Source organism: Neopsephotus bourkii, unplaced genomic scaffold, assembly GCF_033783945.1.
Source record: "Neopsephotus bourkii isolate Nb327-2 ecotype Australia unplaced genomic scaffold, CSIRO-AGI_Nbou_v1 NB_1615, whole genome shotgun sequence".
Taxonomy (NCBI): Eukaryota; Metazoa; Chordata; class Aves; order Psittaciformes; family Psittacidae; genus Neopsephotus; species Neopsephotus bourkii.
This window is the reverse complement of record NW_026902090.1, coordinates 6,906,736-6,978,824: the sequence shown is the minus strand read 5'-3', so window position 1 is coordinate 6,978,824 and position 72,089 is coordinate 6,906,736. Positions and strand designations below refer to the sequence as shown.

General features: G+C 38.7%; 2 protein-coding genes across 4 annotated transcripts; one reads left to right on the top strand and one right to left on the bottom strand.

The window, feature by feature from the left end:
• Positions 1–23,044: 23,044 nt before the first annotated feature.
• Positions 23,045–53,615, bottom strand: NHLRC2 (NHL repeat containing 2). 2 transcript variants are annotated; one of them, XM_061372745.1, is made up of 11 exons: positions 53,350–53,615; positions 50,894–51,046; positions 43,872–44,327; positions 40,735–40,856; positions 38,916–39,045; positions 28,793–28,886; positions 28,093–28,324; positions 27,513–27,635; positions 26,149–26,358; positions 24,818–25,043; positions 23,045–23,364 (listed from the first exon to the last, which is right to left on the bottom strand). In XM_061372745.1, exons 1-11 carry the CDS (start codon positions 53,510–53,512, stop codon positions 23,099–23,101), a joined length of 2,175 nt encoding a protein of 724 aa, XP_061228729.1. In that variant the 5' UTR covers positions 53,513–53,615; the 3' UTR covers positions 23,045–23,098. The 2 variants fall into 2 exon arrangements, with proteins under 2 accessions (XP_061228729.1, XP_061228728.1); XM_061372744.1 differs by having other exon boundaries at positions 28,793–28,892; positions 53,350–53,613.
• Positions 53,616–54,539: 924 nt separating this feature from the next.
• Positions 54,540–71,063, top strand: DCLRE1A (DNA cross-link repair 1A). 2 transcript variants are annotated; one of them, XM_061372741.1, is made up of 9 exons: positions 54,540–55,030; positions 56,698–58,260; positions 60,638–60,771; positions 61,447–61,565; positions 63,207–63,350; positions 64,269–64,414; positions 65,400–65,554; positions 69,534–69,675; positions 70,296–71,063. In XM_061372741.1, the coding sequence occupies exons 1-9, from the start codon at positions 54,613–54,615 to the stop codon at positions 70,460–70,462; spliced, it is 2,988 nt and encodes a 995-aa protein (XP_061228725.1). In that variant the 5' UTR covers positions 54,540–54,612; the 3' UTR covers positions 70,463–71,063. The 2 variants fall into 2 exon arrangements, with proteins under 2 accessions (XP_061228725.1, XP_061228726.1); XM_061372742.1 differs by having other exon boundaries at positions 69,534–69,686; positions 70,296–70,480.
• The last annotated feature ends 1,026 nt before the right edge of the window (positions 71,064–72,089 follow it).

Here is a 72,089-nt window from a genome sequence, read left to right as displayed (position 1 = left end):
TAGAAAGCTACCTTAGCTTACCCAGAAATGTTTTAAAGTTTTGTTTGATTGTTTCTGCTTTCCTTACTGCTACTGAAAGAAATTTGGGAAGAAATCATGGCAGGTTCAAGGAATGGTAAATATTGCTCTCAGGGCTCTAGAACCACGACCAGGTAGCAACAAGCCAGCAAATCCAGAAGCCAGAGAAAAGGCAACGGTTTTAAAGTTTCCAAGCAGCTCTGACTATCTCTGGTTATCAGCATTATTCTCAGTCAGCTGGGGATGGAGCATAGAGTGACAATTCAAGCTACCTTACCCCATGCCATTTCAGGTACCTCTCAATAGGTAATGACTTGCAAGTAAAGTAAGGATGTAATATGATGTATGAGCAAGCAGTGAGTAGGGCTTTTTAAGGTGCTCAGTTCATCACTGTGAGGTCCGGATGAGAAGGGAAAAGGAATAAATCGACTGTATAAAAGTTTCCTTGGTAATTTTAAGAAATGCGCTATTAACCTTGATGTGAAGTGAGTCCTAAAATGTGCACTGATACCCTTCAAAATACACTGTGTCATTGAATTTAAATCTACTTGAAAACAAACCTCATTTCACCAGCGCTAGAATTACAGACCTCAGCAATGGGGACTTAGTAGGTGTCCCTGCACTGATCAGGATCATCTGGTCTTATAACTTCTTTAATGCTTTGTTTAGCCTTATTTCAGCAAAGTGAATTTCCACATTACATTTGCTTCCACACACCATAGAAACAAAACTATTTACATTTAAAAGCATGTTCCAGTGAATATACTGAGAGAGAGAAAGAAGTAGAGACAAAGAGAGAGGAAGATAGAAAGAAAAGACGAGGAAGGAAGGAAGGAAGGAAGGAAGGAAGGAAGGAAGGAAGGAAGGAAGGAAGGAAGGAAGGAAGGAAGGGAAAGTTGCAAGTTTCATAGGAGATGGCTGCAGTGTCTAGAATATGTAAGTATAATGCTACATTAGAGAAGTTAGTAAGGTGGTGCTTTCCTGTGCTCAACTATTGTAATGGAAAGTACATTTTAAGGCAGAGGAGAAGGAGGAGAATAATAATAATAAAAAAAAAAGGTACAGAGAGAAATAAAAAAGCCAAATAGTCATAAAAGAAATCTATAACTGAGCTGGCAAAGCTACATGCCAAGTTTCAGCTAAGGACACTGAATTTCAGATGACAGGTTCCTCTAATTTACTGCTTTGTTTTGGACACCAGGTTAAAACTCCTTAAAGAAAAGCTGGACTAACACAGCGATGTCCTGAATTTTCCAAGCAAGATGAGCTCAGCTTGGAGAAGGAACCGAGTATTTGACCTTACTGTGCAGAACTTGGGTTCTCAGTTTTCTTTCTTTGTTATTATTTTTAAAAGGGTCATTAAATCATGTGTCTTATCAAGAGAATATGTTTTCAGGGCAAGGATTTAAAAGCTGAAGAAGGACTTCAGGCAAGACTGGAATAAGGACTTGTGCTTAAGGGTGAAATTCAGACTGCTTACTCAGGTGGTGTGTAAATCTAGTCTTGGAGAGCAGATTGCTTGCACTCCAGCAGTGCCCAACCCCAGAAGAACCTAACCACCATCACCATACTTGACTGCTGAAATCCTGCAGTTTCTGTATGTACATTTAGTCACCCACATGTGTTTGGGAGCTCATTCTCTACCACGGCAGCCAAGATTTTCAGCTTCAAATGGCATGCACAAGCCATAATGAGCTGCAGGACCCTGCAGCTCCAGATGGCTTCTCTTAGCCACTGATGTGTGTTTAGCAATGGTTTGTTACTGCATCCTAGGTCCAATTTCAGAAGCAGACCACAAAGGCAGATGAAGTTGCTCATCCAACTGTATTTTTTGGGCACATGTCTTTTTTTTTTAAATGATAACCATAAACCCCAGATGAAACGTTTTGGAATGCTGCAGCACGACTTGAAGCGCTCAACCTCAAGGATGTCTAGTAACCAAATGGCAAGTGATGCTGCAAATGACGACTTGGATGAGCTGGCAGAACAGCCTAAAGTCTGTTTCCTAGTCACATTTTTAAATCATTCTAATTACCAAAATAGTCTAGAAAGTCTGCTCTGTCTTTCACCTTCCCAACATAAATAAAGCCATGAACATGTTGGCTGGATTCAATTCGTTTGTCTTTGCTTTCTGCACATTCTTTTTGGTTTGGGATAGAAAGGTATAATCGTCTCACCCACAGAACAGGGCAGTCCTGGCAGCAGCTATTCAAGATTAACCATATCTTGGGATAAAATATACTGCATAGAAATTGCTGTTATTGTCTGTTTAGGACAGTGCTTTAGCTTTGTTGTAAGAGGACCTACTTAAAAACAATTCTCCTTCCCAATTTTGCCAGTATTTTGGCTTTCTGCAGCCAGCCTAACACCAGCTAGCTATGATGAGATGCTGTTGGATGGCGGCTGCATGACCACTGAGAGTAGACTGACAGCACCAATATTACATATTAAATAAGTATAAGATGGGCAATGCTTGTTCGCTTCCTTCTTGGAAGTCTTCCAGCCATCAAAAGTTCTGGTTTCTGACATGAATGAGCAGAGTTTTGCTAGATTTAACCTGGCTCAAAATGTTATCTATATGAATTAAACCTGCAATATTCTGGGTCCCTTCCTACTTGAGATATTCTATGATTCTAATATTCTGATGCTTCTGTCCTCCTTAACACCTCATGAACAGATAGAAATCCTGGTTTTACTGTTCATGGACATTCTTGCATATCTGCTGCACATTCTTCTGCAAACTTTACTGTGGTGTTTCTATCAGAATTTTAAAGCAACTTTACAGGGAGCTAAGATCTAAGGATTTGCAAATGTGGTGATGTTGTCAACCCTAGAACCGTATGTCCAGGTATGTATTTTCCTAAAGATTCAGAATAACTCTTTCATAGCTGGATGATTTATTTGCTTTCCTGTCTGGTATATAATTTTAGCAGTATCACTTGCTGAAGAAGAAGCAGCAAATGTCAAGCTTTAGCTGGAAACCAATAGGCAGTTTTGAGGCACTTACTGTGAGCGGAAGTAATGTCAAAAGAGGGAAGTGAAAATAACCTTGGGTTTCAAATCTGCATTGTGCAAGGCTCTTCAAAGAGGGATTCTGATAGCACCTTTTTCTCCTTGCCAAAACCCAGTCAAGTTCCTTAAATTTGCTCAGTAAGTTTGTCTAGAATTTGCATACCCCTGACTTTGCTTCTGTCGTTGCTGCCACCTTGAAGCTATGGTCTGCTAGTGCACAGCAATTGCAAAGCAATCTAAATGGAACAGGCTGCACAAATAAGTGGTAAATGCTCCATCCCTGGCAGTGTTCAAGGCCAGGGCTCAAAACACCTTGGTGCACCAAGGGCTCCAAGTTAAGCTCGATCCCTGTGACACTAAGTCAATGACGTCCTCAGCATGCATGGAAGCTCCTCACCACCTCAGTTAGGTTTAGGTGTGATGTCAAGATCCTCGTTTGGGGTGGTGATTTCCAGCAGACTCTGGGACATTGGTGCTCACTGTAAGACAATTCATTATGGTCTGCATCCTGACCTATGGATGTGAAAATCCGCAGACGTATCCATTTTGGAAGATATTGTCCTGGCTGTGTGAGCAGATTTAAGGAAATCACTGATGACAAATCATCCAGTATTTCTTTTGTATGTAGTTTGGTATCTCCATTTCCCATTTGTCTTGATACATTTTATTCTGTGGTTTGTATCCCACACAGAAGCAAAGCTTTTTACACATAGAAGACCAAACGATGCACAGCTGTTACAAATGGTTTGTAGCTAAACGTATTAAACGTGTTCTACACTTAAAACCTGAGATGAGTGATCTCTGTTGCTTCAGTTTATAGATACCAGAAGAAAACCAGCCTGCAGTTCAGAGAGCATTGAACAGATCCCTTGAAAATTAAATCCATTTGAGGGCACATTAAGTTGGGAGTGCCAGAATGGAGTGCTTAAGTGCTAAGGCTACTTAAAAATATTTAGAACAGAGCTCAGCTGCCAATGTGGGAACACCAGAGTGTTCCCAGGATTTGCAGAGATGAAAGACTTTATGGTAGACTAACACTGCAAAGCCAGATTCCTGCTGGATATAGAATTCAATTCTGAACTTAAAGTTGCTTATTTCATTTGATTTTCATTGTATTTATTGTAGGATGTGCTCTGTGAAAGTGTTCAAAGACTTTAAAATCAAAGGAAAAGAAGGATTCCAGGCGCTTAAAGATAAGAATGCGTTAACCCCTCAGATTTAGGATGACAAAGCATTGTATGGTGGACAATATCTTGTTTACAGGATGGAGGATGTGTGCTACCAAACTGGCATGCATAAAATATTTGACAATAGATACAAACCACCTGGCCATAGCACGGAAAGAATCTGTTTTAAGAAGTTGTGTAAATAAACTTTGATAGTTTGCATAATAACATGTTCTTATCATCTCTGAAGCTGATGGGTTCAAACAGCAGGACACAGGAGATTAGTATCGTGAGCCATTCTTTGGATGTGAGATTCAAATGCTGTACTTTGAAGGGACTGGAACATTTTTTACCACCAGGAGAAACTCTCATAGATGAGTTAGGGATATTTTTGTTTTCCATTTTGACATAATCATTTTGAACGGTAAATGGCACATTCAGGCTTAATTCAGGGCTTTTATCTTCTTTTTCACACTGAAGAAGGTTTTCATTGAGAGCACAGTAAATGCAGTGCAACCTTTCAAGTACCAGGCTAATGAAAATGAAACAGTCTAAGAAATGTTTTTTACAACAGGGTTATTTAAATATAATCACATATCTGTCATCATACAGGCCTGCTTATAACAGACTGTCAGTTCTCCTGGGAAGGGGTGATCTGCAGTCAAAAGCTTTAGGTAAGTAAGAATGTAGGATTTTTGAAAAGTCTATAATAGACATCTAAGAAAGAATCCATAATGTTCCTTGGTTATTTCTATTAAAGCAACACAGCAACCCCAAGACAGGGCCAGAGCCCCACTGTGCCGGGCACATAAAAAAGCTAGCGTGTGCTTATGCAGCTGTATGTTTATTTATGGGCAAGACCTACTGCAGGGAATAAACTCTTAGCCATCAGCAGCAATGTATCTGTGAGGCACATACATAGCTTTGATAAACTGGGGGCCAGCAAGTACAAAGATCATAGTCTTTCAAAATAAATCTTCTGTAGAGTTTGTCTTCTGTGGTATTCATAGAACTATAGAATGGTTCTGTTGGAAGGGACCTTAAAGCTCATTCAGTTCCCACCCCTGCAGGGCAGGGACACCTTCCACTAGAGCAGGTTACAGAATCATAGAAGAGAATCATAGAACCATAGAACAGTTAGGGTTGGAAAGGACCTTAAGATCATCCAGCTCCAACCCCCTTGCCATGGGCAGGGACACCTCACACTAACCCATGCTACACAAGGCTCTGTCCAACCTGGCCTTGAACACTGCCAGGGATGGAGCATTCACAACTCCCTTGGGCAACCCATTCCAATGCCTCATCACCCAACAGTAAAGAACTTCTTCCTTATATCCAATCTAAACATCCCCTGTTTAAGTTTTAACCCGTTACCCTTGTCCTATTGCTACAGTCCCTAATGAAGGGTCCCTCTTCAGCACCCTTTTATGCCCCCTTCAGATACTGGTAAGCTGCTATGAGGTCTCCACGTAGCCAAGGTTGCTCCAAGCCCCTGTGTCCAACCTGGCCTTGAACACTGCCAGGGATGGGGCAGCCACAGCTTCTCTGGGCACCCTGTGCCAGCGCCTCAGCACCCTCACAGGGAACAAATTCTGCCTGAGAGCTCATCTCAGTTTTCCCTCTTTCAGTCATTTCAGTCACATTTCAGTCATGTATTTTCATAGAGGTTATGTCTATACTAGACAAGTAAAGCTGTGTAGGACTTTTCCTTGGCACCAAAAAGACCTGGCATGGAAAAGCACACATGGTACTAGGCTCACTGTTTGTAAGCTGTCTGGCCGTGCTAACAACTCAACTCTTCCTTAGAAATTCTGAGAGCAGTAGTACCTCTCAGCATCAGGCAGGCCAAGGACTAGTTTAACAACATGGTTTTTGCTTAGCATATTGATCTTGAACATGTCACTTTTATTGCAACTCTCTCTGTGTTTAATGTCAAGCTCCTGCTCCTAGTTTATTCTCATGCTGTTGGCTCACCTGGGCAGGCAGCTCCTGGTATGCACAGCCCTTGTCCTGCCATGGCTGGGCTGGGCACTGGGGCTCTGGTGCAGCACCTCTGTGTCTGCCATGTACAGCTCATCAGGACACACAATTTTGCCTCTGGGAAAATGACAACACTTAAAAATGAGTTTTATTTCTCAGTAGGAAAAATGATATGGAAGTGATTTTACTCTGAAGTGATCTACAAGCCAAAACTGAGAACACCCCCAGAAACCCAAGAGATTTCAGTTGACGTTATAGAGCTAGATACCTGGGGACAGGCAAAAGAAAAATCATTCCAGAGAGATGGCTCAAACATCAGTAAGCCAGAAGCAACATGAATAGTGCTTAATTATGGTCCAAGGATTACGAAACTGATATATAATCACAGAGAGCTGAGTACTCTCAACTTGCACTGCCAACAGACAAGACCTGACTCTTGTGTTTTATGACAGTTTTCATTATGAAGCCTCACAATCCTGACTAAAATATTCATTGTAGAATCATGGAACGGTTTACACTGGAAAGGACCTTAAGATCATCAAGCTCCAACCCCCCTGTCATGGGCAGGGACACCTCACACTAAACCATATCACCCAAGGCTCTGTCCAACCTGACCTTGAACACTGCCAGGGATGGAGCATTCACAGCTTCCCTGGGCAACCCATTCCAGTGCCTCACCACCCTTACAGTAAAGAATTTCTTCCTTATATCCAATCTAAACTTCCCCTGTTTAAGTGTGAACCCATTACCCCTTGTCCTATCACTACAGTCCCTAATGAAGAATCCCTCCCCAGCATCCCTATAGGCCCCCTTCAGATACTGGAAGGCTGCTATGAGGTCTCCAAGCAGCCTTCTCTTTTCCAGAGAGATTATCTATGAGGCTATATATAAGTATATGTATATATAGAGAGAGGCTATGCAATATAGATAATTGCATTAGCTATATGATTTTTTAACCTAAAAGATATATTTGTGACTCCCTTAGAACTGTGTAATAAATAAACCAAAGTTAAGGAATCATGAAAAGAAAATGACATTCCTAAGATATTTTTTCTGCTGAATTTTAATGAATCTTATTTGCCTGTTTCCCAATGTTAACATCGTGTACTTGGTGCTTTACACTTCAAGTCCCTCATTTTACAGAAAAGGGAAAACAGCAGATTGCTCCTTCCAATATTTTCCTTAGATACGGCATTATCTTAAAAGGAAAATCAACTAGGGGGAGGTGTGAGAGAGTTAAAAAGGCAGCTCTTAGTGAAATCTAAGCTCAGGATCCCACGCATACTGGAAGGAGGCTTTGCAAGTTAGTTCTAATGGAACATCAGAAAATAAGGTTAGAATATCAGACCAGAATTCTTTGGGATTAAAGGCAAAAACAAACCAGGCAAGGCCAGATTTATGTACGAGTGCAGAAGTTCCCCAGGAAAATGCTCCCTGGCCATCTGTCCGAGTACTTACAGTGTACCTGGAGCATTCCAGGATTCCTCACTGGCACAGAGGTCTCACACAGCTCCATCCCGGAGCAAGGCTTTCCACCTTCCCTTGTTGACCAGGAGACATGGATACTGGCAGGCTACTGGCCTCAGTTATAAATGCCTTTCATTGCTTCTTGTCTGTACTGTAGCTGAAGGTGAAATCATCACTTCATGAGCTACAGCATTATGTCCCAGCTGCAAATAGGAGATCATTACATGTCTTCCTTCTCTACCGATACAGGCTTCCCCATGGAAGAGTATCATTTAACTAGTTAACAGAACTTGGACCACTGCCTTTCTTCAGAGGAAATTACTTATGCTTCAAACAGCCAAAAGCCTCCCCCTGGGAGGATTCGCTTCATCCTGTCCCAGTTTGCAGGAGCAGTGGCAGCCTGTGTCCCCCAAAGAATACAGGAACGATGAGGAGAAGTATGGTTAGAATAGACCTGTGGTTGAGGAAACTGAATCCTTCTGCTCAAAACATCAAGTAAAATACATGAAATTGTTCATGATCTCCCAGATGTTCAGTGCCAAATATAAACTGTCAGGTAGCAGTTAGGAAAGAGTACTGACCAATCACTCAGACTTCCATATAATGATAGTTCGAGAGATGATCTTGTGGCTTGTCCGAAGCCATGCAGTGAGCTTCTATGGGAATGAAACATAGCCACAAACCTCACCTCCTACAGATGCACCCCTTGCAACAGTCCACAATGGGAAGGCCTCTCCCTTCACTCGTATGTGTGCAGGATCTGTTGTATTTTGAAGGAAGACAGAGGTACCATAGTGCAGGATCAAACCCTATGTCCCATGGTCTTTTATTCATTCCAATCAATTGTCTCTTTATCCATTACAACAAATGAAAGAAGTCAATAAATATTGTGAAGACAGATGCATCTCCAGCCAACTCCAACATATTTTCAGCATGTGATCAAACATCCCTACAAAAAAGCATGATTAAATCTTTGGACCCATTTAGGACTTGAACCCAGGGAGAAATCCAGCTCAGCTGAACTCCATGTGCCCCTCCGGAATTCCTGGACTAAGGACATAATCCCTCAGTTCAGAAAGGTTATTTAGTTTATTTGCTTATACATTTCTGAAGCTTCAGTGGGATAAGCAATGGGAAATTCATCTAAAACAGATAGGCAAGAGCAAGACACTGGAATGATGGAAGTATAGGACACGAGGTAATGGGTTAAAACTTAAACAGGGGAAGTTTAGATTGGATATAAGGAAGAAGTTCTTTACTGTGAGGATGGTGAGGCACTGGAATGGGTTGCCCAGGGAGGTTGTGAATGCTCCATCCCTGGCAGTGTTCAAGGCCAGGCCTTGGGTGACATGGTTTAGCGTGAGGTGCCCCTGCCCATGGCAGGGAGGTTGGAACTGGATGATCTTAAGGTTCTTTCCAACCCTAACTATTCTATGGTTCTATGATCCTATGACTCTAAGTAGAACTTAGAGTGTAAGTCATTTATTTCTCTCGCTTCTGAATCTATTTTAAAAGCTGTTTTGCTAAGAGTAAGCACTGCCATGGAAATAAACCTGTCATACCAACTGTTATTATCATTTATATTACCATAATGTCTAGGAGTTCTCAGGAATAACTCCGTGGCATTAGGTGTTGGGTAAGCACACAGGGAGAATAAAGTCCTACATCCACAAAGAGCTTACAACCGATGCACAACACCAAGCTACAAACAGCACAGTGCTGCAACAGCCAGAGTCTGACAGCGAACAGTGAGATATTGATGGCTTAAGAGTGAGCGATCTTAGTCCAGCAGAGCCTAAATTGGACAATACTTCACTGTTGTAAGGAAGGCTTTGCCAGCATTGGTGAGGAAATCCTTTTGAAACATTAAGGGCAGCCTCAGAGGTACTTTTTGCAATGTTTGCAAGATTTAATAGTGGATAAGGGCGAGAAAGGTGAAAAAAACCACAGGCAGGAGTTAGTATTTGAGAATTAATATATGCTATCTGTGAAGTTTTGACTATGCTGTGAATGGCATATTGAAACATGCGGAGGTGCAGCATATGCTTGGGACTAGCAAGTAGACAGAACTGGCAGATGGATTCAAGAAAGTAATGTTTCAGTCATCAGCCTTCGGGGTACAAAACCTACACCTTGCAAGTGGCATTTTGGAGAGGTAAGAGCAGGACGAGATTCTTTAAACTAATGCTGTGTGTTGTGACAGACATGAGGTAGAAAACGTTGAACAAATGTTCAGGCTAGAGAGAGAAAACACAAGAGAGAGAAAAAAGATCTGTAAAGATTCAGATACTGCTCAAATGCAAGGACCCAGAGAGATGCCGAAATCTGAACAAATGCTGGAGTTCTAAGGCTTGTCTGTGTCACGAAATGAGGGATTTAGAGTTGCTCAAAGGATGACCATCAAAGGTATTAGCAAGAGCAGTTTCAATGTGATTTATAAAGACATGACTGAACAGGATTCAATGGCAAGGTTCACGCTATCATTTATTACATGGATGAAGCATACAACAGAAAATCAAGGTAAAGATGATTGATACAGAGACTCCCAAAGGAGCCTAGGTTCAGCTGAATCTAATCTGTCTCAGAGTTGGTTAACAGCATACATCTAAAGGGTTATAAGTGTTATTTAGCAGTTTGCAGCTTTAAAGTGGATCTTATGAATCAACAGAATTTACAATTGCTGTAACAATCTAGCACATACACACACATATATAAATGCATATAGAGGTGCCTGTTAAATGTCCCCCTTGAGTCAGTAAAATATTTCTGTCTAATGTCCCAGCATTTCTCAATGGGTGAGGGTCGAGTCTTAAGGACTGCAGGGACCAGTTCAGTCAGAGGGTGATGCTGGCTGCTGCCTGCTGCAGGCCAGCAGAGCTCAAAGGGCCTCACTTAGGACCACTATCTATAAGGCTGCAAGACGACTGGCTTTAGTCATTAATAAATCTCCATCCTGGCCACAAACCATGTCAGTAATTACTAGTTTTCCAAACTCTGGTCACAGTGGTACTGTTCCACTCTGATACGATCAAGGGAAGGAGTGTTCTAAAGCTGTCAGGGCATGACTGATTATCCTTGCTCTTGCAAGCATCTTGGCCAGGGAACAATCAGTGCCTCCCTCCTTAACCATGCAAGAGTGCCTGGTATGGTCAAGGGATGCTTCACCGCCCAGCTCATTACTCAAAAGCCAAGGCCTGATGGAATTCATGAAATCCTAGAGCAGTCGAGAGGATGAGAGGGGAGAAGCGGGGAAGAAGGCACCACCAGTCTGTAATAAGCAGGATTGTTTTCAACTATATTTGTAAAGTCAAAGGAAGATAAAGGATGAGACAAGTTTGATAGAAAGAGATCATCCTGAAGGAGAGAGGTAGGACCCCCCGACCCCTCAGAACAGCTGGTTGCTGAACTTCGTACCACCCAGAGGCAAAGTGCGCAAAGGAGATGAGGGAAGGAAGATGAAGGAAGAGGAGATGGGAAAGATGAGGACTATTCAGCCACATCATGATGAAGGAGGAGTTTCCAAAGTATGCAGAGAGCTGGAATAAAGGGAAGTAGAGAAGGAAATAAAGTGAAAAATCTCAAAACTAAAAGGCTGGTTGTGTACATGTAAGGCAAATGGCAGGCCACAAAGATTGAAGATACTTGGCTAGCAATAGATCACTGGAAACCTTGCTGAGAGCAATTTCAGTGGTCAGTGGGATGTAACGTAGAAGTGAAATAGAGGAAACAGGAGCTCTTGCTAATAGCACATTTCAAGAGTGTAAAAAGAAAAAGGGATGGGATATACAGGTTAGGAATATTTTTTTCCAATATGAGAGAAACTAAGTTTCTTTCTGAGTGAGAACTACAAGCAGACAGTCGACAGGCTTTGGGAGAATGAGAAAGATGAAGGTAGAGTGAAAAGCACCATGTAATAAATCACTATAAGAAACTCAGCAGATTACCAAGAGGCATGTAGCAATGTAGGAATAAAGGCATTTATTTGCTGCCTGAGAGAACTGCATAAACTCCATGGTGCAGCTAGAAGCAGGCAACTTTATCCCACCTAAGGGATCAGCTTATGGTTTATGTCATAGAGTCAAACTTACTACTGAGTCTCTTCCCAGACTGAGGAAAATTCAGTAGCCTCTAATGCTGAGATGTAGTATAATCCTAGTGCATTTTCCTCATTGATTTGCTTGGCTGATGAAAAAAATGTGGATAGGCTGTATCACTGCTTACAATAGTCCTGATACTGTTAAGCTTAAGCTGGCAGGTCAGAATTGCTTCAGAATAGCTTGATCTGTTTTTCTGAAGGTGTTTTTACTTGACTATAAACACTTCTGAGTTGAATATATACCATTTTTCTAGGCTAACAAACTTGTTGGGAATGTTCTGCAAATAGGAAATTAGCTCTTTCCTGGGATTTTAATCATGAATAATAACGTTCCTTCAAGACTGTGAGAAGCTTCAGCATGGATTAAATCCAGAAGAATCCTGCACATTCTTTGCTTGCTGCTTACAAGGTACTCCACAATCTGTTAGGAAAAGGTGGAAAGCAATTACTATGATAGGTTCATCTGAGTTAGGCTGTTCATGGAAAACAAATGCCTGTCTGCTGTTAGACGCCTGTAAGGTAGTCTTTCCTGTTGCTAAGACCAAACCTGTGATATGAAGAGTGCCAGGGGACGTCACAAGTGATTAGGTACTGCAGTATGTGAAAGCAGGGGAGACCCTGTACCAAGTGTGTAAGGAAAATATACAATCTTTTGGTTACAGGGGATATACTTACATAGACCAGAAGCAGGTCACAAAGTTGCTGAGACTCTCCATCCACTAATACATAACATGGTTTTAAAATCAGCAAGCTTGCTGTATATTAGAAGAAAGATGCTTACACGTACATAAAATATACCATCCATCCTACTCCATTTCTCTGGGTAAAGTTCTGTATTCTTCCCATATTTCATGCACTTCCATGTCATTCAAACCTACTGTGAAGAGAATCATCCTGTTCAGCATCCTCAAGTAAATAAAAAGTTTTAATCCCCTGCTAGTTTAAATTCGTAACTAATCCCGTTATGATTCAGTAAATGTTTCATTTTACACTTGAATTTGTGAGGCAAATTTTGTCTCTTTTTACTAGAGACTTCATTTCTGAGTGTCCCAGTACATCCTCTACACCTTCATACAGCCTAAGAAGTTCTGCCACATGCACGTCCTTTGATTTGAATCTGTGGTAACAGCACTTTGTAGCACTTCCACTGAACGAGCACAGCAAAGATGCTAATTAAATCCATCTTCACTCAACTGCATAAAGAGAAATTTAAATGACAGGTATCTCAGTAGCCCCCAGCAAATTTCCCTTGCATTTAACTGCTGTTTAGGCACCGATGCTCCTACGCACTGCTTGGCACATTTCACTTTTATATTCTCTCCTGTGATTCCAATTGCTGAATGCATTAAGATACTGAAAACCAGCTACATCTCCCATGCTTAGTGATCTCTTAGATAACAACTGGGAGAGCCAAGGCCTTGATGTACTGACTCTGCTTGCTGCTGACCATTAAACTGCTGACTCTGCTTAACACACGTCATCCTTAACGTGCCGTCACTTCAGACGCAGGGTTCAGACTTTTGCTAGGGAAGTGATGTGCTTTGCCAAGCCATGCTGTATAAAGGAGATATTAAACCTGATGTGCTGCCTTCTCGTTAGTAAACAAAGGTGCTGCTAGAACAACTTTTCAGTTCCCAAGGACAGTAATTGCAATGATAGCTTCAAAGATCAGAAATAACACTGCAGTTCCACCGTGGATGGATGGTTTTACTGAAGCAACCTCTTCATTAATATGTAACTACTCCTCCATATTGCAGCTTTGTTCAGCCTTTGGAAAATACACCCACTATTTACAGCCTGTTGTTAGGAGCTCTGAGCATTGGTAAGCCCACATACTCTGGGCTCAGGGGAGATAGAACAACTATGGAGAGATTTAGCTGTGTTACAACCTGCTAATGCTTTTCTAAAGAAGGAAATACCGGGTGTTGCTATAACAGTACTTTAGGAAGTTACTCTTACACTTGTAGGCTGAAATCCTCACCTCTGCTTTGATTTCTGTGCTTAAGGAAGAGGGCAAAGGAGAACAAAGCAGCTCTAGAAAGCCCAGTTATAGGGAGGGTAAAATTACAACAGAACCATCAGGTAACATTTTCAGTTCCTGGTGGGAATGTGTGCACAAAATACCAGGGTGACAAGCAGAAGAGATAAAATTCAGATGAGGCAGCAGGGTCATGATTTCAAACAACCACAGGAAACTGGTTCAGATGGGAAGGACAGGGCAGGGAGAGACACACCGAAAGCTTCATCTACCCAATCTCCGGGCAAGTTCCTCTTGGCAGGAGATTGCAGAATCCCTTGCGATAACAAGCAAATATCTTGGCCCTGTTAATGTATTTCACATGAAAGGCTCCTTTCCCTTGCCTTTAGGCCAACCTAATTAATTGTTTCCTAGAGCAGCGACTTTGTGACCACCTGGCAGTGCCTCCCTCGCTTCTGGCAAGATGCATAAATCCAGCTCAGTCACACAAATGCCATTATACACACAAGCATCACGCATTTGTTTGCACATAGAATGTACAAGTACGTGTATGTACAGGCTTGTGGTTTGAAGAGTACTGAGAGAAAAGTAGGGGGAGAAGATGTCATTTCAGAGCGGGTGAACTTTCAGCTTTATGACACAAGGCAAATGCTCACTGAGATGCTGAGAGATGACATGACCCTGCCTAAGCTAGCTGAGGCTTGGCAGAGGCTTTAGATACATTTTATAGAAAAACATAGAAATTGCAAATAGATTTGTTAGAATGTTTGTCAGATTCAGACTCACTACATCACGCTAAGCTGAATATATTTAATCTGGATGGAAATCCAAGGAAGTTAGCTGAGTTTTAAGGGTAGCATGTGTGTTTTAAATATTTGAATAGATATGAGGAATAATCTTTAGCAAAAGAGGAAAAAACCCCCTACATAGATAACACTGTTGTTGATGGGGCTGTCCTACAGCAGATGTGCCACAATTTTTGTCATTCCATGCTTTCATCAATGGTAAATCACTGTATCAATATACGCTGAGCAGCATAAATAAGGGATTATCTTATAGGTATGTTGGTACTGGTCCTCAGCTGTATCGGTGCACACGAGAAGCCTGTATTAGTACTCTGTGCCCATATGTTCTTAGTCAAAGCTGTGAAACTGTTATCCAAGTAAAACAATTAAAACAAACAGTTGTTTTTTTAGAAGCTGTTGTTGAAATATGGCTCAATCATAATTATTTACGTTAAACAGGCACCCACACAATGCAAACTGTGGCACGGTTTAGCCACAGTAACATGGTCAACAAACAGTGCTTCAAAGTGGAGCTCAATGCAACGAGATCTGTCACAGTAGCTAAGCTTGCTCTAGGATAAACTGAAGGCTACAAACCAGTTGGTCACGGACTCATGCAGCACACCATTTCTCATCTCTCTTGTCTGCAGAAATGGAATAAAACCAGATCTTTGGTTTTCAGACCACTGGGTAACCTGGAAGCTGGGGACTTCTCATGACGGCATGCTTTTACCAGCCCTCAGGTCACCAAACGGCCGTCTGACATCCACAGCCACAGAGCCCTGTGGGAAAGGGAGTGTGAAACCAAAAGCACTTGTTTATTAAAGGATTTTAAATCAAGCTGTAACCCCTTACGGCAGATGCATTTCCTAACTCCCACATCTATGGGCATGTAAAGATGGACACAGAAAGCCCGCTTTGAAAGAAAAGATAAAATGCTCAATGTTTATTTTTCCATGAAAAAGCTTTACAAGGGAAAAGAGGTTCCACAGGAGAAAGAGGACATTCTTTAATCACTGTTTATTTGTTGAATTGATACCCAAGGCTGACATTTCTTCTACAGTGTATTTATTTGTTCTTGTAATATTACAGGACATTTACCTTTTAGTCAAAAAGGATCATAATCCATGAATATTGTTACGAACAGCATTAGGCAATGCGTATATGAAGAATTCACGCAATCTACATCAGCTGTAGATGAAGTGCCTTCAGTTTTATTTCTTCACATATTTTGTAGCAACAAATATAAACCACATCTTTTAAATGTTCAGACATCTGAAAAGCTTTGCATCACATGTAATGGAAAAACAGAGGTTTAGTATCTCAAAGAGCAGACAGAAATATTCCAATGTCCACAAAGCAACACTGAAAAAAATTCCCCCCCTTTCCCCTTAAACCATATGGAAGCATTTGTTAAGGTGTTAAGTGCTCAAATGTGACTTTCTTCACTAGTGTTGTATTGCTGGGATTTCTACATTAGCATCAGAACCTAAATGCAGTTACATGGTTTCACAGTGAGAAAAGCTGACCCTTCCTAGCTGCCTTTACACACAACCTTCTGCCATGTAAAGAATCCTTGCTGATCTGTACAACAGAGGAAAAAAACCCAACCAAACAAAACAGAGACCAACCCTCCACCCCTCAAATACCAAGAAGCATCACCCTCACCCCTTTCAGATCACTGCATGTTTTGCCTTCCATCTCACTGAATTTGACGCTGTTTGAAATCTCCCTGCCAAGTTTGTTCTGAAGAGTACAAAAGAGGTAACAACAGTTTCAGAAGTAAGTTCACAAGATGGAAAAACACCCCCAAACACCAAAATAACATTTTGCATGACTTTGTAAGAAGAGTTGTTTGAACTATAAGCACCTTGATTTCAACTTAATTCATAAAACATGAAGAAAACTCTTCAGTTTCAGAATTAGGAGAATTAAAACCCTGAAAACTTGCAAACCATGAAGGTCAAATACCTTATTTCAATCAGTACTCCAGCATTTCTGTGAAGATGTACTTTCAAGTATTGTTATGGAAGGCACTGAATTCTTCCTTCAGCCAGCACAATGTAATTAAATCACAGAATTTCTGTCACATTGGGCTGAAATCCTGGCCCTAAAGATATCTGCTGCTAACCTTGGAGCATCCAGATTTCACCCAGTTGCAGTTTTACAACTACCTTCATTTATTCCTTCTCCTTAATTAATTTCTCTATGAAATCACACAGATCCACCAGAGGTTTTAATGACACAATGATTAACGGTACACTAATGGCAGCAATTTTACAGAAGAGACAGTTTTAATTGCACCAATTCTCCTTGAAAAGTGAAATTGGATAGCTTAGAAATTAAATATTCAAGAAATAAAGCATTCTGCAATTCTGTTCCTTCACTCTTCTATCGATTCAAAATTGTTAAGAACTGGAAGCCAGTTATTTGATACAGGCAATAAGCAGGACAGATGCCTTGAATGTATGGTTCATACACAGGTATTTCAGTTTAATCAAGAGCTTGAAAAACAAGCTCTTATTTTTCAAACAACATGGATGTAAAATCAAACCAGGAACTGTTGCTTTGCTTTCTGTGAAGTGGGGTTGAGTTTCTTAGGCAAAAGGGGAAATAACACAGTGTGTAATATTGCTCTTCTGAGGCACGCCGTGTACAGAGCATTAACTTCAGGTAGACTTATGAACAGAATGTCACAAATGGGATTTCTTTAGAGTAAAGTTGTCAATGTTTCAAAGGAACTAGGCAAGACTTGAAAACTACTTGCAATTCTTTTGCTTAGTCCTGCGGCCTGCAGTTGGACAAAACGTCCTCTGGTGTGTTTGAAACCAAGGGACTAGAAAAGAGGAACACCGAGCAACAATTATAGCTACGCAAACAAACATTGCTCAACTTATATCCAAGGTTTCTACCTTTACAGTTGTGACAAAAAATCTGTTCCACTGATAATAATTAAGCACATAGTTAAGACAGCAAATCAGATAACAGTCGAAGTATTTAATCTATAGGATCAAAGTTTCCTGAAATCAAGAGACATCAAAATCACGGCACAGGGCACTCAAGTTGGATGGGATGCTCTGAGAGATCTAAAACCAACCTCAGGACCTCACTGGATAAGGCCAGAGGTAAAGGTAAAAATTTTGACAGTAGCTGCATAAGTGCTAAGGTTGATGAAGCTGACCTGAGGACATAACCTTATTCTAATGCTACTGAGAATCATGGGGTGGGTGCTGATAGGTCCTAGAATCCAGTAACTATTACCAGATTATCTTAAGATATCTGAAGGGGGCCTACAAGGATGCTGGAGAGGGACTCTTCATCAGGGACTGTATAGACAGGACAAGGGGGAATTGGTTTAAACTTAAACAGGCAAAGTTCAGGTCAGATGTTAAGTTCTTTACTCTGAGGGTGGTGAGGCACTGGAACAGGTTGCCCAAAGAAGTGGTAAATGCTCCATCCCTGTCAGTCTTCAAGGCCAGGTTGGACAGAGTCTTGGGTGTCCCTGCCCATGGCAGGGGGGGTGGAACTGGATGATCTCAAGGTCCTTTCCAACACTAACTATTCTATGATTCTGTGACATGGTCTAGCATGAGATGTCCCTGTCCATGGCAGGGGGGTGGAACTGAATGATTTTAAGGTCCTTTCCAACCCAAACCATTCCATGATTATACGATTCTATGACAAAGAAGCTAAGGTAAATTCGTGAACTCAGACATAGGTATGCCGAATCCTGAAAGAAAATAAATCCTGATCCTTAATGAGAGGAGTGATTTTATATATGGTAGTACAAAAACTATAGAATACAGAACAGCTGCTTCTGATGGAATTTGAATTGGGTTACATGAATATAATGGAATGTAAAATATTAGAAATATCATTTCTAAATTAATGATTTGCTGTAGACTACAAAGACAGATGAGGTGGTTTAATTAAATAACCAGGGCTCACATTTTCAACAACTATCTCCAACTAATCATCACTATTCTTTCCCTTGCCTGGGACAGGGAAACTCTAATCCCTGACAACTGATTTAATGAAAATTATAATGATTAATTCTAAATGCTAAATGTTTAATTAAAATTACTGATATGTGTTAGCAATTTTATTAACAACTGAACTGGCAGATTTGAGTGGAGAGTTAGTGGAGGGTGGCTGATAAGCTGCTGTGCATGGCAAATTCTCCTCAGGTAGCACAATTGCAGCCTGGAGGACAAATACACACTATGTGTCACAGCATCTCTCACACATTATACAAGGTGAGATGCAATACGAAGTTTATGAACACACTTCTGTGGGAGCTTAGCTGCAATGTGCCTTTGAGGTAAGTCATAATGAATAACAGTGATTTTTAAATATTACAGATCTTAAGAATGCACATAAATTTCTACTATTGTCTGCAAAACTGTAAGCCATTTTAAACTAGATATATCACTCATAATTCTATAAATTCAGACATTTAAAGCTTCCATGTATGTAGAAAACCTTGTTAGGAATAAAAAAAATCACAAAAAATTGTGGTCAATAATACAATTCTATTTGCTAAAATAAATAGTAATTAAAAGAACAGAAGGACATGCCCCTGCACGAGAAGGAAAGTCACTTCATTCTGATCATCCCCCTCCTCTGAGCAAGAGATGCAGTTCTACCCATAGCTTGAGCTACAAGATTCGCCCACTGGAATAAAAAAAAGTGCATTAAGAATATATACAAAGCACTGGAAGCCATATGTACCTTTTCTCATGCTAAGCAGATAAGGCATTTATATGAAGCTATAAAACCAGTTTCTCATGTATTACTCATCTGGTCTGTACTTGTTCTATATCACATTACCACATCTCCAAGTGAGAGACATGAGAGGCAAAACACAAACTATGAAGAAGTGCATCCAATAGAAAACCCCAAAATTATATGTGAGAATCTAACACAAAAAGGAATCAACTGAAAATGGACGCATAAAATACGTGCCCATCAACTGGTTTACACAGACAGCATCCCTAACCCTTCCTTCAACAAAAGGCAACAAACTACGGAAAGATACTACCGATTCAAACAACATGAAGAAGCTGTTAAAGCACACTGCTCTTCCTCTTCCAAACCACATTATCTTTTTCCTAGTCTAATGAAGAATATTGTATAGTAATTAAATAAAAGTTTAAAAGCATCTTGTGGAGCTATTAATATATTCACTGAAAACTGAAAGCTGTTCCAGAAAAGCAAACACTACAACTAAAAGCTGCAATGCCACTGAACTTGTTTCCATTATACAACACAATTATGGCCAATATTCTTTAGGGATTTGCTAGAGTAATTCATTAACTTATTAAGGTCTGATGCAAAAGCTATTAAGGTCAGCTGAAAGACATGTTTTGAAAAGGTCTTCAGTTACATATTTTTACTGTGAGATGCAAACCTGGGAGTGCTGAGCAATACCAACCTACTTAGAATTCTTGTATCAGGAACCACTGATAAACTGGATTACCATACAGAGAGTCATCAATAGACCTAATTTCTGTCAGTATTTTGACAGGGTAGTAACATTTTCTGTTTTTCTGAATCATATTTTGAAGATGCTGTCTGGTACTTAACGGAAATAAATTTCTGTATAACCTGTACATGCTATTCTGTTTGACTGTGGTTACATTGACAACACTTGTTGCTTTACCGTAACAACATTTTGTAAACCCTACAGGAAGCAATGGAAATAGTATCCCTAAACATCACAAGCTTCTAAACCCCATTTTTTTCTAATTATAGAACATTCAAATGTCTGCACACCACAAGTGAAACAAGAGTAACTCCAGGAATGGGTATGGTATTCCTTGGACAAACAAAGCATAGTGTTAGGTTATATGATGAAAGGCCAGTCACAGCGAACACACAGAGCAAGGAGCAGAAGAACCCCTGTAACCTCATCAGCAAGAACTGGAGCACAATGAGCTGCATCTAAGATGATGAAGGTGAACAATTAGAGCAGTGTCCCTTTGTGAAACCCACTGAGTCAGGAAAATCAGCTATGAGTGAAGGGAAAGCATTTTGGGATATACAGCTTTTGTTTGTAAATAGTGGTTGTGTGTCTTTTTGAGACACAACATCTTTTTTGAGATGGTGTCACACCTTCTGCCTCTGCCTTCCCAATGCTGGACACTTTAAAGATCTGGCTGGACAGGGTGCTGGGACATCTAATTTGGGTCATGCTTTGCGTAGAAAAGTTGGACCAGATGATCCATGAGGCCCCTTCCAACCTGGTATTCTATGATTCATGACTTAAAGGTCCTTTACAGTTTGATCCTGGACTTCAGCTTGATCCTACTACCTAGTATCAACAATTCCCAATAAGCTTACAGTGGTTCCACATGTGTCTACGTACAGTGACTAAAAGTTGAAACTTGAAAACAAAAAGGGTATGACACTTAAACGAACATTCATGTATGTACATTTAGAAAGAAAACATATCTACAATACTATATTCAAACATTACACACCATAGTTAAATAAAGTTAGGAATACACAGTCTTTCCCCTACAGCAATACATTAAACGAAAAGTTGGTAAGAAAACAGATCTGTTGACTTTTGGTTTTCTTCTTCGAGTACTGTAACACAGGCAGAATTTGATGATCTCATCCAACTGAAATAGGCAAATATAATTCAATTCTAGTTGATAACGAGAAAAAACCCATCTGCTGAACTGCATGGTCAAGACAGCTCTGAGAGTTTGGTTCATTATTCGGAACTTCTGAAACTAAAGCTTGTTTTCTTTCAATAAGCAACAGATAACCTGTGGGATACCTGGAAGCTGATACAAGGTTTCCTGGCTACTATCCAAAGTGAAGCAAACAAATTCTGAAAGAGTTGTACTAAAGTATAAACAATTATAAATGCCCAAATCAGTTTCTCTACCTTTATCTTTCCAATAGCATTTGCAGTCTGTGAACAAAGCAGCAAAGCTTTCTCCTTCTTCAAAACAGCATGTGAGAATTGGGAGCTTTACTCAAAGGAGCTGAAACACTGACTTAGAAAAGCTGCTTAAAAAACAAACACAAGAAAAATAATAGTCCAGCCCTTGCCTTGCTGACAGGTGAGATAATAACCATTTCTGGTAGTACAGAGAACTTGCAGATAGGCTGGCATTTCAATAGAAGGAAAAACCACACCAGTCTGCATGGCTCCCTTAAAACAAAAGCCTTTCAGGTTCATGACCAACATTTCAATCAGCCTTTAGTAGGAAAGAGCCACAACAAATCATTCTGGGGTATGACACCTGACAGGTGCCAGGAACAGTGGTGATTAGAACAGACTATAGAAAAACTCCTTCACTATTGTACGTCATAACGTATGTGAAAATATGATCTTCAAACTTAAAATCACCTTCTCAGAACTGATCCTCATGACCCGAGCACAAAGCCTAATCCAACTGCCACTTCAGCATTGAGGAAACTCTTCAAGTAAGAAATTTGCACTCCCTCCTGTATTCCTGCTACCTACTGTGGCAAACTGAAGTAATGTTACTTGCAAAACATTACCAACCAAAGGCAGAATTTTGTAATGCAGTTTTAAAGCACATTACTCAAATATTAGGTTTTCTAGCAAAAAGAATTAATGCAAACAATCCACTACTATACAGTTCTGGTTCAGTGGCCACTATTACAAATGGAAGGACTAACAGTGACTTCAAAAGATTCCAAGAGTATAATATTCTCCTTAACATTATGTGTTTGCAAGACAAAAGTCTTCAGAGAAGTCTTTATAGAGAAATCATAAAAGTAGTAAAGTGATTCACCCTGCTTGAAATAGCTGACATTTCATTTTTGCAGTTCAGATATTCAAACTTTATCTCCCACTTATTATAAAATGTAAATTGGTATGTATCAGAAAAACTCCAGCATGGTTCTGTGGGGGGTTTCTTTATATATATATATACACACATAAGAGAGGCACATTCTTTGTTAGAAATCAGCAGGAAATTCTTCTGTAGGAACTTGAACACTTCCCTTTCACAGAAATTCTTCCATGAAACTATGCTCTTCACATAAGGCGGTTGTATGTAGTTAAGCAAAACACTCAGTTTGCATAAAATTAGAACCACAATTAGCTTATGATGTATTTTCAAAATATATGTGTCATCAATTCCATTACAGAAAAATAAGCAAGATACCTCTTTTACAGCCTGGAGAAAGAAACTATTCATTTTGACATTCTATTAAAATTTAATAAGGGCACAAATGGAACTTGTAACTTGTTAGTACAAAATGATCTAGCTCTTCTAACAGTATATACAGTGCAAAGACTTTCTTACAGTAACATCACAAAGTAACACGAGGTCTTTCAAAGGGACTCTAGCAATTGTTGCTCATTGCTTAGAATGGCAGATATCCAACATATTCACAATTGGCAACAGAGCCTAGAGTATTACAATTTTATTGCTGCTACTGTAATGAAAAGAAGTGAGGTTGTGATGATTAATTTTCACTTTAAGTTGTAGGGAACTCTTAATTCATTTTATCAAGTTTATTTTAGCTTTGTTATAAGCTCCAAGAACATTTTCTCCTATAGAAATGGTGGATACTAAAATAAAGTATGAAATTAGCTGGCTTCAGGTTAGTTACTTAAAAATGTGTGTATCAGTTCAACTTGAGTCAAGCTGCCTTGGTTTGTACTAGCTATATGTAAAGGCTGATTGAATGACACTCCTTTCATCATACAGGCACTGCTACCTTTGTTGCAATAGTAGAGGCACACTTTGATAGCCAGAATAGCTTCAGCAGATAGACAGCTCCCTGGTAACTGAAAGGGAATGACAGTTTGACAGGAAACATCCCTTATTTCTCCAGACAGAAGCCGTCCTTGAAGCAACCAGGTATTACCTGTAAAAGAACAAGAGGTTTTATGATTAAGATATTTAACACTATGTCTGAAACCTACAGAACATACTAATTTTACCTACAAGACAACAGGGACTTCCAATACACAACATTAGGAGAAATTTTCCTCCTGATTTTTCCAGTTGTGGACAGTAATAGGAAAGTAATTTACAAATTCTTCTAGCAGTCATTTAAGGATGGAGAGATAGATAGCTCTGCTTCAGAACTGTAAGTATAGATATAGTAGAATCACAGAATAGTTAGGGCTACAAAGGACTTAACATCATCTAGTAGATCTTACTTAAAGGCACTGGATCTGTAATTTCTCCTATATGTTCTTCAGAGGATATTAAAATTTATTCTGAGATATGCAAGCAAAACTCCTTAAATTAACAAGTTTCTATACATTTGTATCAAATACTCCAGGCAAGATATCTGCCATACATGAATAAAACTGCAGGTAAATGATGGCACTTCCAAACAGAATTTTTATGAGTGGGTTGCTGCAATTTAGCAGTGTTCGGGCTGTTACAACAGACGTTGAGTTTCACATTTATTTCAATATGTAAGAGTACGTGAGCTGAAAAATGAACTGCACAATAACCGTACCTAGCTCCTTGCATTGTACTCTGTATTTTACTGTGAGTGAGATGGATGAAGTGCTCTTTTTGGCATTGTTCAGAAAATACCTAGAAGTTGGCTCTAGGATTTATGAGCTTGAAACGACTTGTTGAGGTTAGGTTGCTTATAGCCTCCAATTTTACTAGCACTTGAAGCAATCACATATATCTTTGCTTCAACAACATTTGGAGATTCTCTAGGCCAAAAAGTGTGCCGACTCTCCTGGAAATAGACTATTTGTACTCCAAAAGCACAAACTGGGATGAGAAAATACTTTAAATCATAAGGCACATGAACAAATTGTAGTGCCTGTACAATATTTGTTAACTGCTTTTAAATACAAAAATATCAATTATGACAAAGTAGGTTTAAAGTGGTTAGGTATAAATGTACCTCAAATACTTTTCTGGAAGAGACAAAAGCACAAAAAAGGAATCTCTTTCAGGAGTATGCTACAGCTTCAAGGTGAGCTTTCTGAAACAGGCAATAGGGCTGGGATAAACTATTCATAGAGACAAAGTTGAGAGGGCAAGCCCTCACTGGCAGCTTATTCCAAGACAGTAAAAGCAAATAAAGATAATGCCGCAGGTATTAATTCAAGCAAAAGACAGCTTATCAGGTGTTTTGGGTTTTTTTAATCTTCACACTCCAGCTGTTAAATGTATCAACTCTAAATAACAAGTATTGCATCACAATGTCAAACAGCAACACAGGACTCAGAGGGACATTCAGATTCATTAGGCTGCGATCCCTGTACTGCAGGCACATCATGATGGAACCCACTCTGTGTCACACCTACTCCTGTTCAACTAATAAAAGAACACAGGCACTTTACCTTCTGCTGTGATAAACCAGGAGTTGGGTGCTTCTTCATTCAGTTTTGAATCTGGAGGAAGAGTCAACTTTAATAAAAAGTTAATTGTCTGGCCAGGAGCTACTGTTAGTGAAGGAAGTTGAACATTTGGTGCAGATTTAGGCAGCTTTGGAAGGCTTGTCATTCTCTCCCTTTGCACAGGCAGGTTATCTGGAACATCGCCTGCTTCTGGATTCAGGATAGGCAACTATCAGTGGAAATCAAACAAAGTATTTATTTGTACTGAAAGCAAAGAGGCTTTCACAGTGCAATCACAGTTTCAAAGCTGACATGGACTAGGAAAACTAACACATGATAATATGGCTATTGGACTAAAACTTCTGACTGTAACAATCCTATATCAACAAAGATAAGGACAAAATGCTTTTTCAAAACTAGTATTAAAAACTTAATATTAAATCCACAAAATTAAAAACTAGTATTAAATCCACAAAAAACCCTGAATACTGAAAACTAGTATTAAATCCACAACTACTTTAGAGCATCCTTTAATTTAAAATTTTAACAGTTGAATTGTATTTTTACTTTAAATAAAATTTATAGGCATTGTCTTCAAATCTGGTGGTAAACTGCATGCTTCAGTAATAAGATCCAAGATTTTTGACACACAGATTGCACAATAAGGGATAATTTCCCAAAAAAGCCATCAACACATTATATGATAGGACAATTCAAACACACATTAAGATCTGTATTATTAAATGCAAGAAACACACAGGATGAGAGTTGAACCATTATGTCACATACAGATATATGTTTACATGAAAACATTTAAGACACAATGCGATTGTAAGATGAATAGGAGCATGAATTTGTTTTGCCTTCATGTTTACACGCAAACATAGCACTGCTCAGTTATGACAGTGGTTTGATTTGACAACTTGTGAGCCTGCTATGTATCCCACTTGAAGTCACTGAGCCCCAAAAATCATCCCCTTCAGCTTAATTACGGGACTTAGTAATTGATTTCAACCTCCACTTGTTACAAAGTGCACATGAAATCCTTCTCACACTGAAAAACTGGGCTGTATTTTTTAATAACACACATTTCTCCACTGCTCTTTTCTAGAGGATCATTTTCTGTTTTAATGCAAAAAATGTCTTTCCAAAGACTAAGCTTTCAACAACTGTGCTATCTTAACAACAGGCAGTCTTTATTTGTCAGCTCATCGCAAAACATTCTGTGAATATAGCTACTGTATGCTATGATTTTTATACTACTTGCTAAAGCCTGCAATAGCAATTTGTATCAAGAAACACCACTATCAGACTGTCAAATAAGAATTACTTGCCATGGAAAGAATTCTTGTTTCCAAATCCAGCACTTTAATCTGATGATTATTTGTGTCTGCAACATACATCAAGCGTCCATTTTCTTCAACACACAAACCTCCTGGTTCATTAAATGTTGACTGGGTAAAGCTGGAACCAGTGACGTTGCTTGCTTCTCCCGTGCCCGCCAGGGTAGCACAGTTCTTCATCTTGGGATCTACAACCTTAATCTAGGATAAAAACAGTAGCAAAAAGAAACTTCTCTGAAAAAAACCCCACCAGGATTTAGTTTTGCATTATCTTATGCCCCACATTTTCAGAAGCCAGCATTAACTTTCAGTACCTTAGCTACCAACAGTGTGTCCTACAAGCCAAATTATCATACTTTATCAAATGACATGTCCCATCATCTTCCCCCGATTCCCTGCTGGACTCTACTTCTTCCTTTGGTCTTCATTGAGTGCTCCCTTTCATAGGATCGAAAGCAAATAATCCCCTGCTATAAAAGTACACTGAATGGCATGTCTTTCCAATGTGTATTGCCTTTCTGGAATCATTTCCACAAGAGTAAGAGCGTAACAAAACTGGCATGCTATTTTTTAACCCCTAAAAATAGGTGACTTTTTTCCTTAAAGAACAATAGCAAAAAAGTTAATAATGCTTTATACAATACCTGAAAGAAAAAATCATTTGCCATGTCATTTTCAATAAGCACTCAGGGTTACATACTTTATGCTTCAAATTAAAACAGATCACTTTTCTTTCAATGCATTTAATGAATTTACAGTTAACAACCTGTCATGGTTTAAGCGTGGTTTAAGGACACAACCTTCTAAGCATGAAAGCTTATACAACACTGCATAAGACCATGCAAAACAATTATCGTTCCAGAGAGGCAACCCACAATACATCTTCTCAAAACTCGGGTGGCTTTTTTAAGGGAAAAGCAAGTCCTCTTGTTCTGCTGGTTTTATCAAACCTGCAGTATCCCTGGCTAAGCACTTCTAGTTCTTTTTCTCTAGGTCAGCATCTTCAGGAGGAGGTATGGAAAGGGTCTTTGGTTCAAACTGTAACTTGAAATTCACCTTCCCCAAGAGACCATCATATCAATACAAAAACATGTGACAGCAAAATGATGGTAAAGAGAGGAACCCACAAGTGAAGGAAGAAAAAGAACCCCCAAAGCAACTCATATTCACATTGTATGAGGCATTTCTGTCCATGGCAGGGGGTTGGAACTAGATAACCTTAAAGTCCTTTCCAACCCAAACCATCCCATGATTCTATGACTTGTTTCCTCAGCTTAACTGAACCAAGCACAATCTTTTTATGTTCCTAAAATAGTCCTCTGTACTGTTAAAAACACAAGCTCCTATACACTTACCTTATGATTGTAGGAATCTGCCACATACAGCAGTTTTCTTTTCTTGTCCCATGTTACTCCTAAGGGATGCTGCAGCTTTGCATTTATGCCTGCTCCATCCACATCACCAAAGGCAAACAAATTCTAAAAGAGTGTTATTTTATTAAATTAAAACATTTGCTTATTCAACGTTGACATGAATTTAAATGATTGTAATTAAATGGAAATTCACTGACTTAAAAAAAAAAATCAAGACAACTTCAAAACAAGGATACTGAAAAATGGGAAGTGTGGATGCTAACCATGAAAATGGAAACTCTCACATTTAAATTTGCAGTATGAATGCAGCTGGCTTTAGTGACCACACAATGCTGAACTGAGTTGGCTATCTAAAAATAAGTGAAGTAATTAATTATCTGAGGAGCATCAATCTGCACTAGAACCTGAGAGTCACAACTGGCACACATTTGCATTCCAAGCAGTGAAGTTAAGAAACTGATGGCCATGGAAACTGATTTACCCTCTCACCCCAAAAGTGGCTCCTCCAGGTCAGGCTTGAGGAATATTAGTAGGGCAGTGTAGGGAAGTTTGAAGTGATTACCAATGGATCTCTCTCTCCTCCTACAAGGTGCTTCACTGCTCCATCTTTCAGGGAGATGGTTCGCACAGTGCTGCTCTCGCTGTCTGCTACAAAAAGGCAGTTCCATGGTTCCTCAGAAGCCAAAGAGAGACCAGAAGGCTGTGCAAAGCCTGCCTTATGTGGGTATGCATTGTTTCTGTTCTCCTCATTCCCGCTTCCAGCAAATCGAAGGCAAACTCCTTTCTTTAAATCACTAGAGGAAAACAGTACCCAAGATCAGGAATGAGTCTGAACTACTTCAGACGTTATGCATAAACAGAAGCTACAGGACAAGCACTTGTGAGTTATGAAAGTGACTTTACTGCAGCACAGGGAATTATTCAATGCCTTTCTGCTAACTTGTATTTCATCTCAGTATATCATTCCTCACTATATAATTCAGCAAATGCAACGAAAAGTACCATTCAATTATATGAATGTATTCTACCAAGTCATAGTTTTATAGCAAAAGTAGCGTCTTTAATTCCATCTAACAGATGGGGGGGGAAAACAGGCAGACTTTAAAGGCCACACAACTTTGAAGTCTAAACAGAAGCAGCAAGCTTCAAGCTACACACAGTCAAGAAAAATTACTTTTAATTTGATTATCTCTCTCTTTGGGATTTGAAGGTTGTTTATCAAGACAAACAGCAGTTTTACCTGTCTCTTATTAGTTAATTACCTTCCTTTTGGTAGTTTTCCATCTTCCAGCATCAGTGCCCATATCTGGTGAGTGCCTGCCATTGCTATCCATAAAACATCATCTTCCTGGGTCCCTGAAACTTTAAAATGGATGAGTAAAAATGGAGGAAAAAACCCCAACAAACACTTCGGTAATGCTTTGTAAAACAAATCAACAAATCAATCCTGCTATGCCCTCTACTCCAGCTCACCTTTTCCCATGGGAAAGAAAAAAAAACACCCTCAACCAAAAAAAAACCAGAGCAAGAGAAGGAGAGAAAATGTCTTTCTATCACAAATTCTATATTATTTCTGCTCTCTTTCTAAGATATAAAAATAGTATTTTTAATATCCTTACCTAAGGACAATACTTCAAATGGGATTTGTTCTTCACAACATTTTGCTGTTGAGTTCATGTTTCATCTACGATTTTTAGATTCATAGTAGCCAACAAATATGCACTTATCTTTTCTAAGCACAGTTTGGGCAGTGGGGGATATATGTTTTGGGGTTTTTTACTATGTTAGTGAGAAAATTAGATATTCCAAAAAGCTACTGGCAGTTGTTTACAGGTTTGGAGAGAAGTAACTGTGGCAGTACATTACATACAGAGTACGTAACGTTTTTAAGATAAGGGTAACTGATGCTTGTGCGTCATGTAGATTTACGCTCTGGAGCACAACTGCTGCTGTCTATTCAAACATTAGATGTGATGTGGGCAATTACTCATTTCCCCTTTCACTGTCCATCCAGTTTCCAAGTTGTTCCTCTATGCACATGTACATGTATTACCACAAATACAAGACACAAATCTGTGCAACAGTGACCTTTTATCAAGAAGTGTTCAACTATGCTTCAAGCAGCTATTTTTTTCAACTCATAGTATAAAACTAGTATTCACCAATCCAAATCTATAAATTACATGAAGCTTGCCTGGATAATACTTCACAAATAAAATGATACAAACAGAAAGTGAAGGACATGTAGGTGCTCTATAGTTTTAACCACAACACATTACAGTGTAAGGAAGAACACATGAAGACAATTGTGAAAGAGCATTAAAACCCAAGAAACCCAAAAGGAATTTACTCATCTTAGCCTCTTCTGAAAAGGAACAGAAAGTTAACATTTAAAAACCGCATTAAAATGTGGACATTTGTCGTTCTAAGTGTAGACACTGTATTAGCCTACACACACTGTATACAATTGTCTGGTCTACTCAGAGACAAGATATGTTCATTTCTAAATAAATGTATCAGGTATTGGAATAACTATTAGCCACTCAAAAGAAAAATACCTTCAAAATGCTCACAGCAACTTTATTCACGTGAACCTTTAAAGCACCTCATAGACATTTCTGCAAATAATCTAGTGGATACCTCCCCCCCAACACCCTATTTTGGGAGCTTCAAAATAAAAGCAATACTATGTAATACACTTGCAAGCATTTTAAACCTGAGAAGTTAGTCCAAATCAATCTTCCTAAAATGAAATTACCACCATTCCCCCAACAGAGATCCTGCTGTTTTTCTTTTAATCCTAAACCTTTCCCACTTCACACACTGCAAGAGGGGAAAAAAACCATCCTTCTTTCTCCAGAATTAATTTCCTCATACTGTGAGCCCTCTTCAGAATAGTACTGGTATGATTTTAACACTGTTTATCTCTAGCCCTTTCTGTTCCCTGGATCAAGACACAAGTTTCTACGACTGTGGTCAACGGAACCTGTTGACTCTCTCCTGCATCTCTACGTGGCTCCATTTTTTTAATGTAAACTAGAGCTCCAAGAATAAAAGTCTAACTTCTAAAGCATCTAGAAGTTCTTTGTTGAGCAGAAAGGTTTGCAAAATGAGTTGGAAAACACACATTTTATGAGTCAGTCACCATAGATGTTACTGAAGTCCTGGGGATGTCAAAACCATCCCAATAAAAAAAAACAAACCAAAACACGCACCCCCTCACAGTACCACCTTTGATTGGAGGTTATTTCTAAGAGATCTAAATTGAGAAGATGGCCTGTGAATTTCACTACTTCCTATATAGTACACATTCCACTTCAGCATTTTATGTTTCCATGATGCATACCTTGCACTCTTGCTATTTTGAGCACCCTAGACTGAATGATGCTAAAATCACTAGTCAATTCAGAAAGTGAGTTTTTAATCTTGCTATGCTGTGCAGTTCATGATGAGGGATGTCAAAAAGTGCTTTGTTAATTATTTAATATTCACTTCACCCACCAAAGAAACAAAGGATTAAGGCCTGAACTGAGCACTTTAGAAAGATCTGTTCATCTATCCAAGTCTCTATATCCACCCACTGAAAACTCCCTTGTGACAGCTGTATGTTGAAAAATGGAAAAGGTTTCTTACTTTAGTTCTGCACACTAAAAAGCTTAAACATGAGGCATAGCAAAAAAGTATCAATATTAATTCCAAACTTTACTGAAAATGTAAGATCAATAGAGAGAAAATCCTTTATACAACTAGAGAACAAGGCAATAAAAATAAGAGCTCCATAACCATTATAGATTTTAATGCAACTTAAGTATTTTCTACTGGCTGGCCATTAGAAGAAAGAGAACAGATGCAAATATGGAAACAGCACACGCGTAGTGACTTGTGGGAAATACAGACCCAAAAACCAATGCCTGTAGTTGCACAGCTAAGATATTTTATCACACAATGGTTCTGACACTACAGAGTTTAATGCTTTATGTTCTGAAGCATAAGACAGAAAATACTCTTCTTTCAGGATACAACACTTTGAGGAATGCCACCGCTGTCATCCTTGCACTGTTCTCACAGAAGTGGGCCAGGGAGAACATGCATCCTAAAATTATGCTAGTGCCATCATTATCATAACTCCTTATCATCTGTGAATGGAAAGAATTTATTTTTAAAGAATTTATTATAACACAACATAAAAGAACAAAGCAATTATTTTACATTCATTCAATTAAGCATCGCATTCCAAACTATCTTGAGCTGTTTCAAAAATCCAGTGTAGTTTCTCCATATTAGGGTATGTGCTTTCTTATCTTTAGTGCTGCCCCTACCAAAGCAAAGTATGGCTTGCAAATGTGACATACTTATGTTATAAAGATTCACTAATAATGAACTAGGCATTCCATATTATACAACACTTCAGTTATTATACAACGGTTCAGTTCTTCAGTCAATGTATCTGTTGTAAGACTTAACAGACCTATACACAACTTTAAACAGTTCATTAACACTGCTGACCATTAACTGTGAGTCAGTCTGGACACACAGAAAAGAGTTTATTTCATAACAGCCAAAGGCAGTATCTGTTTGAAGAGATTCCATTCCCAGGACTATCCAGTCTTCCAGCTTCCCTGGCTGGGGACTGCATGCTTACTTCCAGTCTGGGAATTAAAAGCCTGGGAATCAGTTAGATTTTGCAGCTGGCACCACTGACGTTTTATAATAGACTGATGTTTGAAAATATTATTCTTGTCTACTAACTATAAAAAAAAAAAACAAGCAAGAAGTCTGTTGGTACACTCATCCTCTGCAAAATCACAAGTGGCAAAAAGGGCTCCACAAAACACTTTCCAGTTTACAGACAGGCACACTGCCTATGTGCATTTGTGAGTGCAAGTCGCGCCTACGCTTAAGTCAGTGGTAGTTTAACAAATCCGACTGACAGAACAACTAGAGAATTGCTCTTCTTCAGTGAGACGGAGATAGCAAAGCCCCAAAGGAATGCTTTAGCACTCTCAGTTTGGACTGTTACAAGTACACATCATCCTTTTTGGAGGAGTAAAAATTAATTTTCTTCTTTTTCCTGCACTACCTCTTTCACATAGTGTTCCGTCATGCAAACAGCATAACCCTTTATGAAACAAAATGCTTCTGGAGTTTTCCTCCTTAGTTAACATACCTGCCTTCTCATCAGGGGAAATCCCTGGACAAAGTAGATACCAAGGGGATGTCATACAATGGGAGGTAACAGGGAGCTAAAAATGGTTACTGTAATTAAATATTTTCTCTTTCTAAACCTGGCCTTCTGACTGTAATGTCAGTAAATACTTCAGAAAAAAATCCAAAGTAGAAATGACAGTATCTGTTAACATGAAAGAACGGATTTAGATTATTTAGTGTTGGGATACATCACTGTAAGTACAGACAAAGCTAAGTCTGGTTATGCATTTTATTCATTCCTACTTAAGCACAGCAAACATGTACATGAGGGTACTTCAACACTGCAGTCTCCCCTGATCCCCAACACACACATTCCATATTCAAAAGCTCTTTCAGCATCGAACGAGAACAGTTAAAAACTGTGTCTCATTCTGAGCCCTGCATGTCTCTGTAAGACTTGTAAAGGATGTTTATTGTCAGCAGCTCTGCATCTGGCATTTTGCATTAAAACCAGTATCTGAGACCTCAACTAGTATTCAGAATTCTGATTTGTAGTTTTAATTTATCATGAGCATAGATTTAATTCACAGAACCAGACTACAAACTGTAGAACAAAGAGAATGAGAAATCATGATTTCAAGTAAAAATAACGTAACCGAGGACAGTTTCAAGTTATGGACTTCAAAATGTTACTAAGTTTGACATCTGTTAAGATGGTAACTGCTAATTCAAATGCTTTTTTTTTTACTGCAGAAAGTAATCATCACCAATCATTCTGTCAAGATGCAGAGAAGTCCAATTTACTGGAAGAGTAATCTGTCAAACTAAATTGTGTGGGATTACTGTTGGATATTCAGTTACAACTCTCATTACATCCTTATGTTAAGACTTCAGTATTCATATGTTTCTGTCAAAGGCATGGTTATAGTAAAATACTAACATTAATAACTAATTTCTTGACCTGTTTCTATAGCTAACATGTGAAATAATAATAACTTCTGTTGCTATTGCTATTTGGAAATACAATAAACTCCTTAATCACTCAGTTTTGGCTTAGAATACAGAATTTGAGCATCCAGTCAACAGTTTAACAAGTACAAGGTTCCTGTAGAGAAAATCTGGTGGGCTGATTGCACAAAAACCTACTAGTTCTGAAAGTTTATCCCTCCTCAATTTTCTCTCAAATGTTTAAAGGAAAAAATGCCAGGTTAGGAGCAGGAATGAAAGCTGCTGTGGGTTCACAGAACCCATACCTAAATTTCATTAGCACATGTGGAAACTTCAGTCGCATTTATTTGTCCCTCTCCATGATTTTGCTGACAGTATGAAGCTGGTTGACACACTCATAGACAGTATCTAGAATTAAACAGTGTGCTTTAGAAGTCCTCCCAAAGCAAGGCTGGGTAATGTCCTGCTTCACTGCAGTTCTTTGCTGTAATTTCTTAATGTCACATTTCTCAAAAGCCTTTTTCTCCTTAAACAGTTCTCACATAGGAATAAAATGCTATAATCAGTCTTTCATTTTATTTCAGGCCTATCTTCAGTGAAGAAGATACTTTTTCTTTGAAATGTCAAATATTTAAAATAATTACCATTTACAAGTAAATTTAAGATCTAGCTCAATAAGAGAAGTCAGGCCATGCTGTTTCATGTCAGTTACATCTCCAACACAATTTTCTGTGGAAGTGAACTTCAAGGGCAGATGCAGCCCAAAGCTGAATGGGGTATTTCTGAGTTTATATTTCTGAGTTTAAATTTCGCATAGGAAACTGCTAAAGAGATGAGAAGGCCTTTTGCATTCAAATTCTCTATATTGCTATACCATGCAGCCATATTGTACAACATATATTTAGAGTAACTTAAAGTTTCGAGCTGTCCACAAAGACGATACATAACTAATCTCTGATGACTACAAGAGCAGTTCTTTAATTTTCAGCTACTACCAAGAAAAATTCCTCTCATAGGATAGCGAAGGCCAGAGCCCCAATGCCAGAATGAGACTAGCCTAGAAAGGGAAAGTAAGGCAACATGTAGAAAGCATACTTTGAAGATACAGACAGTTCAGACATAAACAGTTCATATATGGTGTGAGCTTGTCCCAGAGATGGGAACTGCTCATTGCTGAAGTAATTATTGCTTTATTCCTTTGCAAAATTGAGGAAGAAACACTATAAGTAATTCAGAAAAAAGAAGTGTTTTCCTCTGGAATGCGGTGGTACCAAATAACCCTCTAGCAGAGACACTCTGAGAGAAAAAAATAATCTTACATACTTTTGCCTTTTAAGGGCTATAAAAATTGTAGCAGTATGATAAGATACAGTACTTTCATTAAATAATAACTATGTAAAACCTAAATTGACGTAAAAATTTCCAACTCATTTACTGAAAGCATGGTCAACACTGTTCTTGGGAGTTGCTATAAATAGATTACAATCATGCAATTCAAGACCAGATTTTGGAATGTGGATCACACAGCTATGTCACCAAGAGCAGGCCATTGTCCTGTTCCTACCAGCAAGAATGTAGCTATCAAGAACATTTCACGCTCAGATCAACTGTGCATTTAAGCATCACTTGCTTTCAACACCCACTGAATAAAAATAGAAAGGGACAACAGAGAAAGCTAAAAAAGCAGAGAGTAATTTAATGATGTATTTTTAAGCTGCTGGCCCTCCCCTGTATTTCCTGCACAATCTGTATCAGTGCTAACTTCAGCACCAACTTCAACAAAGCCAGAACTTAATCCACAGAGTTCATTCAGGAATTTTGAAAGTGAAGGGTAAAACGCAAGCTCAGTGGCCACAACTAAAGAAATAAATAAGGAAGAATACTGTCTGCCTGAATCCTAACATGTGTTTTACCTCCATTAACTCCCCTACCTTAAAAAGACTTGTGCCAACTTTCTTTTAAAGGGTAATTCACTGTCACTTAATCTCTTTGCCTCAGACTTTGGCATCTGTATAAGATGGGGAAACAAAAGCCTATTATCTCATGGAAATAATATAAGGATGCTTAAAAGCATGCTACTTAGTAGTATCTGTTCTGCATATTAACTTATATGTGCCTTCATGAACTTTTTTCCCTTCAGTATTTTTAATTTCACAACAAACTATAAATCCATGTTTTAAAATGTCTCCTCCCTGGAGATACTCAAGAGCTGTCTGGAGACAAGCCTGGAGAGTAATGTGCTCTGGGTGACCCTGCTTGAGCAGGGAGGTTGGACCAGATGATCCCCAGCCTCAACCATTCTGTGATACTGTAACACATAGTCTAAACTGTTAGGAGCAAATACAAGAAATGTCAAGAAATATAACTGATACTGAATTTTCTCTTAAGAGGCAACCCTTCCCTCTGAGACTTTGAGGAAGGTCAGCATAAACTGTTCAAGACTCCCCAGTGTAGTACATAAACAGTTTAAACATCTAAACTCCTTTTCTTTCTCCCCTTCATGCTCTGGATAGCATGGATTTTGGATGTTGAAAGGAAACTCACAAAAGCATCACTTATTTAAAATGCATAAAATCCATACATCTATCTTCTGAAAAGAAAAATATGCTTCTTGTACACTGTGCAACCTACATAGCTCTAAGGAGAACAGGAAAGTACAGTGTTACTTCCCATATACCACACCAGTTAACACAGAAGTCAAACTTACTGTAATAACAAACCTGTGTTGCTGAAGTGTCCATTACACTCTGCAACTTGCACAGAGACACATATAAACACATGTAAAAAATGTTTGCTGCTATGTGGATATGAACTAAAGCAATTTCTGAAACTCTCATAAATTATTTCATCCATCCATATGCACACAGAGACAACTGGCATGCCAGTTTTAGCATATGACAGCAGGGTATCTACTTGTAAGACAGCACACTGAGAATCACCAACAGAAGGCTGGGTGTCTGCCCAGGAGAGTGAAGATTTCCTACACGACTGAAGATTTCCTACATTTACTGAATAACTAATGCATCCTATACATAGTATAAGGGATATTAACAGAAGACGCTACTAGGTTTAAGCAATCTGCAGTAACAACACAACTTTGACAAACTCTGCTGCAGTGTTGACAAAGTATTTTGATGGCTGGCAACACACTTAAAGACGTCGCTGCAGTTCATGGCAGTATCTATGCTGCAAGATAAATCCACTGCAGACTACAAGACACAGCCTTGGTTCCTCATACTCTGGAACACACTCCTGTCAGCATTTTAATCAGTATAATCCCCTGTTTTGACATCTCTCTCTGGTTATAGTTTTTTAAGGAATTTCATACAGCTATTACAGATATTTACATTTTTTCTTGTTAATTTTACCCACACAAAACCATTAAAAAAATCTTAAAAAGAATCTGAAAACACACAACCCAGCCCCATTTTATCTCTTTGACCCTCTCAAAAAAGGAATTTAAGTTGATTTAATCTCTTTGTAAGTAACAGGTTATATTTTGTAGAGCTCTAAATAGACAATTCACTGGTAGGTTCTAATTGAATCAGAAAAGATTTTACTGGTCTGAAGAGAGTGTGTTCAGAAGATCAGATTTTTACATAAATGCTGATAAAAATTCAGTAGTGTTGAAGAGTGCAGATGACTAATCCTCTACAGGTGAATCATTCAGTGATTACTATGCTCATGTTGATAACAATCCTATCAATTAACAAGCAGAGCTCTCAAAAACAGAAAGTATCGACAGAAATTCAACTACTGGCAAAAGCAGAAGAAAGCATCATGAAAAGTAAAATTATAGGCTATTCTGAATGGTTCTGTTAACCAGTTGAGGTTTCTGAAGCACGGATGAGTTACTCGTTTCCTCCTTTGCTGATCTACGGAACAGTTCTGCAGTAACGTCCCACGGAAATCAGCTTGCTGGTTCAAGACACCTTGAAAACTATACCAGCTAGTCAAACAACAGTCTACTGGCTGACAAAGGGAAAATCAGATTGGATAAAATTCAGCTAAACTCATGCCTTCATTAATAGCAAGCCACATCCAGTGAGATTCAGGTACTCCTTCTCGCAAGTAGAAATCCACATGCTTAACACAAATTGTAAGGGTCATTGGCAAAGCATTTGCAATAAAGTGCCCTTTTTAAAATTTAATTTGTTTTCATTTCATTTTTATGTGGAAGACATGTTATTACAAGTTTTAAATCTAAAACTTAATGACAGCTGCTTATTTAAGTAGTCAAGGCTGCTGGTGGTACAACGCCTATACTGACAATCTATATGAGAAGACATCTATATGTCTTCATGTTCCTTTAAACTTGAGTGTGTTTTCCTCTCTCATAACTGATTCAAGACTATAACAAATGTTTCCAGGTCAGTAAAATATTCTCATTTACTAATTTTGCAGAGCATTTATAATTTAAAACTATTTGACTTAAATCATGCTACTTCCCCAACCCATTATCTGCAGATTCAAGAAATCCCGATTTTGGAAGTCAATTTTTACGTTTCAAATAGTGACCTAAGGGTTTTATTTCACGCTAAAGCACTGTTCTGTCATTGTTCAAAACTGACATCTGCAACCCCTGATTTATAGTTAAATGGAAACATGAAAAAAGAAAGAATCAACTCACAGTTAGTTGAAACATGGCAGTTATGGGATGTCAAGCTCAGGTGTGTGTTATGTGAATCAGGAAAGCAAGCTACTTAAGTCTTCAGAAGCTGACTCTTGCATCCCATTATGCAAAGATTTCACTCTTACCACTGATGCGTGCAAGGTTTTTTCTGAGGTATTCCTCACCTATCTGATCATCATCTTGAATCTAATGATTTTATGTCACCTAAACAGGAATAAACAGAGGCCCCCAACTAAAATTACTTTTATTTCCTAAACTCAAATATTTACAAGTGGTCAAACATGTCTGTATAGTCAAGGAAAGGAACTTCTAGACAATGCTCACTTCCTGTAAAATGTAGCTGCTTAAGTGATCCTGGCATAAAAAGCACTGTCTTAACAAAAGCAGTCACAATTTCCTCCTGTATTTGGACCCAGTAACTATATAGCTCACTACAAAAGAATTTTTCTGCCATCAAGTAACAGTTCATGTTTCCTTCAGGATCCAAAGCAGAACTGCAGGTCTTACTTGCAAATGAAACCACTCTTTTTCAGACTCAGTTGTAAGGTGAATTTTTACTTTTTCCTATCTCAGATTATTACCAAAACAGGAAAATATTTAGCAAACAGCCATGCATGTGTAAATATGAGATGTTAAAAGCTCAAGTGATACAGTACTTGAATTTCCAAAGACCACATCCCACGGAGAGCTGATAGGCTGTTCTTCTCCTTTTGCTCCACCTTCCTTATCGACACCTTGTATCCCAATGCCTGCTACAGTGGTCACCATCTCTAACTCCAGGTCAATCTACAAGGAGCAAAATTACACATGCTGAATGTACAAAATTAACTTGTTACAATTTGAGCTAGATGTCAAAACCTGCGTTTTTGCTGACAAATAAACAACAAATCCTAACAAATGTGGGAAGATAATGAATTTTACCACAATGCTAGCTGATGGGTGCAGGAAGCAGCAGGAAAACCACAAGACTGGAATTAAATTAACGCTGTTTTGGCAAGGTTTGCCCAGCAGTTGTATAAGCAAGCACCAAAATTTTCTAATGAAATACTCAGACGATGGATGTGGATGTTCTGCTTTAAACTTCTATAGGACTATGACATAGAAATTCAGATACTGTATCTCCCATCTCATTTAATTTGTACAAAGCAAATTATTTTCACAGTTCATTTCATGCCTTAGGGAAAAAAAAAGATTTAATTTCTGCAGCTGAAATCCTTTTATTTTTCTTTTCCTTTTGCTTATTTTCGAAGTGACTTCCAATACTGCAGAAGCATTTATCATGATGGTCATGTAAAAAGGAAGTCTTTTACACACAGTCTTCTAACTTTTGTAGCAGTAAATGCACTTTTTGCAAGGCCCATGGCTTGCACAAGCATTTGAATGCATGGCCTGTAGCTGTTTATTCTATTAAGTCCTGGATGCCCTCATGGCACATTTAGATGAAAGGGAAAAGCTAATTATCACCAAAAATGCTGATGCGGTGTGATACTGATCTTCAGATGTTTCTGTGCTGTCTTTGCTACCTGCAACACTTCATATCCTGTGGTCACCACGCTACAGTGATGAGTGTCTGTAAGATGAGGACCCTGGAGCAAACTGCTCATTTTTAATACACAATGCTTCTCTAGCCACTGGGAGCCTTGGTCATTTTCAGAATAAAACCTGGTAGCCAACTCCAATGAATACTGTGCAGGGAGTTCGTGGACAAGTGCTTTGAAAGTGAAACACACAATGAGCCCACTTAACAGTACAAAGGTACTTCAAACTGAGTAAGGATATACCTCTTCTCATCATTAATCAGACATATTAGCGAGGATCTGAGTAGAAGATCTTCTGAGATGCATAAAATACTTTTAATAATAAGGTAATATCATATTGCTTCAACAAATTTAACTTCTTATTATTCTAAAACTGACCTAACCAAATGTAAGATCCAATGACTATATATAGAAAGTATCATTCCTACATCCTAAATCAAGCTAAAGTAAGTGTTTAATAAAAAAAATATTCCACATGCAGACAATTCTTGTATTACATCAGTTACCATTACACACTGTAGAGACCCAAACAGCTAACTGAAGTTTAGATACTCAGTGAACCACAGCAGTACAATAACTTTAGATAAGAATCAGATACTACTGGAAGTGAAATAAAAACTATTTTGTTGTAGTACTAAGAATAGATGTTTCTCATAACAGGAAAGTAAGAGTCACTAGAAAAACAAAATCAAATATGCTGCAGCAAGTAATGTATATCATCTTCATTTGAAAGGAAGCACAAAAGCATATGTAGCCTTTAAACAACAAACTGCACAACAGCATTTGTTTATAAGATACTGTGCTGAATTTCCTGCCCCATGTTGAGGGAATTCAAAGAGTAAATAATCAGAGTAAGCAATTTAGTGTAAATATTCACCTCTGTAAGTAGAATAAGAGATGACAGATTAAGTTTTGAATTTCCTTGCAGAAAATTTACCTTTCTAATGAGGTGATTTTCTGTATCAGCTACATAAATAACATCTTTTTTTATAGCAATCCCTTGTGGTGAGTTGAAAGCTGCCTCTGAAAATCTTCCATCTCTTCTTCCACTGTTTGGACCTATAAATGAAACAAAGCCAACTCAAATATAATTTTATAACAAACAAAACCAACCAACCAACCAACCAACCAACCAAACCCCAAATTCATACATGTAAATTTGTAAAAAAAATTACACATTCTAAGAGGTGCTTTCACAGCATCTTGTACAGTTCACATTACTCGCCCGCTGCAGGAGAGGATCAGGCTTGAGATAATCTTAGGAACCTGAATGTGCACAAGTCCATGGGACCTGATGAAATCCATCCGCGGGTCCTGAAGGAGCTGGCGAATGAAGTTGCTAAGCCACTGGCTATCATATTTGAAAAATCATGGCAGTCAGGTGAAGTTCCCAATGACTGGAAAAAGGGAAATATAACCCCCTCTGTGCCTGGCAAAATCTTGGAGCAGATTCTCCTGGAAGGCATGCTAAGGCACATGAAAAACAACAAGGTGCTTGGTGACAGCCAGCATGGCTTCACTAAGGGGAAATCCTGCCTGACCAATTTAGTGGTCTTCTATGATGGGGCTACAGAACTGATGGAGAGGGGCAGAGCAGCTGATGTCGTCTACCTGGACACGTGCAAAGCGTTCAACACTGTCCCGTGCGACATCCTTGTCTATAAATTGGAGAGACATCAATTTGATGAATGGACCACTCGGTGGATAAGGAACTGGCTAGAGGGCCGCACACAAAGAGTTGTGGTCAACGGCTCAATGCCCAGCTGGAGACCAGTAACGAGTGGTGTCCCTCAGGTATTGGTGTTGGGACCGGTCTTGTTCAATATCTTTGTCAGCAACACGGACAGTGGGATTGAGTAGCTCCCTCAGCAAGTTTGCTGATGACACCAAGCTGTGTGGTGCAGTTCCTGTGCTGGAGGAAGGAATGCTGTCCAGAGGGACCTTGACATGCTTGTGAGGTGGGCTGATGCCAACCTCATGAAGTTCAACCATGCCAAGTGAAAGGTCCTACACCTGGGTGGGAGCAATCCCAGACACAGCTACAGGCTGGGCAGAGAAGAGATTCAGAGCAGCACTCCGGAGAAGGACTAGGGGGTGTTGGTTGATGAGAAAATGAACATGAGCCGGTTTCAGTGTGTGCTCACAGCCCAGAAAGCCAACCGTATCCTGGGCTGCACCAAAAGAGCACGACCAGCAGGCTGAAGGAGCCAAAAGAGAAGTCTTGAGAGGGGTTTAAATTGTTCCTGTTCTCTTGCACTAAAGGATAATAGCAACAACACAAGACAGAAATAGAAGAACTACATCTTTTTTAATTCCCAACTACATCAAATCAAGCCATCAGGGAAAACTTTAATTTCCAAAATTCAACTCACTTTCAGTGGTTTAGATTTTGGTGTTATCACAAATTAAACTAATATTTGATTTGCAGCATTTTCTCATTAGCAGCATTAGGAAAAAGATACAATGGAATAGATTACATAAAAGAATAATAAGGATGATGGAGTGACAGTGTTTTGCACAGAACCATCAAGAAATAGAAAGAACCCTGACCTGAATATAACAGTATGAAGGTAAGCACTGTGTATCAGTGGGAGTAACACTTAGAGTGCATTAGCAGTATGTCTCAGCAGAAGACATTTAGGTACTGAGTTATGTGTGCATCATGATTTATGATGCAAATATAGTAATATCAACCTTTGTGCTTGCCTACATTTGTTACTGTATTGTCAACTTCATTACATTATTTTCTGCCCACTGAATCATTTAACTGAGTCACTGAAATACACAAACTTTCACAACCTACTGTCAGAAGACAATTTAGACCTTACCAGACACAAAGGACTGAGATACTGGTGTGTATCCTTCTAAGTGGCAGGGTGCACATGCTCAGGGAAGGGAAAAGTACAGAGTGCCACATGAAGCGGGGGTACCAGTTCAGAGGTTAGGCTACTTCCCTCTGAATTGCTATTTAATGACTATCCCAGTACACTAAAGGGTAGCTTGTTGCTGGAGACTTACCTCACATGGCAAACAGAAACCAAATTCTCTCACTTTTGTCATAAGAAATCCTGTTGGTACTTCCCATAGGAGAAGGATATTAAGATTAACGCCTTTATCAGGTTAACTTGGGTAACTCCTCTGCTTATCCAACACACTGTTACTTCAAATAGCAAGAGATTTTATTCCTTTCTTTAAGTAGCAGTGCCACTGGTTATTTTTATGAGGTTTTCAGGATGCTGCAACAGAACAGGCATTAGGCAATACCAAACTCAGTGATATAGGACCTATCAGATCCTGATTCTGAGACATAAATGAATCACTGTTGTCAATTATCTGGGGATTCAACCACTTCCTACATTTGTCTGTTATGGTTGTTCATAACTGGACTGTCCTGACAGCTATGCACTTGGTGCATTGAGATGTCACTTCTACCACTGTAATAGATTCTAAAATAGAACAAATCTGAATGTTTCATTTCTGAAAGAGTAAAGCATACGAAGAATGTAGATAGTAATATTACAAAATCAGTTAAATAGATTAAGTTTTTAAAGCCGAAATGTTAACAATATAAATTTGGTAACAAATGTAGCTAAATCTAAATACTTCCACTATTTTCATACTTGTTTGTATGTTACACCTCAGTTTTGGTGACAATGCAGGTCTTTTCACATACACTAAAGCAACTTAATTTTCGGGTGCCTATGTATTAGAGCAGTGTCACTGCCCTTAGTAATTCTCCCTTCCTCCAAAATCCTATACAGGAATGCTCTTCACTTAAAAAAAAAACAACAACCAAGCTAAAAACACACATCAAAAGCTTCCCCACACACCACCACCACCACAACTAAGCATTCATGTCCTCTACTGGAAAGGGACACATTACTCTTCCTTACCTTGTTGCTGGTTGTGGATGTATGTCACTTCAACCTAGACCCATCTACAACACTTCCATAAGAATGCAAAATGTATTTTTTGTAATTCATATTATACTGTATATGTAATTATACTAGCAGGCCCAGCAAACATCCTCTACTCCTAAACTAAAATTACTGTGAGAAACTTATATACCCTTACCTCCAATAGTGTGTAGAATTTGTCCATTTTTTCCAGTAACCAATATCCTATGATGTCCAGTATCTGCTATGACCAGCCTTTCTCCTGAATGATCCACAGTCACTTTGCCAGGAAACAGCAGGGGAGAAGGTGGGAGTGAGTCTCTATATAGCTTTATTCCAATCTTGTTATCTTTGATTTGTCCTCTTTCCTTGTAGAATTTCAGTGTTATAGAAGTAAATAAAAACAACTTCTCTCTATGTCCCTCTCCAACAAGTGAAAAGAGCATATTTCCACGAGGCCCCAGAATAACCACAGTTGGCCAGCAGGACACTTCAAGTTCATGCCACAGTGTTGCATCTGCATCATTTACTACAGGGTGGACAATATTATACCTCAGAATGGCACTTTTAATGTTATCCAGAACTTTTTCATTTGGGAATTTTGCCGAATGGACTCCAACAATAATAAGACCATCTGAAAGGAAAAATAAAGTCGTGCACTGAAACATATTTGTAGTTGAATAAAAAGTAAAACTGAAGCACAGTTAGCTCACAATGTGACTGATTGCTTTCCAGAATAAAAGGGTTTGAACAAACAAAAAGCAATTACATCTGAGTAGGACTATAAATAGCTGTGTAGACAAAATACTGAATCTCAGAAATAACATTTCAGTAAAATGACTGAACTTCAGGACCGTTACTTCCCCAGCTGGTTGACATTTAATGCCAGAAATTGTTCTTAGCTCCTGAACCTCTACTTACTAAGGTAGAAAATACTTTCAAAATAATTATGGGTAAGTTGTAGCAGTTAACTGATACTTTGGGTTTTTTCAGATGTTTATGACACCTCTTTGCCTTTCAATGCCTATACACAACTACGGTGTTTTAGAAAATGAATTCTTTCCCACAGTTAACTAGGAATCACAAATGTAACGCTGAACTCTTAAGCCCAGAGTTACCTTGGTGTATCTAACTCAAACAATAACAAAAATGTATAGGCTTCTGAAATCAATAAAGTCTTCTCTATTTCAAATAGCAGCACTGACAGCTGTGACAAAATGATAAATAGGACTTGGTAGAAACCTGGAAGGCTTGAATCTTCTCCCTTAAAATACAATTAAAAAAGGAGCAAAAGAGGATTAAATCATTGACTTTTGTGCCTCCCCTTAAAATTTTTAACTTCTATATGTGGTTAATAAAGACAATGATGAGTTTAGATTTTCCAATATCAGGGATAACAGCACTTGAAATCCTGGTATGAAGGTGTTCCACAAACATGAAGTAATGTAAGTCTGCTTCTATACATTACATACATATTAGCAGTCCTTTGCATATTTTCTTAGTTTTATGAAATTTGAACACAGAAATAAAAATCTATGGCTCAGACTTGAGCTGCTTTTCCCTTGTGATGAGAAATAAATCTGCTTCCACCCCAATGTAAACAATTATGTAAGCAGCCCCAGATTTTCCATTCCCCTTCCTACCCAACAGAAAAAGAATTAAGAGCCTTTCTTCAGTCACAAGACTTTTTTCAGTACTTTCTAGGAGCTAAAAAAGAGGAAAATAAACAAACCAAAACCCACTACAACCTTTTCCAGGGCTTTAAATTATGTTTTACTAGCATAATCTCCACCAGATGAAGTAAATTGTGCACATGACATCAATACCATACTTTGTCTCACTTTGTACTTGAAGAATACTAGCTGTAAGCATAGTTATAGTCGAAGTAACTTGTCAATTCTACCTGAACTAAGAATTTACCTTCTAAGTGAGGAAGGTAACAATAGTAATCATGAAGTTGTAGAAAATTGCAATACAATAATTTTAAACCAGAACTGTCAATCTAGTGGAAATGCTTAGACATTAACCTTACTACTTACCCAAATATTACTCGTGTTTCTGGCAAGTTCAAGCATTTTGTAACCACGAATAACAATTGGCATCTTTCTATTTCTTTGTGCAAGTAAAAGTTTCAAATTTTCATGTGATCTTTTTTTTTATTTGAAGTTGAGGAGTGAAATTAAATGGGAAGGGAAAATGTCCCCAGAGTTGATACCCAACTTGAGTTATATATTACCATGGTATAAGAAATCATATGGTCTATAACATCATTTAGCATCTGTAAACACTTTATCAGTACCACTCAAGTATCTGTGGTGTTTCCTTCCTTCACACAGTCACAAATGTCTATAGGTGGATTCCTTAGAGTACTGCATTTTTCAGTAATACAAGTAATTCCAGAAAGCAAAGAAGACTTGGAGTCCATTCAAAGTGGCATGGAGGAGGAATAGCCATTATCCAATCTAATCCAATTCTGATGATGCTTATACTCTGAAATATGAGTGTAGAACCTTGAAGAACTTCATAAGGTTCTTAAATCAGACTAATTTGTGCTCATATGCATACTCACTGCAATTGAAAATGTTGTATTGTGCTACAAAGTACAAAACAGATTTGGCTGAACAGCTATTACATTTAGATAAGCAGGATACAATTAGGTTATAAAGGATAAAGGCAGATATGCAATGCGCATCTCTAAGTAAGCAAGTTCTGTCACTTTGTGCTTACTCTAATATTGTATTTATCCTGAACAGCAGCCAACAGAAACAGCCCTCCTGAAAGGACACTCATCTGGAAAAGAGCTGTTTTAAAATAAATGTTTTCTCAGAAAGGTTTTAAGAAGACTTGGGAGTAAGTTTTAGTTATTTGAATTTTTAGAAGGGAATTTTTTTCTCACTCAAATATAACCATTTGTTACAACAGGAAAATAGTCTAACCAGAACACAACCTGAGTATTTGCAATCACCTTGATAACACATTTATTTCCCATCTTCTAGCTTCATACAGTTCCTAGCACATTACCCCTTCTTCCTAGTTTTCATCTCTTCATTCTTCCAGTTGCAACTGTAGATATCAAAATCTAGTAATTAGTGCTCTCAGAACGAAAGCCACACACAAACATTTTGAGTTTGCATAATTCAACTTTCTCCTTATCAAATAATTTTATCTATTTAGCATTCTAGCATTTTAATTTTTAATCCATCAGAAGTGTGCTTTTTTTCTGCAATAACTCACCTATCTGATACATTTTACTCATTTGGCATCAACTGTTATGTGTCATGCAAGTCATTCTAAACTGGAAATGTATGTATCAGATCACTACTGTTATTTGGCATTTACTACCTGATCCATTAAAGGGCTTCACTGTTTAGAAAACTTCAAGCAAATATGTCAAAATAAAACGCTTTTGTAAAACAGCCCTCTAAAAGCTCTGCATTTAAGACTCAGTGGAGTTTGCCACTGCAAGAATAATGAAACCAGTCCTGTGATCAGAGTGCCTGAACCAGGGCCCAAAAAGTTACAAGTGCAAATAACTTCATCCAAGGACATGGTTTGGAACAGAATGTAGTATTTACTTTTATGCTTGTCTCCTACCTTTAAAGTAGAGGTGCAATCTGGCTAGCTGGACATCTTTGTTCTACCCTCAGCTCTGCTTTTGTGTCAGAAATGTAAGAAAGGCAATTATTAGAAGTCTTAAATAGTTGTATTATTTAAGCTCAGATGAGTTTGTTTCCTTCCAGAAAAACTAATTTAATCTCAAGTTGCTTTTTATTCAGTTACAAAGAAATGGAAAATTATTTTTCTCTTTTAGCTCTTCTCTCCAACCATAAAACAGTGTTAATGGAGAAGAACATAATCTTCAACGTGACAATAGAAAAGGATAAAGTGCTGCACAAAGACAGATATAGAATTATAAGACCATTATATAGTCTTTATCAATCCTATACGCATAGCATGTTGCAGTATCAGATAGATGAAGTTGTAGTATCATGAACTGCTGTACTCCAAAGAGCAGGTCAAATATTTTAACTGTAACAGGATCAGCAGCAGCACTTTTATTTGTCCTTCAACAACACCGTTAAAACTAGAAAGGGAATTCTACACTGAACACCTGAACAGGACAAACAAGTTATAACATCCTCTACTGAAGAAAGCTCTTCTGGAAACTGATGGATGATATGCTGAGATGTACAAATATGCACACCATTTAAAACACTTTATTCAAAGGACTATAACAGAGCACAACACTGGAATTAGGCCAAGCTATTTCTGAATATTAAAAAGTACTCCCTCTTATAGAAGTCATTTCTGGACTGCTGATAACATGAACTGAATATGCACTGGAGTTTAAAATAACTTCCTGAATGCCACTTGAAAAACAAGAATAGCACCACTGAAGATAGCAGTGAGAACGTATCTGATAAAGATGCTAGGTGACATTTAATCCTATGGAAAGCAGTCTTCATTTTGAAGCAATCTCCTGAAGTTCCAGACAACAGAACTATGTGCGTATGTACAATGACATATATATATATATGCACACATATATATATATATAATGGTTTAGGATCACCCTAAAAATAGAGCTTCTTGTGTTTAGACTTCTCATGTCTGATGATCACACTTGAAATTTCAACATATTCCATGTAAAAGGGTATTTGAACAGCATGAAAAACAAAGTAATCAGAGTATCCAAAATGAACATACACAACGTACAATCAAAAAAAGATATTACATCAGTATTGAGGTTTGTTCTTAGTTATGCAGCAAAACAAAGGCAACATTCCTTTAGATATTCAAACAGGCATCATGAGATAGATGCTTTGCCAGATGCTTGTTTTCATTATGACTAATATTGTGTGCTAGGTCAGAACCTGCTGCCACTTTTATAGCATGGTAAATATATACATGAAATGGGTAAATAAATGCCGTATTTACAGATCTAAAGTTCAGTAAAGCTGCAGTTTCACTGACTCGCTGCTTCCAAAAGAAATCATCTTTTGATGACCCAAAATCAGGTTTTTTTCTTATCACAAAAAGGTGGTTAAGATTTCGGAACTAACCCAACCAAAAGTGAAGAGACTTCCATTAAATAAAGAGCAGAATAAAACAGAATGAAACTCCAGAATAAGGCTGAAGACATTCTTAAAATACTTTCTGTTATGTCCAATATCCTATCTACTTTTGTTTTATTCTTCCAACTTTCATCTTTCTCGAGCTTCTCAAGCCAAAAACTCTTCCCTCCTTTCTCCTAGTAACTGGCAAATGATGTTTACCTTTGGTGAAGAAGATGCACACTAATATAATAACATCTGCTGAAGTATTTTTCTATTGCTTAAAACCCCACAACTCTTACTACCTTGATGTATTTATGCATATTACTGTAATGCTAAAATTCACACACTTAGCACAGCAAAGAAAGATTAAAAAATCCTGAAATTGCTGAGAATCAAAACATGAAAAGAGCAGAAAACAACCAAAAGGGAGATCTACAGTGAAAAAAAACCAATGTATCTTTTTTTTTGTTTTAACCTTCAAGCACCTTAATCTCTTCCTGAATCCAACTACTATCCTCTGTTTCCTAATGGATTAAATTAAAGATTGATGTTCCACACACCTGCTCTTCTTTCCTTTTACCTCCACCTTCATCCCAAGTATCTTTTTTTTCTCACTCCGGTTCCTGTAGGAACAGGATAGCTCAAATGCAAGAAGAATTTATCACCTGTCAGCAAAGTACTTTCCTCAAGTAATAACTCCTGTGACAGGAAGTTTAACACAAGTCAAACAAAGAAAAAAAGGCTCTCCGAGTGGAGCTTCAGTTCAGAGTGCTACTGCCTCTTCTGCACCAGAGAAGAGATGCTCAAATACTTTAAAGAGAAAGCTTGTGGGGACAGGTTGTTAAAATGAGTATTTTGTTATCAACTGATTTAACAGCTTGTTCTTAAAAAACGGGTTAAGGATATGACAGCTATACTAATATAGTAACACTATGCTACAAATTGTTTGTAATTTAATGATATTCTTTATTATATGATCAACATAATCTTCTGAAATCTACACCTTCTCCCCAGCATGGCTGGTATCTACTGCAGTCTATTTATAATTTGCTAATCGCCTTCTACTTAAAAATGCCTCCCTCCCAAAAAAATGCCATAAGTTTTCCTTATTAAAGTTTCGTATATCTGAAACATTATACCGGATCTCCGGTTTCTCCAAAGCAAACAGCTAAGCTTTCCAAGGCAGAAAATTTAGTTTGATTCTTCTGTCAAGCACTATGTAATCCTACAATACATAAGTGAACTACTTAAAGAACTTGAAATTTCAAACATTTTAATTTCTTTTTCTAGAGAAAGATGGCAGCAATAATAAATGCTCCCAAAATTAAAACCAATCAGAAACACCAATGGAGGATCAGAAACTTAACTGCATATATACGTTATATTTAATACAGTATTTTTAGTCGGAAAGTAACACTGTTCATCTCACTGTTCAGCCTATTAAAATATCCAAGATAAGCAAGCAGCTGATACATTCTGTGTAAGACCACAGCTTATCTCTGTCAAGTCATCATGATGACAACAGACTGCATTCTAAATAGTAATTACCCTATATTTTTATTCACTCAAGGAGAGAGAGAAGATTTCATTTCAAATATGACTTTCAAAAGCTTAATTCCCTCTCCAGAACACAGGACTACTAATAATACATAACTTGATGCCAATGCAAAAAAAAAACTCTTTCTAAACCAAGCCTACATATTTTGCTATTTCAGTTAGAATGGAAAAAACCTCCAAGTGATCTTAACTGCATCCATTCTGCCATCTATATTCTTCTCAGAGGTAGTCCCTTAAGTCAAGCGCAGGGGGTTAGGTACTCGTATTAACTTTGAACCCACATCTTACACCCTTGTGTAGCTTTTTGCAAATAGCCTTATTTATGAGGATATCAGATTTGGGGGTTGAGCACATATCCTGTTTCTTTAATTATACAGACACAACAGATACCTTATTTAACCCCATTTAAAAATGTAATGGGAGTACACTCAGGCACCTTTTTTAGGCTACTTAAAAGATTAGAAGACATTTTTAGGCACCCCTGAAATTTTGCCAGCTGTTTAGTAACCAGCAACAAAGTGACTCAGCTACTCCACCATCAACAGTGCCAGGAAATTCTATTCGAAGTGAGCCAAAGCACTTTTACCTTTATCAGAGAACTGGTGCTCTAATGCGTGGAGATCAGGCAGCAGGTGCAAGCAGTTGATGCAGCAATAAGTAAAGAAATCCAACACCACAACTTTTCCACAAAGGTCTTTGTGAAGAGAGATAGGACCTTCAGTGTTTAACCATTGTAGATCTGGAATTCAGAGAACAGTGATAGCCAGTTAGGGGAAGGGTAGGGAAAGGCAGACAATTGGAGTGAATTTGCACATATTTGCACAACATTCCTAGTGCACTTAACCTTAGAGAAATGAAAAAGTTCAACATCCCTTTCTACACAGGTAGAAAAGAAAACCAAAGGTCCTATATTTATCCAACTCATCCAATGATTCTTCATAGAATCACAGAATAGTTTGAATTGGAAAGGACCTTAAGCTCAACCAGTTCCAACCCCCTGCTGCGAGCAGGGATACCTTCCACTAGACCAGTTTGCTCCAAGCCCCACGCAACCTGGCCTTGAACACTGCCAGGGATGGGGCAGCCACAGCTTCTCTGAGCAATCTGTGCCAGCGCCTCAGCACCCTCATAGTGATGAATTAAAAGTTTTGCTATTAATGAGATTTAATGTAATACATTAAATGTATTAAATGTATAAAATTAATGTAATTAATGAAAGTGTAGTGTATATACTTCAATAGATACCTTTAAAGTGAAAGAACATGCAAGCCTCAGAACCATTTTTATACATTTAAAAACATGATCTATTTTATTCAACCCCTAATAATGTCATATGGGTAAACAATTATTTAAAACCCACATAAATGGTAGTGAACTAAAGAACTGTTAAACTCTTAGTTATTTTCCAACATGTTTGTAAAGGACTCCGAAAAGAGATGACTGAAATATTTTTGTGGTTACAGTTTTGATCCTGATTTTCAAAGTCTGAGGTGACAGGTATAAATTAATCCCTTTACATGGGAAGAAATACAGCCTTTTCAGATACACCTAGCAGCAATACGCATCATTTATTTTAACCACTTGATCTGAAGCATGAAAGCATCCTTTTCTCACAGGTAACTGCTATTCCTCTGATCGCATTAGAAACTGATCTCAACCTAAGAAATAAATATCCTGTAATATAGTCTGCCATTTTTATCACTTATCACTTCTGAAAATAAAGGGCATAGGGAAAGACAGATGTGATGTAAGGCAAAGCTGAACTAAATTTCTGAAGGCCTATTTAAAATAACTGTACTCTGGCTAATCTAAAAATCCTCAAAACTTCCACTCTGACAGTTTCAGCACATAAAGTTCTTACTGTCCCAGGAGAGGTTATTGCTGATGAAGCCAGCAGGAGGCTTGTTTACAGTTTCACTAGGAGAAGGATTGAGCTCTACCTCCGTATGTTTATAAACAGAAATGCATGCATACACTTTCAGATTTAGTGACTGTAACAATGAGCAATTATATGCATTACTTCCATGGTATAAGGGTTCTGCTGTTTACATTTTGAAAAGAGTGGAGTATTTATTTTCTGGCATTGTTCCTCTTTTCACTAGAATTAAAATACCTTTCATGAAGTATACTGAAAGTAAAAAGCATCAACTACCTATGTGAGCTCTTTTCAGAGGAGAAAATAAGCTTTGGCAGAATACAGAAACAGTGTGAAATACAAAAGTGAAAATTCAACTCAGAGGTCCAAATCTAGACAGAAAGAGCATTCACTTTGCTCGAATGTTTACAAGTCAGAATTTGTTCCCATAACACAAGCTTACCCTCTGAGATCTCTGCTTTGCAGAGAGATGTGAACAGATCTGCAGAGAGCCTCACTGAAGTTAAAAGAACCCCAGCAGGACTTGAAAGATCTTACAAGACTTTGATTTCACATTTAGCAGAGGAGATACAGAAATGTGTGAAAAGGAAACGGGCACAACAGCGAAGGATGACATCTCTAGGACAGTCTGTGTTAACAGGGACACAAAACCTGAGAAGCACAGGTAAGTCATGGGAAGAGAGAGCTGGGAAACCCAGCTGGCTGCAGTAAGACCAAGGGAACTCAGGATAAGTCTGTGAGAGTTGGTAAGGCTCTTGATATGACCAGAGAAGACAGATATCAACATACTGTAGAGAAGGCTTTATTAAAAAAGAAAAAGGAATGTAAATTAACAAAACTAGCAGAGGTTTAGAAGACAGGCTTTAAAGAACAGGTTTTTGCGATCAGTAACAGGAGCAGCATGTATAAAGGGATTCTTTTTTCTCATCCTTTGCTCCTGGTGCTTTCAGGAGTGACATTTCCTGTAACCAGAAGTGCCTTGAAAAAAAAAAGAAAAAAAGGAAAAGAAACAACAAAGTGGCTAACGGGGCCGTAATTAAACGGCCGTCACAGGCAGCGGGACTTGACAGAAAACGCCACACGGTGAGCACTAGAACTCAGCCACCTCTGCTGAGGGGCCCTGCAGCCGAACCGCGCTCCGCCGCGGGGCCTGCCCTGCCACCCACCTCCGCCGAGCTCGGGCACCGTCAGGTCCCGCTCCCGGCTGTCCATCTTCTTCAGGTACTGGTAGACCAAGTTTTCCTTCTCCTGGGAAGTGTCAGCGTCCAGCAGGGCGTACTCCAGTTGGGTCTGGGCGGGCAGGAGCCCCGCCAGCCCCTCCGCCGCCATGACAGCTCCCGGGCGAGCCCAGACCGGTCGCTGTTTACCAGCCTGCTGTTTCACCGCCGCACATTCGGCACGCCCCTCAAAGCCAGCGACGAAAGTTGTAATTAATAATAATAATAACAATAATAAAACCTAAGCACAAACGAGCAATATCTCGTTTATTAAAGTGGGACCTTCTCATTCATGGCGTGTTCTTACATAGCTTTGATGTTCACAGAAGCACATTCGTGAAGAGAATCCCCAGCGGTGATTCTAGACTAGCAGATTCCACACAGCCCGCTTTTCCGGCACTGCTCCTTTTTTTATTTGTAAGTGGAATAGATATGAAGACCGAGAATATCGCGACAAATTCCAAGCAAGGCAGCAATAATTTAAACTGTGGGATTTTTTTTTTTTAGGGGGATGATATTATGAAATATCTGGAAGGCTGAGCGACAGCACCCGTGACGAAGCTGCGGAAGCGAATGTGTTGCTGCGGCGGGAAGGGCTGAGGAAGTGCGGCCGCCCGCGATCCCGGTAGCGGCGGGAAGCTGAGGGAGGCGGCAGCTGCCCTAGATACCCACGGGAGACTCCGGGCAGGCGGCAGCCGCCCGAGGTGGGACCTCAGCGCAGGAGGAGAGCGCGGCCCGACCGGCAGCCAGTGTTGGCCTTCTCCGTCCTGTGACTCCCGACAGCGATCCCGCAGCTGAACGCTTCGTCGTTTTCGTTTAAAACACCCCTCTTCGGGGCAGCGAGGTGGCAGTCAGGGCGCGGGTCTGGAGGGGCTTCTCCTTCCTAGGGCCGGGCCTGGCTGGGCGCTTACGGGGGGACGCTGAGGAAAATGGCTCACCCTGCGAGTCGTGCTGTATCTTGTTTAAGCTTCTGTTTAAAAGGAGTAATTTCAAGTACTCAAAGAGACGCTCATTAAATGATTTTTTAGGATTCACCATGCTTCAGTCCCATCACGGACTGTTGTGTGGTTTGTTGCATTTTCAAAATGAATTTAGGTGCTTTTGTGCTTTTGTTCAGACAGTGAAGAGGGGACAGAAGAGAAATCATAGTAGAGGGAATGGTACATTTGTGAACTGTTGCTTAAAAGAAAGGAAAATAATTCCTGCGTTGCCATGTCTGACGATACCTCATTGGAAGTGGACATTTGGGAGTACAAATCCATTAGGAAGGAAAAGCATCAGAGTAATGCAGAAAGCATCTCTACACCTGTGCAGACAGTAAGTGATGGCAAGTGCAGGCCAAAAAGGAAGAGAAATAGAAAAAGAAAAAAGACTGTAGAAAAAGCTGATACCCTTCAGAAAACCGAGCAGGTATCAAGGTCAAAAGAGGATGCAGATCCATGTAAAGATGAGAGTAGTGTGCACTCCCAGGAAAGCACGAGCAGCCTCACAGACCAGAGCTCACAAAACACAAAGCCCGTTTATGATGGATACTGCCCAAGCTGCCAGATGCCTTTTTCTTTGCTATTGGTCCAGACACCTCGATGGCATGTTGCTGAGTGTTTGGATACTCCAGGATCCAATGAAAAAGGTATGCACAGAGTAAGAAAAAAGCTTCAGGGAAAAGTTAAAAGGCTTCTCACGTAATGTTGCTATAAAACTTGGGTTTGCATATTTAATTCAAAGTCTGAGAGGGTCGTTGGTATGGTTTTTAGAATGTTGTTATTGATCATTTATCAGTACTGTTTTTGAATGAGATTCTCTGTTGTTTGTGAAGAACATGGAAGTCAGACATGAATATCTCACATAACCTAATCTCTGTAGTGACAAAGATTTATGGTTGTTCAGCAAGCTCAGGTTTTAATATTTATTGAAGAAGTTGAAGGTGCATACCATTTAAATTACTAAGTCAGTGTCAGCAAAACCCCTCCTTCAGTTAAGAGGGTTCTACTTCTGCCTGTGAATTTCTTTCTTCTTAGGTATAAATCTTACTGTTCTGTATCTGTGTTGCTGTATAATTTGTCCAGTTGTGTATGGATGGTTAGAAGCTGAAATCTGCCTGTTACGCTAATTTACTGGTCTGTTTACAAGTATATTACTGAAATATAGTGATCCAGTATATTTTAGAAATTTTGTACAGAATTATACATGATCATTCCTGTATCATATGGCAACAGAATTTTGTTTTGAGTTCTGTTCCAAGAGGAATAAGACTGATGTATTCCAGTTGCTAGTTTCCTCTGGGGAAATACCAGGTCCAAACAGATCCAGGTATCCAGTTTATGTGTAGATGAGGCCCTCAGTGATATGATTTAGTAGTGGTGTTGGTAGTCTCTGGGGTAAATGGTTGGAGTTAATGATCTTAAAGGTCTTTTCCAACCTGGTTGATTTATATGATTCTATGTTCTTAGCAAACCTTGTAGCTTTTGAAACAGCATCCAGCCTGGAAACTTGAGTAAAGGCTCTTTTAGGTAACAGAATCACCTTGCTTTTTGTATCTTTGTAAGTTTCATTGAAGTTTCTTCTTCAAGAATGGAGAGAACTTAAATTCACTTCAGTGTGAGTACTTTAATCCTGATTTTGGCAGCAGTTTAAGATGAGGCAGATGGTTAACACCTCTTTTCCATCTCTTACTCCCATAATTAACAGACAAAAAATCCCTCTAATTGATTGACATACCTTAAAACCCTCTCACAATAGGCCAGCAAACTCTCAACAAAAAAGGCCTAGGGAATAGCCACAGATATTTTGCTGAATACTTTTTTCACTGAAGTAAAACTATGAGCTTTTTTTTTTTTTCTTTAATATGTGACCCAGCAGGCAATTTGAAATTGAATTTCAGGCTGACTCAGAACCAAGATTTGGTTTATTTTGAAACATGTCTACTGGCCTTTTCTGGTGCTGCTGCTCTGAGCTCATTGCTTTCATGTGAGACAGTTCAAAACTAGAAGCTATATGATTACCATTAGCACAATATTGAAACAGGGTTAGGTATTCATGTTGTTAGAGGGCTGTATCAATTCAGGCGTAGTGCTGTATTAGCAGCAGCTGTTTGGTTTTAGGTTGGAAGCATTCTGCTTTCTAGCCAGCTCAGGGCAGGAGGTCATACTTTTCTTACTTGTGCATTCTGTTTTCCTATAGCTGCATTTATAAGAAACAGCTTTAAAATAGTCTCATGTGTGATTTTTATTTTAAAAATTATGCCAACTATATTTGCAAAGATACTAAAATTGCTTCTCTGCTTAACTCTTTTCGTAGAGTGTCCTGATGGTTTACTGTGCAATTCCACCATTCCATCTCACTACAAGCGTTACAGCCATTTTCTACTTGCAGCAAGCAGGGCTGGAGATTATCTTGTAAACTCTTTGTCAAACAGTTTGGAGAGGAAGATGACATGTTCTGCTGCTCCAAAGCTCAGCTGCTCCCCAGGTCAAGTAGAACAAATCTCACAGAGTGAGAAACCATCCAAGAACATAAAAAATACCCCAAATGATGACTGTATGTTGAGGGTTCAGAGTTCACCACAAGTGAAGTCTCTAAATTTAATCAGTGAAAGTACTTCCTCTTTTGCACGTGTTCAGACGCCTCAAGAGCCATTTCAGCATACAGAGACAACAGATAATAGTTGTGATTTTGAATTTTATGACTTTGTATCTGCTCAGGAAAGTGGAATAGAAGATCTGTGTAGTGAGAAGGATACAAGTCAGCTCACTTTACTGCAATCAAAAGCAGACTTCAGTGAATGTGAAATTTCTTATTCTCCACTGAGCACTTTTGAGGAAAGTGAAGAGGAAACTCAGGAAGAGAAGGTGAAAATATCACAAAAGAAATTATTTGGAGACTGTAACTCTGAAGATGAAGACTGTAATTCTATGATGTTTAAAACATTTGATGGACTTCTTTTACAGCAGAAGCCTCAGTATGAGCATGACAAACCAAGACATTCCGTAATTAAAAGCAAACACTGTGAGGAAGTAAAGCCATTGGACCATCTAGATCACGGTATAAAAACTGTTTCTCAGAGTCAAAAGAACAAGAAGTTTTGTAATTCAACATGTGTAGATAATCAGCATCAGCAAGAGGCACTAGCCAGTGGCTCCTCTTCTCCTTTTAACTGGGTGGAGGCTGAAGAGCCTGAATTGATTTCCTCTGCTGCTAAATCAGGTGATACAGAGTCAGAAGATACTGGTGCTTGTGCTTTAGATTCTTCATACCTGAGTTTTACTGAAACATCACTACTGGTAGCCAGAGAAGGTGCTAGGTCTCTTCTGACTCAGAAGAGTAATTCTTTGAGGGAGTCAAGTAACATTTTAACTAACGAAGATAAAATGCCTTCCAATGCAGTTGGAAAAACAGCTTGCCAGGAGAGTTTGCAGTCAGTAGTGGATAAAGAAGGAAACTTTAATACAGCTGCTGTGTGCTTTCCCAGCCCCAACTCTAAAACAGCAACATCTCTTTCTTTAGCAAGTACGAATGCCAAATCCAGTCCTGCCAAAGGACTCAAACAAATGGACATTGGTGTTTTTTTTGGGTTAAAACCCAAAGTGAAAGAGGAAAGCAAAGAAGAAACATGTTTGAGTGAGGGAAAGCGAATATCAATTTCAGTAACTCCCAATGGAAAGAGGCCCAGACAGGCAAAAAGGAAAGCTGAAGGGTCTGTGGAAGATGTAGAAACAGTTACTGGAAGTTCAACAAAAGATGGAGCCTTTGCAGGTGTAAGTTCTGGTGGCCAAAAAAGGTGGAATAAAAAGCTTAAAGTATTATCTACTGCAGGTGAAGGAACAAGAAAAAAGCACTGCCCTTTCTACAAGAAGATTCCAGGTGAGAGAGAACTGTTTGTTTTTGTAGAGGTTAATTTTGGCTTGAGTGTTGGGTTGGTTTTTTTTCTAAATTTAGACTTCCATATTCTACACTCTTCATAGCCATTTAGATTGCAGCTCATAATGAACTTTCTTTCCTCCATCTGAATTAATAAAATCTGGCATAGGTGCAGATCTCCAGAAGCAATGGCTGAAAACAGTGAAATAATTATCTCACCAAAATGAGTTCAAGGACTGACTTCTGAATGTTTTTGCCACAGCAAAAAGCAGTTTTGAAAGATGGATCTACTTTCTTAAATAATTTTGAATATATCCCTTGTTAATATTCACTCCTAATGCCTGAATTTAATCTTTTGCATTGCTTCAGTTGTTCCTGAAAACAGGGCTGTCAATAGCAATTATTTCCCTACAGTAACTTCAGAGAATTGAGTTCAATTTTGTATTTGAAATTCAGTAGTATTAGAAATATGATTTACTACAACTGTGAAAGCAAAGAAATGAAAACCAAGCAGATGAGTTTAGTTAAGGAAACAGAGAAGAATTTATCAGAATCTCCTCAAGCAGTTACATAAATTACATGCTGATGGATCAGTGGCTTAAAGAGCTTCAAATCCTCACAGTTCAGTTTACCACCAAAGGATTGTCTTAGTCGTAGGGAGATACTTTAGGAAGCCAAACAGAAATATATTAGTGATCCGAAGTGCAAAGCTGCTTCTTGAAAACTGATATGCAAGTCTTTGTGGGGCTTCACCGGTATCGTGGCTTCTATGGGCTTAGAGAATTTTCCATATATAATAACTGAGGTTTTGAGTCTGGTACCTTGCAAACACTTGGGCATATTTTGGTTTGTGGTTTTTAATTAGCAGGCTGCTATGTTGTTTTTGGAGTTGCAAATCCATGAAGCTCTAACCTCGAGTAAGTAGAGCTTTTGCTAGCTGTAGAAGATCTAGAAAAATTATCTTACATAAAATGAAAAAATATTAGAGTGCCGCCAGATGAATTAGTTCTATGTGCTATTTGGTGGGCTTAAGAAGGTGTGAAAGGACCATCTGTCAGTATGTTTGCATTCGAAACAAATATATTTGCAGATAAAAGGTCTGTCTTCTATCCAGCTCTCTTTATGCAGCATCTTTATACAAACAACCTCACTGAAAGCGTACAATGGCAAATCAGTCACGTTTCATCTCAGCAGATAGATTGGAAGCCCTCACATTGCCTGTTTCATAATTACATTGGTCGATGGGAAAACTGAACATGAGCCACTTCAGTGTGTGCTCTTAGCCCAGAAACCAACAGTGTCCTGGGCTGCATCAAACGAAGCATGACCAGCAGGTCAAAGGAGGTGATCCTGCCCTTCTGTTCCCGTGACATCCCACTCGGAATACTGTGTGTACTTCTCGTCTCCTCAGCGTAAGAAGGACATGGAGCTGTTGGAGCAAGTCCAGAGGAGGGCCACAAGGATAATCAGGGGGCTGAAGCACCTCCTGTATGAAGACAGGCTGAGAAAGTTGGGGCTGTTCAGCCTGGAGAAGAGAAGCTGCATGAAGACCTCATAGCAGCCTTCCAGTATCTGAAGGGGGGCTGTAGGGATGCTGGGGATGGACTCTTCATTAGGGACTGTAGTGATAGGAGAAGGGGTGATGGGTTAAAACATAAACAGGGATTGTTTTAGATTGATTTAGATTGGATATAAGGAGGGAGTTCTTTACTGCAAGGGTGGTGAGGCACTGGATTGGGTTGTCCAAGGAAGTTGTGAATGCTCCATCCCTGGCAGTGTTCAAGGCCAGTTTGGACACAGCCTTAGGTGACATGGTCTAGGATGAGGTGTCCCTGCCCATGGCAGGGGGGTTGGAAATAGATGATGTTAGGTTCTTTCCAGCCCAAATCATTCTATGATTCTACATGCTAGCACGTTTTAAGAGGATTATTAAATGTAGAGTAATTGAATGATTGCAGTTTGATTGCAAAATGTATTTTGTTAAGATGCAGTTACCTGTTTTATTTTGTGTGAAGTTATTGGTATTAGATTTTAATCTACATGAACTTTCAGAAATACCAGTAGAATGCAGGTAAATATGTTTCATTTGCCTCAGCAGTTGCCATCTGTGTAGTGTGCCAGCTGAACAACAGGTATTTGGGAGGCTTGTGAAAGTCTGTGTGTGAACACTTTGTTAAATTTTTATTTAGTCAGTGAAAATCTTTTTTGTGACTGACTCATACACAAGCCATGCTCATGCTTAAACGGTTCCTTTAACTATGTGCAGAGTAGCTGTGTTACCTTTTCATTTGGAAGGAAGAGAAAAAAGGAACATCTAGTTAGAAACTAGTTCTGAACTGTGCAAGTTTGCTGACTGGCTTCACTTCTCTTTTTGCTTTAGGAACTGGTTTTACAGTTGATGCCTTCCAGTATGGAGAAATTGAAGGCTGCACAGCTTATTTCCTTACTCATTTTCACTCCGATCACTACTGTGGGCTAACAAAAAACTTCATGTTTCCAATCTACTGTAACAAGGTAAGATTGTCCAAGATTACTGGGTATTATGAAATCCCTATGCAACTATAAGCACTTTTATACTGGTGAAAGTAAACAGATCAGAGGTTCCTGTGTGTCCTGTGCTTCAGGCTGCTGAATGGCCAAGACTGCTGTTAGCTGGCATATGTCCAACCAGTTCTACTGTTAACATGGTAGGGCACCTTGCCTCATCAGCCTATCCAGAACATGCATCAAAAAACTGTTTCTGATTTACTTTGGAAGTCTCCTGGAATGCCTGTGTTCTGTGTTGCCCTTCCAGTAGGTGTTGGGGTGACTGCAGTCCTCTGCAATAAGATCTAGGGCCTGTGATGTGGAAACTTCCATTGTTCAAAGAAGGCTTTACCCAGCCCCTCTTTTTGACTTGCAGTCTATAACAGATGTTATTCCCCCTTGTTTGCCTCCTTTCTGATTCCAGTCCATAACCTGTTGGTGGGCTTTTAAAAGTTTGATTTTTTTAAGACAAGCTTTCTTTCAGTTTGCTTTTTGAGAGGTGAAATGCTGCTGAAAGGCTTGATTATACCCAGGATCTCATAGTTTCTCATAGTTTCTCTGTAAGCCAAACAGTCTGACTTTGAGAGCTTTTGTTTCTAAAATAAACAAAGGCTTTTTTTAGATTTTGTTCCTATTCCATATTAAATCCTTTCCCTGTTGCAGATAACTGGCAATCTGGTGAAGAGCAAACTTCGAGTCAAAGAGGAGTATGTCCACATACTGCCAATGGACACGGAATGTATAGTAGATGGGATCAAAGTGATGCTGCTCGATGCCAATCAGTATGTATTATTTCATTTATTGTGCAATATTTGTATGTATACAATATTAAAGAGCTGTACAGACAGTTTATATTTTTAGGATTTTTAGGGTTTAGGGGATTTGGAAAAATAAGGGTGAAAATACTTCACATTCCTGAGTTGACTTAGTAACATGCATTTTCACTTCAGAAATGAATTAGGCATGGAAAAGCCTAAATTTCTTGCAAGTAATTAGCTTCTGAAAGAGGTGAACTTTGAAGGAGGATAGGCTTTTTTTGATCATTTTAGTTTAACTTCATTTTGTTTGCTTGTAATGAGTACCTAGTATTAACCACACATAACTCCATAACCGTTATGTTTGTTGAGAGGTTGAATGATTTTTCTAGTGGTCTGCACACTTTAATTTTTGGTCTCTACTTGGCAGCATCCTACATTTGATTATCAGATACGTTAGGTTCCTGTATCTTCAACTGAATATAGTGAAATCCTCAGCAAAAGAAAAACAAGGTACTTTGGAATCCCAGGAGAGACAAAACCTAACCAATATTTTGAAAACTGAACTTTAAAAATAAACGTGTTTAAATCTTGAGCAAAATTTCTCCTGGATTTGGTGATAAAGGGTGAGATTTTTGTCCATTATGCTGGTAATGTGTGGTTCAGTAGCACCAGACTTAACAGCCCTGTGCTGCCTCTTGGTACCTTATTTGCCTATGGGTTAGGGGAAGAGTCCTTTCCCTAAAGTATATTATTGTCACACAGGACTGCATCATGGCTGTTTTGAATATTGCTTATTGTATGACTTGTTTATAGTTAAGAGAGATAAGATTCCATGAAGTCCTTTGAAAACTGTTTCTGGGAAGGGAGGAAGCCTTGTTGCTTATGTAATTTGGACACTTATTTTTCCTGTTTGTGTCTCTGATCCTCTGCTTCAATTTAAAAGGCATATAAGCCTTAGGTACGAAGTTCAGCTTCTTGGAGAGGTCACCAGTTCTGTCATTTGAGCTCTGATTCATGCCATTTTTTTGAGATTTCATATATCCTTTAAAGATGATTCATGTCCAGAATAGTCCCACTCTGGTTTTCCAGTCTGAGCTCTTGCCCTTCAGACAGCTTTGGCAAGAAATTGCAAAAAAGTGCACTGTGACCAGTAACAAAATTGCATTTATAACCAGGGAATTCTGGATGGTGGATAGTGTTTAAAATCTGCAGATAGAATTTAAAAGGAAATGGTTTGGTAAGTCCTGCAGGACTGAAGATGTATATGCAACAATACAGTTCTCTTTCTCCTGAATAAGAATGCTGTTTGCCCCTTGAATCAAGTATAGAACCTCAGGTGTTACAACAGAGGCTGCATCTTTGTTGTACTTAGAAGACAGAGGATCCCAAGAGAGCAGTTAATGCTTGATTACTGTTGGTGTGATTTTTCCTTTTTTCCATCTCAGCTGAGAACTCAAGCCCAGCTTATCTATGGCCATAAGAGTAACTTCAAAATTCCTTTAGAAACCAGAAACTTCTAGTTAAATTAGGCTGCATAGTAGGTGTAATTTAAAACGCTGTTTTGCACAGCTTCCTGCTAGTGAACATAGTGTGGTATATCTCTTATGGTGGTTTATCAGTCTAGAGAACTAACACAATTTGTATGGGGTTTTTTGTCTGTTACAGTTGTCCAGGTTCAACAATGATCTTTTTCTGCCTACCCAGTGGGACTGTTATTCTGCACACAGGAGACTTCAGGGCAGATCCATCTATGGAGCGCTATCCTGCTTTGAGTGGTCAGCAGGTTCACACCCTTTACCTTGATACCACGTAAGTTGTGTTGAATTCCTAGGTTTTTTTTTTTCAATATAACCCTCTTTTCAATTTAGTAAGACTTTGTATGAACCAAATAAATATAAGTGTAAATGACTGACATAACTGTTTTAACATTTGTTAGGCTCTATTTAGTGCTGAATAAAATGAGGGTTTTATTTAAAGTCCGTGTATGTCTAGCTTGTTCATCTGTTATGCTGTTATATGAGAGAATAGAAGTGGGTAGTAGAAAAGATGTTAAAGCATTTACTGAAACAACATTGAGTGGTATAAATTCTGGGTGGCAAAACTCAGAGCTGAACATTTCGTGTATGAAATAAGAGGTTCATGGAACACTGTTTTTATGTGGATTCAACTCCATTGTGAAAAAGAGTGTGGGGGAATTCAAAGAGTGAAAGAATGCCAAATGATTCAGTCAGTTGTCCAAGTTTTCATTAGACCTTTCTCTGACTCATATATATAAAATTGTTTTTCTGTGCATGGTGACTAAAGCCCAGCTGCAGACTTTCATTTCAGCTCCATATGTTTCTGCCAATGAATAATGCCTTATGGTATGGTTTGTGTACATGACAAAAAATAGGAATGAGGATGTAATTAGTAAGTGATACAAATAATCTAACTTGAAAGAGCACTTGGTATTTATAGAGAAAAAACTGCAGAACTGAGTGTCAGTGGCAGACAAGTGAATAGTTACAGAGAAAAGACTGATACACTCAATGTGGATTTTATTGCAGCAATTTCATCTGAACTCCTCAGTTTCTAATAAATAGATTGCATGTAGACTGAAATGCTGTAGAAGGTAACATCTTTCTCATTACTTTGTTACTGTATGCATGCTGTTTTGAGAGCCTTCTTGGTGAATTCACATCCTTTATTTTGTGTAATGAAGTGGTGTTTCTTGTTTCCATGCTCCAGATATTGTAGTCCCGAATACACTTTTCCTTCTCAACAAGAGGTTATCCAGTTTGCTGTTAATACTGCCTTTGAGACAGTGACTTTAAACCCACGTACTCTAGTTGTCTGTGGCACCTATTCCATTGGAAAAGAAAAAGTTTTTTTAGGTATGTAAAAAAGTGTACTGGATCCAAAAACTAAATATCCAAACGTTAAAAGGTATTTTCTTGAAGATATAAAGGGTCTTTTAGTCGTGATGTTCAGGTATTGTGTGAAGACATTAAATATATTTAATAATCCTACTGCTAGTATTTTAGTTTTCTAATCAGTAAGTTTTAGCTTTCTGAAAGAAATCTTTCTGCCATGTTTACAACCCCCCTTGAATATACCCAAGGCCAGTCTGGAACTTACTTGATTGTGAAGAGAAAACTCCTAATGGAAATGAAATAATAATAATAAAAAAAACCCAGAAAACCAGGTCTTTATGACACTTCTGTTGTTAATAATTTCATGTAGTCAAGGAAAAGCAAAAGGATGTAATTATTCTTAAACTTCTATTTTGGTAAGTTTTTCCTTCCAGTTTTCTATTATATATTTTTCTGTTTATTTAGAGTCATCAATTTTAATGAAAAACATTTTAACAAAGCATTCCCCAAACCAAAGCACATATTTTCTGATATAATGAAAAACTTGTGTGCTATGCTTCACTTGGTTACAGCATTACAGAATCATAGAATCATAGAATGGTTTGGGTTGGAAAAGACCTTAAGATCATCTGGTTCCAACTCGCCTGCCATGAGCAGGGATGCCTCACCCTAGACCTTTCCACCTAAGGCTCTGTCCAACCTGGCCTTGAACACTCCCAGGGATGGAGCATTCACAGCTTCCTTGGACAGCCCATTCCAGTGCCTCACCATCCTCACAGTAAAGCACTTCTTCCCTATATCTAACGTGAACTTCCCCTGTTTTAGTTTAAACCCATCACCCCGTATCCTGTCACTACAGTCCCTAATGAAGAGTCCCTCTCCAGCATCTGTGTATACTCAAGAGCAGGCAGGTATTTTTCGGTAGTAAAAGTGATCCAGTGATCCAAGCAAAAAAGTTAACTCTTGCAATTTTCTTTATCTGATTTCTTCCCAATTAATCTCAAAGCAATTGCTGAAGTTCTGGGCACAAAAGCAAGCATGTCCCGTGACAAGTACAAAACACTGCAGTGCTTAGAGTCAGCAACTGTGAATTCCCTCATCACTGTGAACTGGGATGGAACTTTGCTTCATATCCTTCCCATGATGCAAATCAATTTTAAGGTAAGTTCAGAACATATACTCTGTGGATTATCCTTGTGGTTAATCTTATTCTTGGTTCCTCTCAACCAGTGTTGTTTGGTGCTTCACAACCTCTTGTCAGATTGTATTTATTTAGCAGAGTTTTGACATGTAGCAATACATTGAAAATGAAATACAATTAAACATTAATAACTGTCTCCAAACATGATGCACAGAAAGTGTAATTTCACTTCAATGAGGTGCTTGTACAAGATAAGACGAGAGTTGTTCAAAGGCTTGCTCTTTGTGGGCCTTTTTGAAGTAGATTTATGTAATGACTGCAGGATCTGTCCTATTAGCAATTAATATGTTGTGACATGGAGTCCCTGTTTTCAGCCTGTCTTTTACCTGGCATGTAGGAAAAGACTAAAAGGATTTTCTGCCTGTCAGGCTCTGTTTCAAGGCATCCTCTGAACATGGCCACCTTTGTCTGGTGTTCGGTAAAGGAATAAGGTTGATCATGTTCTTCTCAGTTCAATTTCCATGTATTTATAATCATATTTTCATCTTCTAAAAGAATAATTCTTCTTATCCTAGAATGATAGAATGCTTTGGGTTGGAAAGGATCTTAATGTCATCTATTTCCAACCCCCTGCCATGGGCAGGGACGCCTCTCACTAGACCATGTCAGCCAAGGCTCTGTCCAACCTGGCCTTGAACACTGCTAGGGATGGAGCATTTACCACTTCTTTATGCAGCCTGTTCCAGTGCCTCACCACCCTCACTGTGAAGAACTTCTTTCCTTACAGGAAAGAATTTCTTCCTTTTTCTTCTAAAAGAGTAATTCTCTGTCCTTCTGTGCTGAGAGTTCACATGGGACTAAGGATACTTGAAAATCAGTATAAACTTGCACATAAACAAATGCACACGTTGAGTGAGTTGAAGGACACTTCATATAAACACACATGCTTTAGCTTTTTCCACACACAGTCTTCTCTGATATTTGTGGCAAAAGCAAGTAAATCAGTTTATTTTAAGACATTGTTTCATGTAAGTTGACTTCAAATGCACATTTCAGTTGAGATTTGAGACACTGACTTTTTGGTGAGATTTTTTTGTGGGACTTTCTTTCCACAAAAGTAAGTAGTTAGGAAAGGTGACTAATTCTTGGGGGGAAAGAGTTTTTCTATAAAGACTGCAAAATACAGAATGGCATTAAGGCAAAGCAGGAGGCTGGAGATTAAAGGTAACCTGGAAGAAAAACAATGGTTGCTTACACCTTATGGACTTGGATTAATTTTCCTGCTTTGTTTCAGGCCTGCTGTGCCATCTCAAGCAAATCCTTCAGAGCAAGATGGTATTTAGCTGCAGGACCAGTCAATGTCAGAGCTGACCTAAAAAGGAGAAAAAGAGGCTTTATGATTTGGATGGGAGCTGCAGGAGATGGAACTTAATATCTTAATGTTTTAACATTGTTCTATAATCTTTTCCATGGTGGGGCAGAAAATGAGTAATGGCAACGTGTATGGATTTATTTTTAACTTGTTGTGTTGTCTTAAACAGTAATATATTTGAGTTTCTTCTGCAGATTTTGGGGTTGTTACGTGATTCTGCTGTCACGTGTCCTACCATGTATGGTTTACTCACATAGCTGGGCTTTTATGCAGAGGGTGTGGTTATATTATGAGGATGTCTGGACAACCTGGCTTCTCAGAGGCAGTTGTATCATGCGGGGTCTTACCTCTGAGAACAGGAGGTTCTAAACAAACCTAGGGCGTGCTGGAAGTGATACCTGGACCACAGAAAGGACCAGGAAAGATTAAAAGGCACAGTCATCTAGTGGACAATGTGGAGAATGTTAAATGCTTGAAGATGAGTTTCTATCTTATTTCTACTCAGCATCAGTAAATAGGAATGCAGAAAAGGCAATATTTTCAAGAATGTATCATCTGATCTCTTGCAGTCTCATTCTAGTTAAAGAATGACGAATGATATCATCCTCTTTGTACAGATTATGTAATTTTGGGTGCCAGTTCTATGGAACTGACTGAATTACAGTGGGTGTTTTTTCTTGGCTTGAATTACTGGGAAAGGCAGAATTTTTTAGTGATCCTCATTACTAAATGCCAATAGCTTCGTTATCCTCTGGGTCTCTTCTACCTCTTCTGTTTTATTTGATCCCGTAGTCCTCCTCAGAACCACAATTTACTTCTTAATTTGGGCTAATTTCCTGTCTCTGTAGATTTGCAGCTGAAGCTACAAATCCATTAAATCCTTATGGGAAGATTCTCAGTCAAAAGCTTAGATTCAGTCCTTATTTAGTAAACTGAGTACATCTGTGATCCTGTAGAATGCAAATAGCCAACCCTCATGGTATATTATATTATCCCCCAGAAGCCACAGTTTTATGCTCTGTTTTTCTTTGTCATGCTCTTTACTAATGGAAAAAAACCCCAAACTTGTCTGTGCTTCATGTTTGACAGTTCTAATAACTATGAACATGATTGTACCAGCATTGAGGTGAGGTTTTCAGAGCTGCCTGTGATTGAAATGCACAATAAATTATTAATGACATTGAAATTGCATCCTTAACATATATGTTGCACACTCAATTTATAGCAAAATGTGAAAGCAGATCAGCATTGATTAATATAATAATCATAGTATTTGAAGTGCTGTATTTAGATTTCATTAGAGCAAGGGGAGCAAATACTTCAATTATTACCTGAAGTTATGTTAATCCTTCAAAAATGAAGTGTGAAGGAGAATTTGACTGCTGCAGTTACATCTGTCATCTAGTGAGGGCTGAACATTTTCAGTGTATTGAGAGTCATGGCAGCCAGCCACAATTCCTGCTGCTGAATGAAACGCATTGTGGTTGGGTCTTTTGTGGTTTATGTGCCTGGTTTGGTGGATTCTGTATGTTGCTACTGGATGTTGTACTGAAGGTGCCATCAAATGTGGCACTGTTACAGGCAGCTTTCTGCTTCCCTGCTTAAGTTTTCAAGTGTCTGGCAGGTCAGTGACATGGTTTAGGGGTAGTCTTTGACAGTGCTGGGGTAATGGTTGGACTTGATGACCTTAAAGGTCTTTTCCAACCTAGTTGGTTCTATGATTCTATGACTCTTATCACAGCCTACCTATCCCCGCCTTTTGTTAACCAGTCTTTATTTTGTATTCCTCTTCTGACTGCTGATATAAAGTTTATGATTTTGAGTTCTATAATCTTGTAGAGCTTTCAGATGGAGTCTGTGCCTTTAAGGTTTTGTACAGGACACATGCAACTGATTTTCTCTTTTTATAATAATACTGAAATAATACTGTTTGAAATAATACTGACCTCACTTTATCCAGGAATAAGACTGCACATTCCTTGTGCTTCTCTTTTCATCCTTTTCCAATCCTAGCTTAACATTGAAGGCTAACTTAACCAATTTGGAAACTTTATAAAGTCCACTTTTTTTTTTAGAGGTAGTTTTGTTCTTATGCTGAATGGAGATGTGGTAAAACATGGTTGAGTGCTCAGAGCCATGCACTGTATTCAACTAATACACAGCTTGCTGTGATTTTTTTGGGTAGCTTAATTAACTCTGAGCACTTCTGGGCATAAGCAGATGTCAAGATCTCTGTGGCACTTTGTAACTAGATGGTTCTGCACTGAAACAGACTTTCACCATCTTTTATCACCACTCAGCTGCCAGAGTGTTGACTTCCAGTTGAGAGGAAGAAATGGATTAGTTGGGTAGCACGATCTGTAAGAGGATGTGATTATGCCTTACGTATTCTGATCTGTAATATGTGGCTGTTAACATGGGCTTATTCGGATGAAGCAATTGAGATCCTAAGGTACAAGGTGCTCTGCAGATGTAAACATTTATCACTAGTAATTCCAAAGTAGATGATACTTATGTTAAAAGAAGAAAATAAAGTTTAGTCTGAAGTCTCTCCATCATGAAATTTCCAACCTTTATACTAAAGAGCTATTTAATGGCATTCAGTTTATGCTGTGTTCTGTTCACAGGGCTTGCAAGATCACTTGAGTAAGTTTTCTGAGAATTTTGATCACATTCTGGCTTTCAAACCTACTGGATGGACCTACTCTGATTCATGCCTTTCTCTGGTGGATATCAAACCTCAGACAAGAGGAAACATCACCATATACGGTATAAGTGTGGTAAAGATTAACTTTGTGTGGCTGCTTTTTGTATTTTTATTCTGGAAGCTCCAACTGTTCTTTGTAATCAATGCTTTTTCTGATAACTCTTTAGGAAACCAAACAGATGGTCTCTCCAGGAGAGAGCCATAAATGGAGTAATAGAGAATGCAGTAAATGTAGCTTTTTACATATATTTTGCTCCTGTCCTCCTCATGCAGATAGAAGCTTTTATCTGGCATAGGTAGAGACTTTCAGGGCTAAAGCCTTGGTCTGGCTGATGCTGGTGGCAGTGCAGTTCCAGAGCCAAGATTTCATTCTATACCTTGCTCAGCTTCCTCTCAGATCACCCACCTCTCGGTGGGTGGAGTTAAATGACAGTCATTTAACTAAGTGCATTTGATGTCACTCAGTTTGCACTGATAAACAACTCAGTAACTTAATGCAAGGTAGATTGTCCAGAAGGAAAATCTGGGGTTTCATTTTACTTTAGCTATAAATCTCAAATAGGAATTAAAATATATATATATATATATTATCTAAAGTATTTCTTAGCTGGAAGTCTTGCCAACAGTATTCTGGCAAGGAGCTAAGCAGACTGACGGATTGCTGTGATATGTTTCATTTCAGGGATTCCTTACAGTGAGCACAGCAGTTACCTGGAAATGAAGCGATTTGTGCAATGGCTGAAGCCACAGAAAATCATCCCCACTGTAAATGTTGGTGACTGGAAAGCAAGAAGCTTGATGCAGAAGCATTTTAGAGACTGGATGGTTGAGGATAGTGGGCATGAATAGATATTAAGGAAGAATGTGTATTTCAGAGGAGGTGGGCTGGAGTGGGAGCTGTGAGTTCCTGTGTGTTTTATTTAACTCTTTTTTCCATGGAGCTTTCTTTAGGAAGGATGAAGCTGCCATTCTCCTGAGAAAGCTGAATTTGCATTAAAAAAAAAAGGCACTTTGCTTCTTCATGTACTTACTACTTATTTTTAATATAACTTCATAACTTTTTTACAACTACATTTTTCAGGTTAGTTTTATCTTACTCTCTTCTCCCAGTTCTTCATTTTCCTCATATTTTGGAGATGTTCCGATGCAAATACTGGGGAAGAAACCACCTACAGGTTAATCATTCCTGGAAAGGTGTGACTGTAATAAATAAGGCTATATTAAGCTTACGCCACATGCTGTCAGTTCAGGCTTCAGAGAAGCTGGTTTCATGAGGCAGAACTAGCTATTGCAATTCAAATCTTGTAAACAGAGTGTACCCTGTGAAAGGACTGGCTCAGCTTTTGCAGCGTATGTACTTCAGAGAAAGCTTTTTATAAAAAGATACTGGTACCTACTCAAGATTTTGTGATCTTATTTAATAAAGAACTCCCATGAAGCTTGTGTGTTCTTTCTGAACGAAGTGCATTTCTTTTCATTTGCTACTCTTGACGAACCTGTCCTGTAGTATCTTTGCTGGATGTACTGTATGTGTTGCTCTTGCATCCTGGTAGTACTAGTTCTCAGCACGTGCTCCAGGCACAGAAGAGGTTCTTCTCTGTGTAAGTGCCAGTGGTGCATTTGGGTTTGCAGGGCTGTATACACAGGTTTGTTCCTTGCATTCTAAAGAAACAAGAAAGGTAAATACCAATGTGGCAGCAGAAAGGTAAGCTCCATTTTGTATTATTTTTCTCCTGAATCCTGCCAGATAATCAATGCAACTCTTTCTGTAACTTATCAGTATTTATGATGCTGAAGTATGTGGTTGCATGCAGGCATACTAGTGTAATTTTAAACACTAAACTAATAACTGCCCCAAACTTCCAGGACTTAGAAAAGTTCCATCATGCATAAAGTCATCCCCAGCCCGAGCAGTTCATCTGAAGTCTACGATGCCATTTCTTGTTGGGAAAACATTTCTTTCATGATCAGTGTGGGTCTGCACAGTTCCTCGTCTCTGAGCTCTGTAACATGAAGTCTCTTTGGGGTTTTTCTGTCTTCTCAGAGAAATAGCTGAGAAACTCTGATGGGAAAAAGCTCTTCCACTGATTCATAATTCTTCCAGTGCATTTGCTCAGCTATGGCATTGTTAAATGCTTCTGTTTAAATTAAGCAGTTAAAGGAAACAAGTTTTTCTTTTCCATAAGGCACTATACGAGTTAGCTGTCACAAGAACTGTTGGCTGTCTTGGATTGGCATGCTAATTCCTAGGATTCCACTCTTTTTTGGAAAAGATCTGTGAAAAACTATCTTTTACAGCCCTTTCAAATACCAAACCTGAATTAATGCCTTGTATGCATTGGAGCAAATTTGGGGATTATGTTTGGCAGGCAAAAGCTTTTAGCAGTTGAATCATTAAGGAGTTATGGGGGGGTCTGGCCTTCCAAGTCTTTTTCCTGACTAACTTTTCACCAAGTGTGAGGGCCTGGAATAAGCA

Bases quoted from the DNA above. Each gene is read 5' to 3' on its own strand.
- NHLRC2 (XM_061372744.1), bottom strand. From the start codon at position 53,512: ATGGCGGCGGAGGGGCTGGCGGGGCTCCTGCCCGCCCAGACCCAACTG. The intron at 51,047-53,349 runs GTGGGTGGCAGG...TCTGAATTCCAG, and splicing joins GGTGCCCGAGCTCGGCGGAG to ATCTACAATGGTTAAACACT. The intron at 28,325-28,792 runs GTAATTAACTAA...GTTTTCCTCTAG, and splicing joins GGAAAACTACCAAAAGGAAG to TGATTTAAAGAAAGGAGTTT.
- DCLRE1A (XM_061372741.1), top strand. From the start codon at position 54,613: ATGTCTGACGATACCTCATTGGAAGTGGACATTTGGGAGTACAAATCC. The intron at 58,261-60,637 runs GTGAGAGAGAAC...TTTTTGCTTTAG, and splicing joins TTTCTACAAGAAGATTCCAG to GAACTGGTTTTACAGTTGAT. The intron at 63,351-64,268 runs GTAAGTTGTGTT...TCCATGCTCCAG, and splicing joins ACCCTTTACCTTGATACCAC to ATATTGTAGTCCCGAATACA.